This window comes from Bidens hawaiensis, unplaced genomic scaffold (assembly GCF_021521415.1).
Source record: "Bidens hawaiensis isolate Kalapana, Puna unplaced genomic scaffold, B.hawaiensis_p1.1 tig00037630_1, whole genome shotgun sequence".
Taxonomy (NCBI): domain Eukaryota; kingdom Viridiplantae; phylum Streptophyta; class Magnoliopsida; order Asterales; family Asteraceae; genus Bidens; species Bidens hawaiensis.
The window spans coordinates 119,202-191,290 of NW_027496574.1; the positions used below are offsets into that span (position 1 = coordinate 119,202).

The following is a 72,089-nucleotide window of genomic DNA, read 5'->3' on the forward strand; positions in this document are numbered from 1 at the left end:
GCCAGAATTTGTTCGTCTTAATTCACTCGAGTTTGGGAAGAAATGCCTACTCGAGTACAACCGTCCCACTCATTCTCTGATCCTGTCACAAGTATTTGAATAGGTTTAAAACAAGCTTTTGTAGTATCAATGTTTGGGTTCAAGAATATTATATTTTGGTAGTTTAAGTTTTGCTACAATTAACACTTTTAACTTTTTTCTGTTTAATATCTTTGTTAATTATTATGTTTTTGTATAAACTTAACAGATTTTATAAAATCTATGTTTATCATATGTTTAGTGTTGGTGCATGATGTCAGTAGTTCAGTGTCGAGTGTCTGTAATCGTGTTAGTTAGATTTGAGTTTTGTATGTAAGCGAAGTTGCTAACAAGTTCGCTTATATGGGCGAACTTGTTAGACAAGCGAAGTTAGGGACAACTTCGCCTGAACATGCCAGGCGAAGTTGTCGTGTCTATATAAGCTATCTTGTATACGGCTTATTAAAAAATCAGAGTTTATTCGTCTATTCGAGTCAGAGAGTTTTGTATTCAGTGATCATAGTATCACGTGTTTACGGTTGGAATACAACGTGTGTTTGGTTATCGTATCGTGTGTTAGATCGTATTGTTTTCTATACTCGTAACGTCTTACGTAGGGATTCCGCACCTACGTAGAACGCGATATCTCGTGTAGATCCGGCTGGGAACCTACAATTGGTATCAGAGCTGTTGCTCGATTGTGTGGTTCGGGATTATCACGCGGGTATAGAAATCGTTCCGTTCGACTATTCGCGGGACGAGTTTTCTGAGTTTTTGTGCTATACTCTCCTCCTACAATCATAAACAACCCATATCACCTTCACAAACCTCGAAAAACCCAGAAATCTAATCTGCAGAAAGTTCGTGTTCATCAGGCGAGGTTGCCGTCACTGTTAGTAGGGTTTCGGCGAAGATATAAGGTTAAGCGAAGTTATCCACAACTTCGCCTACCTCTTCAAGTTCGCTTACCTCAAGCGAAGTTACCCACAACTTCGCCTACCTCTCAAGTTCGCTCAACTTAAGCGAAGTTATTCTCAAGTTCGCCAATCCGGCAAATTTAAGAAAGTGAGCGAAGTTACAAATTCACGCGAAGTTAAGTTTTAAGCGAAGTTATCCACAACTTCGCCTACAGTGCTGTTTGAAAATAAAATTTTTTATTTTCGGATTTCTTTGAGTTTTGAAAAAGATGTCTTCGATAAACATTACCAAACTGGTAAAGATGGAAGTAGAAGCGGGTTCGGCTACAAAGGCACCTAAGATGCTTAAGAAAACTGATTATGTAGCGTGGAAAGATCGTTTTGAACAATATGTCAAGTATCAAGATGCCAAGATGTGGGTGTGCATACAAGATGGTTACATTCCACCTACTGCTGAGTATGAGGGTCGTGATCAGATCAAGAAATACAAAGAGATGGAAGAAGAAGAGAAGAAAATGTATGAGGCATAAAGCAAAGCTCATGCAGCAATTACAATGGCTCTTCCACAAGAGATACTTCACACCTTTCGAAAGTATAAAACTGCTAGAGAGCTTTGGGAAGCACTTGAGAATCGGTTTGAGGGCAATGTGGGAATTCGTGCCTCGAAAATTAAACTTCTAAAAACCCAATTCTCGGTCTTCAAGTATCTGAAGAATGAATCACTTGATGATATCATCACTAGATATTATCATCTGATGACTGAACTCAGCAACTATTCAATTGCTTACAAAGAAGATGAGATTGTTTAAAAGCTTCTTGATGCTCTCCCACCTAAATGGGAGATGTATACTGCGTTGATGAGAGAAGACAAAGACTTTGCTGACTATGACCTGGAGACAGCAGTTAATAAGCTAAGAACGTTTGAACTGAACATGGTACGAAAGGAGACACCTACCGATCAGGTTCAAGATCCGGGTATGTATGGTGCAAAGGTTAACTCTGGATCAAGTTCGAAAATTGAATCATCTGCTTATTACTCTAAGGGAGAGTCAGGCGCTAGCTTAACACATGAAGGACATGTATCTCTCAACATGAACGTTGATGTGTGCTTTGTAGCTGGAGGATCAAATGCTTCTCAACCTCAAGCGACCAAGAGTAGTTTTTCCCCAAGTGTGTCAAACAAGAACTACTCGAAGATGCCCATGAGTGTTAAATCTGCTGAACATCAGTTTGCTCTCTATGCATCTTTTATTGCTTAGTATGAGAACTACATTCAGGGTAAGATTGTTGATCCTGCAATTTTGGATGAAGACTATGATCAGATCGATGCTGATGATCTGGAGGAGATGGATCTGCAGTGGCAGATGGCTATGATTGTCAGAAGAGTTAAGAGGTTCATGAAGAAGACTGGCAGGAAGTTTGTCGGAGAGAGGCCAGGGTTTGATAAGTTGAAGGTATGCTGTTACAACTGTCAGCAGAATGGCCACTTTGCAAAAGAATGCAAAAATGAACGTGTAGAACGCAGTCAAAACAGATCTACACAGCAGAGTGGTAGTGGTAATGACTATAGAGCCATGATTTCCGGACAGAATGAGGAGTACAACTGGAATCTGCATGTTTAAGAAGTATTTGAACAGGCCAATTTGGAAAACATCGAAACTGCAGATAGTGAGAAGAAGGGAACTGGTGAAAATGAAGCTTACATGGCAGATGTGGCATACCAGCTCTCCGAGGTAAGTACCGAACTCCCTTGTACTAAGTGTGAACATATGTCTGAACAACTGACAACTATTACTGATCAGTTTGTTAGTTTGGATGCGCAATTTAAAACTTTAAAAGAAGATCGTCATTTCACTAATGCTAGAGAAAATAGTTACAAAGTAAAAATTAAAGCTAATGAGAAAGATATTAAAAGTCTTAAAGCAAAGCTTTCTGAAAAAATTCAAGTGATTGATCTTAGCTATGAGGTTCTAGAAGAGAAAACCAAACTAATAGCTGAAAGGGAAAAACAGATAGCTGATCACCAGGTAAAATTGGTGGAACTTAACAGGAAACTTGAGCAATTCAGAAATTCCTCCGCTATACTTGATCACCTTGTTAGTGATCAAGGTTCCCCAAAAAGGGGAGGAATTGGTTATCATGAAGTTCCACCACCTTTCAATCATAATTACACTTATGACCCTAGTAATAAGAAATCTGTTGATGTTGACTATGGTCAGACAGTTCCAGTTCAAGTTACTACTAAAGAACCAGAAGTTAGTAAGACTGTTGCAAGTGTTAAGATTTCTGCTCCGAGTCCTGTCTCATCTAACTCAGACAAGTCCTCTGAATCGTGTGAGACAAAACAAGAGGAAGTGTTACCGAAAAGTGGAGAGAAAAATAAAACACCTGAAAAGAAGTCTCCACTAAACCCGTATGTCCCACCATATGTGAGACAAACGGGCAGTAATACAGCCTCAACATCTAAGACAACTATTGATAAGAAAGTTGAACACAGGAGTTGTTTTAGATGTAATCTAATAGGACACCCTGTTGCTGATTGCCATCTGAAGCAGAAATTCAGAAGTGTGAGAACTTCAAAATCTGAGAAAAGAACTAACGGTAATCAATATAATGGTAAAAATGAAAACCCATCAAATTTCAGAAAATGGACTAATCAAGGTTTTCAAAGAAATAGATCTCAGTTTTTCACTGCTAACAACCAAACCTTAAGTAATAATTCTTTTAATTCACGAAGGTTTGGATGGCCTCATAGTCAATCCACAAGAAGGTATCCTGTTAGGACTCACAGAAATTATTATGATACTAACTTTAGACTGCCAAGGTACGGAATGTATCGACCCAAGACCAATCGGTCTTGGGTCCCCAGATTTTAATCATCTGCTTTAATCGTGCAGGAACAGTTGAACAGGGCTGCCAACAATCAATGGGTTGTGGACAGCGGCTGTTCCCGGCACATGACGGGTAACAAGAAATTGTTACACGACTTGAAACCTGTTCAAGGAGGAAGAGTGAGTTTCGCAGGAGAGAGCGGTGGAAGGATTACAGGAATAGGGACGGTGTCGAATGGAAAGATGACTTTGGAGAAAGTAAACTTTGTTGAAGAACTGAAGCACAATCTGCTGAGTGTTTCGCAGATTTGTGACAAAGACTACACCGTACATTTTACAAAGAATGAAGGGATTGTGTTATATCCTGGTTTTAAGATACCAGAGGATTGGATTGTTATGAAGGCTCCAAGAGTGAAGAATACGTATATCATGGATATGAGATCGACAGAGATGGCCACAGAAGAATCGTGTCTTCTGTCAAAAGCAACTGAATCGGAGTCCGAGTTGTGGCATAGGAGAATGGGGCACATTCATCTTCGGAAAATGAACTACCTTGTCAAAAATGGGCTTGTGCTGGGTGTTCCTCTGAAGAATTTCAACTTTGAAGACAAATGCTCATCATGCAAAAAGGGAAAGCAACGCAAGAAATCCCATCTAACCAAGAAGGTCAATTCAATTGTCAGTACCCTAGAATTACTTCACATGGATCTCTTCGGTCTCGTGAATGTAAGAAGTCTTGGAGGAACATCTTACTGCTTGGTGATCACTGATGATTTCTCTCGATATTCCTGGGTATATTTCCTGAAGTCAAAGGATGAAACAGTGCAGATGGTAAAGAATTTGATTACCAAGGTTGAGAATATCATGGGGAAACGGGTTAAATTCATCAGGAGTGACAATGGAACTGAGTTCAAGAACTATGAGATGGAGATCTTCTGCTTACAGAACGGGATAGAACACCAATACAGCGCACCGTATACACCGCAACAAAATGGAGTGGCTGAGAGGAAGCACAGAACCTTAATTGAAGGAGCCAGAACCATGCTGGCTGATTCGAAACTTCCCGTGGTGTTCTGGGCTGAAGCTGTTGCAACAGCCTGTTATATCCTTAATAGAGTGTTAACTGTTAAAAGTTTAAGTAAAACCTGTTATGAACTTATGCATGGGAGAAAGCCCAACTTGAGTGGTCTTGAACCATTCGGGTCCCCATGTTCGATATTAAAGACCAATTCTAAATTTGGTGAAGTAGCCGACGAAGGAATCTTAGTCGGATACGTTGTTGGGACTCCCAACAGACGGGTCTTTAATACATCGAACAACAAGGTTTAGGTGGTGTGTAACACTGATATCACAAGTTACAAATCACCAAAACCAAGCTCGGGACCCGCTGGGGTTTTCGACTATGATAGACTTTTTAAATCTTTTAACATACCTTATCTGGATTTTGCAGAAGTTGAGGAAAGAATTGCTACGAAGATGATATGCGATGAGGAAGACACTTTGGTGCAACGACCACAGTATGATGAATGTCAGCCTTCCTCATCAAATGCTGTCAATACCCCTGCTGCCTCTACTGAAGAGGAATTCATCAATCCGTTTCACTCTCAACATCAATCACCCATTGATGAGCTATCTTCGAACTTGGAAGATAATCTGAATGTCAGTTCGGTTCCAACTACGAGAATTCACAAAGATCATCCTTTGGAGAACGTAATAGGTGATCTGTCCTCCGGTGTACAAACAAGAAAAGGCTTGAATGAGCACACCTGTGTTTACACAAGCATTAAAGAATCAGGCATAATCAACGAGTGCTTGTACACCTGCTTTATCAGCCAGATTGAACCAAAGAACTATCAAATGGCTCTTAAGGACAGCTCGTGGGTCGAAGCCATGCAAGAAGAGTTAGCTCAGTTTAAGAAAATGGAAGTATGGAACTTGGTTGCAAAACCAAGAAATGTGCATGAGATTGGCACGAAATGGGTCTTCAAATGTAAGAGAGATGAGAAAGGGATTGTTATCAGGAACAAGGCGAGGCTGGTTGTTAAAGGCTTTAATCAACAAGAGGGGATTGATAACAATGAAGTGTTTGCTCCTGTGGCAAGATTGGAAGCCATTCGGCTGTTTTTGGCATTTGCTGCTCATAAGGAGATGAAGGTCTTTCAGTTGGATGTGAAGAGTGCGTTCCTAAACGGTAAAGTCGACGAGGTTGTGTATGTTGAGCAACCTCCGGGTTTTCCTGACCCTGACTTTCCCGATCACGTGTATAAGCTAAGTAAAGCGCTGTATGGACTACATCAGGCACCTCGTGCCTGGTATTCAACCTTATCAGATTACTTGCTTGAGAATGAGTTTGAAAGAGGTAAAATTGATAGCACATTGTTCTTCAAGAGAAAGGGTAGCGACTTTCTGCTGGTGCAAGTCTACGTGGACGACATTATCTTTGCTGCATCAAGGGTCGCCATGTGTCAGGAGTTTGAGGCCGTCATGAAGAAGAGATTTGAAATGAGTGCTATGGGTGAACTAACCTTCTTTTTAGGATTGCAGGTTGATCAGAGGAAAGATGGGATGTTCATTCATCAGACGAAGTATGTCCATGATGTTCTTAAACGCTTCAAGATGGAGGACAGCACTCCATATGATACTCCAGTCTGCGTCAATCACAAATTGGGTGCTGATTCAGACAACGATGCAGACGTGGACCCAACCCAATATCGGGCTATTATAGGTTCTTTAATGTACTTAACTGCTTCTAGGCCTGATATAATGTTTGCTGTTTGTCTTTGTGCACGCTTTCAGGCAAACCCAAAAGAATCTCATTTGAAGGGTGCGAAGAGGGTACTGCGGTATCTCAAAGGCAAGCCGAAGCTGGGGTTGTGGTACTCGAGAGGAGGAGACTTGGAGCTAGTCGCTTACACAGATTCTGATTATGGAGGGTGCAATCAGAGTCGGAAGTCTACAACTGGTGGATGTCAGTTTCTTGGTGGCAGACTAGTGTCGTGGCAATGCAAGAAGCAGACCTCAGTCGCAATTTCAACCTGTGAAGCAGAATACATGGCAGCATCCAACTGCTGCTCCCAGGTTCTTTGGATTCAATAACAGTTGCGCGATTATGGTCTGAATTTCTCACTTACTCCTATTTGCATTGATAACACTGCTGCTATCTCAGTAACTAACAATCCCGTAAAGCACAGTAAAACTAAACATATTGACATACGTCATCATTTTATACGGGATTGTGCTAAGAATAAACTGATTGAGCTCGAAAAGGTTGACACGTTAGATAATTTCGCTGACTTATTCATGAAAGCGTTTGACAAAACTAGATTTCAAAACCTTGTTGAGCTGAATGGGATGATCAATCCCGAGCAACCATGCTTTGTGTTTGTGTTATAAAAAAAAAACGTCACTATCGCTTAGAATTATGTCGGTTGCCTCAGTTTGAAGGACATGTCTTCGGATATGTTTGGTCCACATTTCTACTTGTAGAATATGAGGATAGCCATTAACCAGATGACTGAAAGTGACCGGGGCGGTTTATGATGTGTTTTTATTCTTTCGCTGAAAATTAGTCTATCATACTTAGTTAGAAGGACACATACTAGTATGTGGTCGGTCCAGCTGATCCATTGGATCTTCGGGATAGCCGTTTACCTGAAGACTTTGATTTGGTCGGGGCGATAGAAGTTAAATTTTTTCTTTTCGGGAGATGAAATTATTTTTCAAGTCTACTACTTCGTAAGAAGTTACTTTACTATGATTAACAGAAAATTGATCCAACCTTGGAAAGTGATAGATATACTGATTCTGTGTGCTTAACTAGTGAAGTTATTAGGCCTAAAAGACTTTAGAACAGTCATTGTATGTCATGGTAGCTTTTTATGGTGCGTAAAAGTAGAAGTGATACTAACTAAATCTACTCGATTTTATGTGGAAACTCCATAAGAGTTGTGCATGTCTTCATACATATCTTTCCGAATGATAGGCAGAAAAGCGATTACCCAGTCATACACGAGCCCGTGAGTGTTCTGTTTCCCGTGAAGATAGAGTGTCAAGACGCTGCAGTGATCCAGATTCGGGACTTGCAGTTATTTTCTACTTGAAGTTGTGTATATACATGTTTAAAAAAAAAAAAAAAAAAAAAAAAAACTTCTAGAGTTCATAATGTTAATGATTGTCAATCAAGACGCAAGAAGGTGAACGGGAAGCAGAGTCTAAGATCGAAGAGTAATTACCACTTAATCAGACACTACGGGTCGAGGTCAATTCGGGGTGACTTGGGGAAAGCCAAATACGCCTTGAGAATAGATAGGAGGCATCATAATCTCTGAGTTGTTGCCCACTTAAGTTTTGAGCTTAATTGAACCTAACTCGTATCACAGAAACGATGAAAACCATTTTAAGTAGATTACCTGCTTACAATCTGTTTCTTTATGTCATAATACAGCTGAACACGGATCTGTGTGACAGTCTTGTAATTAGTATGATTCCTGTTCGGATCTTCTCTAAAACATGGTAGTCCCTGTCGAGACTGAAATTTGATCCCGTGTACTTTAATTTTTCAAATTTTCTTTACTTAGGTTGTTGTATGATTTCATACGTGGTTACTTGGTCTTGATCGTATCATTTAACGCTTTAAAGGATGTTTTTAAAACTTTATTGAAAATTGTTAAAAGTATAGGGGTTTGTTTTTAAATACAGGCGAACTTGTTTATAACTTCGCCTGGAATAGGCGAAGTTATCGATAACTTCGCATGTACTAACTTTGACCCTATATAAAGAAGTTTATTGGTCAAACAGTTTCATTATTTCAAATTCAGCGAACTTATACTCTCTGTAAACATTAGCGAACTTATCGATCTCAATCATCTGTTTTTTGTTACTTCGATTCTAATCAAATTTAAAGTGTGTAGGGTTTGTTTATCAAATTATCAATGTCTTTTGAGGTTAATCATCGGTTGTTTCGACTCGATTCTCGACCTCGTTCTTTCGAACCTTAAACACCAAATTTCAAACTTGTTTTTACGTGATAGTAAACTACTTGAACGTCTAAAACTTCATAAAATCATGTATTTCGGAGTCCTCGATCTCCGAAATCATCATCTACACGTCGTTCGTAAATCCTAACTGTTGCCGATTCGAATTCGGCGAAGTTACAGTTTAGGCGAAGTTATCCGTAACTTCGCCTGAGGTTTAACTTCGCCTGATTATTGATTTTGAAACAGTTTATGAGGCGATGTTGTGATTAGGCGAAGTTATCAGTAACTTCGCCTGGACCATTTTACTTAACTATTATCAGACGAAGTTCAAGTTGAAGCGAAGTTGTTTCCCAACTTCGCCTCACCTTTAACTTCGCCTATACAAAATTGATCACAACTTCGCTCATGGTAACAGGCGAACTTGTTATTCGCTTTGACGTTTATCTAACTTAACCTGTTTGTTGCAGATATGGCTGCTGTTGCTGGAGCAGGTGGTGCAGGCGGTGATGACGGAGGTGATCACCAGAGACAGTTCTTCCCGGGTCACAACATGTACATTACATTAGACCCGGAGGCGAGCGGAGTTGATGATTTCCGCGAAATCATCACATTTCTTTTACGCTCGAGGATATTCCACGCGATTACAACAACTCTGCCAATATCCTTGCCCAATATTGAGGATTTTTGGCAGACCGTGGAATACGACTGCAGAATCGAGCCCCCGGTGATGCGCGCAACAGTCAACAATTAGATTGTTCAGTTCTCTTCTGAACAAATCCGGGCGGCTTTACGATTTGGGAATGAGACAAGGGATGACCCGACAGAGTTTGTAGCTCCTTTCCGTGATGGAGCGTTTTTGAGAATGGGATACTCTGGTCCCTTGGGGGATACGCAGAGGAGGAAAGGATTTTTACTTGATCAGTGGCGCTTTCTCATGCATGTTATGATCGTTTGCATGTCAGGGAGAAAGGCGGGCACTGATGGCATGGGCGCGGCCATGCAGTCAGCGATGATTGCTCTGACTTACAACAAGCGATTCAGCTTTAGTCAAATGGTCTTTTATGAGATTGATCGTCAAAGAAGAGCGATGGCGCTGTGAGCGATTCATCATGTATCCAAGATTCCTACAAATGATCTTGAATCATGTTGCTCCAACGCTTCCTCAGCGCCGTCCAATCCGATACGTTGAGAGTGTGAACAAACAGATCTTCGCCCAATGTAGATCCTCCAGTGCGAGGAGCAAACCTGAGCTCCGTCCTCGACATACTCCACTCTTTGGGTACTTGATCAACCCGGGGTATGTGCCTGCTCGAGGGGACGAGTTTAGGGACCCGGCACCACAACAGGCAGGAGCACCTCAAGTTATACCTGCTGCACCTGTTGTGTCACCGGAGGAGAACGTGGACCTTGATACAGAATTTGATGGTCAAGGCTTCTTTGATATGAATCGGGTGGATCCAGAGGAGATCGTACAGGTCCCGGTTGAACGTGCTTCGACGGTGAATGTTACTAGGACAGCTGCTACGGTGGCTAGTTCTGATTCTGATGATGAAGTGGCAGAGGCAAGAAGGATTATGGTAACTCGAGAAAGACTACATGGGAAAAGAAAGAGAACAGATGATGACAGCGAGTCTGATTATGAGGAAGAGGTACAACAGTTGATCCGGAGGTCAAGAAGGGAACGGATAGGTGCAGGATCGGGGGCCGGTGAGAGCTCTAGGGTGGTACGTTTCACTCCACCAGCACTATCCGGTATGACAATGGTTCCCTCATCACTACAGGTTACAAGGCCAAGCGCTACGGTTGTTCCCGTGGTGGCTACCTCATCTACATTTGGCCTCCCACCCACTACTTTCCAACTTTCAACTCCTGTGGTCATTTCATTGCCGCCTCCGACTGTTACTCCATCGGAGGTCGTGGCACAATTTGTAGAGTCGACTGTTGTGGCCACTGCAGGGCTATCGGTGACGATACCACCTGCGGTTACGTCTATTTCTACTTCTGAGGTCCCGGTGACATCGGAAATCCCTCCTCAGTACACTCAAGATATATCACATATGAGGTTCGATTTCGATGCAACCCTATCAGACTCTGAACGAATAGCAGCACTTGAACGGGTCGTGGCAGAGCAGTCAAGGATTAATCTTATCCAGGCCCAGGCTATTCAACGCCTAGCTACATAGAATCAGATGCAGTCGTCCCTGCTGGTTGAACATGGCAAAATCATAGATGCTTTCAAGGAGTTCTTGGCATCTCAGGAGGAGACGAGCTGTAAAGGCGATGAGTTGAGGACCAAGAGACGAAATGATAGAGACGATGATCCCAATGCATCGAAAGATGCAGGTGGTGAGTTGCCAAGAACTGATCAAGCTCTTGGAACTTCCACAACTCAGGGGGAGTCGACAACTGCAGTTGGTGGTGATGATGTGGTGGTGGTGGATGTAGAGGAGATGGATGATGTTTTGGTTGGTGATGATGATGTACTACCGAGTGATGTGATAGAGAAGATTGGTGAAGAGATTGTAATTGATACAGAGATTGAAGAGGGAGAGATAGTAGAGGAGAATGTGGAGCATTAGATACCGCAAGTCGAGAAAGTAGATATGAGTCAAGAGATTGGGAATGATGAGTCTGAATGGGAAGAGCAGCCTAGATGGAAGGAAGGCTATGCTCAGTGGTTCGTCAAAACGAAGAAACCAGCGGTTCCTACAATGTTTAAGAAGAGTTACAACATTAAAGGCTATGCTGAAGCGAAGAAAGGAATTATTTGCTGGATATATGATGAGCAGTTGAGGCTCTTCGTGATTAAAAGGTATGACGGTGTTCAGTACTTTAAAAGGATGTTGAGATCGTTGAATACACTGCCAGAATGTGAAGTGAAAGACTTAGCCAGATTGGGATTGATAAACAGAAGTGAAGATAATATGGCTAGAGTCATTGGGAAGATTGTGTGGAAAGAAAGTATAAAAGAGAATAAATTTGAGCTGTTGAAACCACAAAAGGGAAAACTTGTTGAAGACAAGGATAGAGGTTTGAGAGCAGACGGAAAGCCTTGGATGATTATGAAGTATAAACCGATCCGGTGTTTGAAAGAAGTACCGATGAAGCTAATGCCCAAGGATGTACTTAAAGACCTGAAGTGGTGGTTTGTAGATTGTGAGACAGCTGAGGCAGTGATGGAAGACGAAGATGAACAAGAGCTGCTTAGAGTGTACGATCCGATGCACTTGGTAAACTTATCGCAAGCTGATTTGCAGGTGTTGAATGACAAGAAGATATTTTATATTCCTGCTTGGAAAGACGAAGCGAGGAAATATCAAAGAGTTGTCTCGGTTTGTGTTAGAGAAGGAGTGCATGCTTGAAGATAGAAGATTGAAGATTACAAGACACGTGTTTGAAGCTAAAGAGATGAAGCTACTGCCAAGGGGGAGTCTGTTGGTGCATGATGTCAGTAGTTCAGTGTCGAGTGTCTGTAATCGTGTTAGTTAGATTTGAGTTTTGTATGTAAGCGAAGTTGCTAACAAGTTCGCTTATATGGGCGAACTTGTTAGACAAGCGAAGTTAGGGACAACTTCGCCTGAACATGCCAGGCGAAGTTGTCGTGTCTATATAAGCTATCTTGTATACGGCTTATTAAAAAATCAGAGTTTATTCGTGTATTCGAGTCAGAGAGTTTTGTATTCAGTGATCATAGTATCACGTGTTTACGGTTGGAATACAACGTGTGTTTGGTTATCGTATCGTGTGTTAGCTCGTATTGTTTTCTATACTCGTAACGTCTTACGTAGGGATTCCGCACCTACGTAGAACGCGATATCTCGTGTAGATCCGGCTGGGAACCTACATTTAGATTCGTCATACATGTTGATGTGGTTGAATACGTATCATAAATGTTATAGTATCTTATGTTTAGTAGTATATATTAATTTTATATTAAATTTACTTATTTACTAGATGTTTTACATTTTCATAGTTTATGTTTTCCATATTTGATTATAACTAATAAATAAATGTGTTTAATTTGTTATGATTCTTCTAGAATGTAGTTTTCAATTTCAATAACCACCCCTATTATTTTCATTTTATGTGAATTTGTATTCTAACAATATTGCCGCCTATTACCTAAGTTATACTATTATTTTAAAAAGTGTTATAAAGCCTTAATCATCTTTTAGGTTTAACATCTTCTTTTTCATTCTTCTTGCCGTCATTCATGTATGTATCCATCCCTTAATTTCTAATTTACTACTTATAATGTATAATTAACTTTTAACTATTCTTATAGAACTTGTATTTCTTAGATTAATACGTTAATAATTAATATTTTAAATTTATATTATGGTGTTTCATGTAGAAATATTATTTTTGTAATGACAACTTCTTTTGTTATGCTTATTGAAGATCCGAAATTTCCTATTAAGGTATTCTTAAAATTCTTTGATAATATTTTTCTCTAAACGTTCAATATCTAATTGTTGTAAATCTTAATTTTGTTATTAGAAAATTCCAAAAGAATTTATCTTGCAAAATTCTTTGATGTTTAACGTGTTGCCTAAAATTGTTGAAATTGATCATTACAAAGGATCATCGATAGTGGAGTTATAAAATCATGAAAAAACAGTTTGTTTTGGTGATGGAGTTACTGATCTAATGTGTTCTTTGAAAATTCGTCCTTATCAAAGAATTATTTTTATTTTACTTGAAGATGAAAGTAAATGGTTAGTTAGAACTCCATCCAAGAAAGCAATTTCTGCTGGGCATCGACAGGCATTTGTTTTCTACAATCGTAATAGAATGAATGATAAATTGGTAAAATTCACATTCTTTGTTTTTAATTAATAGTCAGTGTTAGAAATATGTATATTAAAATGGTTTTAACATATAGTATGTTTTTCCTATTTTCTTGACAGCCTGTTTCAAAGAAGAATATTGAATCCCAGTTTCAAGACGCGCTTCGTAACAGAGTAGTTAACTTCATTTTTTATCATAACCATTCATGGGAGATCAGTTTTAAATTTTACAAAAAACACATTTATTTGGTGACGGTTGGAAACTGTTGGTTCAAGATTTGTGTTTCAAAGATGGTGACGTCCTATGGTTAAATTATGATAACAGTTTTACCATTGATTTAAGAGTGTATGACAAGAACGGTATTCATTTATTGTTTCCACATTTACCACCAATTATTTGTCATCAATTAACAAATTTCAATCCGCATGGTGAACATACGGTGAAGTCTCCATATTGTCAATCGGTAGTTGGTTGTTCTCCCAATCCCGAATCCTGGTAAAAAAAATTTGGCTGAAAACTCTAATTTTTATTTAGAGTTCCCTAAGAAGATTGAATATCGTATGGTAATAAATATATCCCTTTTATGCTTTTGATAGTTTTTTTTACTTTAAAAATAATCATATAAAATTTCTATATTTTTTTCTTAGAGATTACCAGCTGAAGTAGGGAGACTTGCAAATCTTAGTGAAGCATTCTTGATCCTATGTCTGATTTAATAGACTTTGTTTATCCTTCTATGTTAGAAAGGTTTAACGATCTTACTTACTTTCAAGATGCTTTCTCTGTTAAATGAGTTGGTTCAAGAGATTAATGATCGTATGTTATCATATTTTCCTGGTCAAGAAATGGAATACTTAACTTCAGATAGTATTGACGAGGTTGAAAGTGTCTCACACGATTTCGATCCCACGTTGTACTTTCCTGATTTCCTTAATAGTCTAAATATGTCTGGAATGTCAAATTATCGTTTGTTACTTAAGGTGGGAGTTCCTATTATGTTACTAAGAAATATTAATCAGAAAAAAGGTTTGTGCAATGGAACTCGACTACAAGTTGTTAGTTTGGGAAAACGCGTCATTGAAGCTAAGGTTGTTTCTGGTACTAATATCGGATTTAATACTTTAATTAGTAGAATAAGTCTTACACCGTCTGATAAGAAGCTTCCACTTAAGTTAAAGAGAATACAATTTCCTATATCCGTTAGTTTTGCAATGACTATAAACAAAAGTGACGGACAATCTTTAGCGCGCATTGGATTATATTTAAAAGACCCATTTTTTACACATGGTCAGCTTTATGTTGCTTTATCTAGAGTGAAGATTCGAGAAGTTATTAAGATTGTTTTATTAGATAAGGAGTCCAAATTGATCAATGAAACAAAAAATGTTGTGTATAAGGAAATATTTTGAAACCTTCAATGAACTTTTTTACAATACTTATTTGTTTACGTTTGCATGTTTATAATATGTCTAATGTTTTTTAATATAATTATTGTATCATTTTATTTTGTCTAACCATAGGTATATGTTTGTATTTTCTTTTTGCGTTCATTAGTTTAGTTTTTTTTATGTGTCTTTTATATATTTTATGTTTTAGAAATTTAAATTTCAGAACTTTTATCTATAACCTAATATTATAATTATATATATATATATATATATATGTATATACGAAATTATTATATATAAATTTATATCTTATCAATTAAATACATTAAAAAATAGGAGAATAGGTTAAATGTTCATAAATAGTTAAATAAATATAGGGTTAATCATTAGTTTTTTTTAAATGAATAAACCGTCATTTTTAATACTAATAATTAAAAAAACTCTTTGGAAGATAAACACAATAATCATAACTTCTAAAATCAATCTCTATCTTGTATTCCATCATCTTCAACAATGGCGACTATTGTTTTTTGGAAATTTTCATCCGATTTAAACAATTATCAGTTTGTTCTTAGCGATTTTTCTATAATCCACAAGCCTTCTATCGAATCGTTAATGACCTTTAACATTCCGTTTTAGTACCAAATAATAGGAATTGGATATCGCAAACAAGTTATAACCGAGGAAGAGAGAGAACTACTGAATGTTATAAATGAAGATATTTTACAACATGAACAACAAGTACTTCCTTTGGTAAATGTTAGTGAGTGGTTTTATTATCCTTTGCAAAATAATGTGGTTATTAAATATGTCAATTGACAACAAAAGAGTGTTAATCCTAAGTCCATATTGCAATCCAATGATTTTTATCTTTTAAGAAATTTAGGTTTCTTGAAGCTTTCTAACGTTTTTAAAGCAAGAGCACATTTAGATTTGGAAAATGAGGTGGCTGAGAAGGTTAAATGGCTGTTAGAGTGTCAAAACTATAAATCCGATTATGATGATCTTCAAAGCTCTTTTGGTTCAGATTATGAAGTTTAGGTAACTTAGATGAAATATGTTAGTTATATTTTTTATAAATATAAATTTTGACTTTATTGTTGACTTTTATTTTGTTTCCTTTATGTTAGTAGTTTACTTCATATACACATGCTTCTCAAAAACTAGAATAGACAGTTATAATCGTTTTGTTTTTGTTTTGTCAGGTTGTTATGACAATTTGCTTTTTTTGGTGGATTGTGATTGAAGGTGATTTTTGGTAAACTTAACTTCCACATGTTTATACCTCTTTTAGGTAGCTACATATTAAATATCACCCATTCGTTATGATATACGTAAACTTTTTGGTTTAATACTTAATTACGTTCCATGGTTTGTTTATATTTTTCAGGTGCTTAAGGCGGATGATTTTGTTTTAGAAGATAAATTTCAAGATCATCCTTGTCAATTCATGTTAATATATAATGTTTTAATGTTTTTGATAAGACAATGAAGTATTTGTATCTATTAACCTATTATGTACACAATGTTATTTCCTGTTTTATTTTTTTGATGCTTTTGAATGTTTATATATGGTTCTATGTTTATGATATTGTATGGTAGTTTATATACATTTTGTTAGTCATCTAATCTCAATCCATGTGTAACACGGGTACTTCCCTAGTAACAAATATGAAACTAATGCATTTATATATCCTTTTCACAAAATTAGATAGAGGCCAAATACATGACTTACAATATTAAGAATTGCGAAAACTTAAAAGTATATTTGGGCACATGAAAATTACGTGGCGTCCGAGATCTTCAACATATGCGAAAATTTCTTGGCAAGTGAAAACTTCACGGGTTCTGGTGAAGATATGGGGAACTTAGGGCGCGTTCGTTTCACGGAATGGAATGGAATTGGAATTGGAATTGGAATTGGAATTTGCAAAGGAATTGGAATTTAAAGGAATTGGAATTGGAATTTAAACATTCCCATAGGAATGGAATTTGCTGGAATTGGAATCCCAATTCCATCTAGCGTGTTTGGTTGGCCAATGAGTCGGAGGCAATCACTTTGACCCACTCTACCGACGACCCACAACGTTTTTGGAAGATCCGGCCCGCTGATGATCCGAACCACTTCCACCCGAACCGGCCCGCTTTAGTTTTTTTTTGTTTCGTTATTTTTTCCAGTTTCATTTCGGTTCGTTTTTTTTTATTCAGTTCGTTAGTTTATTGGGTTTTGTTCCGGCTCGGTTTCAATTTTTTTGGTTCGTTTAGGTTGGTTTTTCGTTTTCTGTTTTCTTCGAGTTCGTTTTTTTTTCTTTTTTTTGTTCAGCTCAAGTTCTTTTTTTTGCTTATTTTGTTCAGCTTTTTCGATTTGTGTTTGGTTCAAGTTCGTTTTTTTGCTTATCTTGTTCGGTTTCTTGGGTTTCGGCTCGTTTCGTTTTTTTTGGTTCGTTTATGTTGTTTTTTTCGGTTTCTGTTTGGTTCAAGTTCGTTTTTTTTGCTTATTTTGTTCAGTTTTTTGGGTGTCGGCCCATGTCGATTTTTATTGTTCGTTGGTTTCTGTTTGGTTAAAGTTCGTTTTTTTGCTTATTTTGATCATTTTCTTGGGTTTCGGCCCGTTTTGGTTTTCTTGGTTCGATTATGATGTTTTTTTTTCGGTTTTTGTTTTGTTCAAATTCGTTTTTTTGCTTATTTTATTTAGTTTTTTTGGTTTCGGCCCGTTTCGGTTTTTTTGGTTCGTTTATGTCGTTTTTTTTGTTTCGTTTCTGTTCGGGTTTAATATTTTGTTTCGTTTTGTTCGTTTCCCTTTTTTTGTTTCATATTAGTCGGTTTAACTTTTATTTTGGTTAGTTTTTTTTGTTCGGTTTATGTATTTTTCTGTTTCGTTTTGGTTAGTTCGCTTTCGTTTCATTTTGGTTTATATTCTTTGTTTCGTTTTGGTCCATGAAATGGCCGGGGCGTCGGCGGACCGGGTCGGGTTGAGCCGAACTGACCCTGGCGTCAAACCGAACGCAAACTAACATGGGGCGCCGAACCGAATGCGAGTTGACCCGGGGCATTGACCCAAACGCGACCCGACCCGGAGCACTGAGCTGAAAGCGCTCAGACTCGGAGCGTCGACCTGAATGTGAACACACCCGAAATGTCGACCCGAACAAGGCCATGTTTGTCGCCCAATTGAAGATTCCATCAAATTTATTTGAATTCCTTCACATGATGGAAGGATTTAGAATCCCTTTGTTTAAAGGAATTTGAAGGAATTGAATTCCAATTCCAATTTCAATTCCTTGTCAACCGAACACACCAAAATGGAATTAAGATTCCAATTCCAACGAAACAAACACACCATGTCATGTGATTTTAATTCCAATTCTTTTAAATTCCCACGAATTCTATGAAACGAACGCGCCCTTATTGTTCTCAAAATTTCTGCTACAAATAGGGACTTTGTTGTTTATTTTTGGTATGTGTTGTGTTGTGTTGTGTGAGACCACCAACGTTGGCACAGCCGCACGGGTCTTAAAAGCTTATTGTTTGTTGTTCGTTTGATTCGATTTCACAAACACATCTGTCTAAAGATCATTCAAGAACAATCTAGTAGATGATTTGGACTTTACAAAATATTAGCAATGGCTTCATGGGTTAGTAATGGGCAAAAAAAAAAGGCAACATATGATATACATACGACAAACTCCATGCTGTCACCCTTACCCTTATATATAGCCCCTCTTAACCTTCCAACCGTCTGCATATTCTTATTGCTTTCTACAAATAGCATAAAAAATCATCTCCTTTTTCTATCTGAAATTTGATGGATGGAGATAAACGTGAAGATTACTTAGTTACAATACCTCTACTGCTTAACCATGAAAACGGAGCCAAGGCTGCAGAGCAGCATGTAACCACCACAGCTACCGCCACAAAGGGCACTTCCTCCTTCTTCAACACATGTTTCAATGGTCTCAATGCTCTATCAGGTTGCTGTTAGTTTTTCTTTTGTATTATTTTAATTTTGATTGTAAGAATGATTAATTTGTTCATTAAATTGAAGGAGGACTCATTTGTGTGGATAAAAAAACAAGAACAAAAATAACTTTTTAGAGTTTTCGTCTTGTTGTAACTTTAGTTTTACAAGCTCTTTTTGATAGCATCCTGTGTTCATTTTATAAAAGTTTTCACCCTTAGAAAAAGGTCATTAGATTGAATTTTGAACGGTGTTATTTTTTATCAAAAGTTATGATTATGATTATGAGTTAAGGAGTGGGTTTGGAGTTTGATAGAAAACCTTTTACGTAGATAATTGCACGTGGCTTGGGAGTTGTGATGAGGGTGTTGGTTAAAGCTTGGGATCTTTGAGGTTTCATGTTCGAAACCTGACTAAATGGGGTTTTCTCATAGTGGTGAGTTTCCTCAATGGTAGTCAGATCTAAAATGTTATCAGTATGGACGGTTGATACCATATCTTAGAAATGCACATCCGAGTATTGGAGATAGTTTTAAAGGTTGTTATTAAAAAAAAGAAGATAATTGCACGTGGCATTTTGTAAGATAAAGAGTTTTTGGCATTATTTTGTGAGTGTAAAATATGATCAAACAAATCAACATGTAAAACAAATAAATAAAGTTGGATGACTGGTATATCCAACCCGCAATTGCAAATTTCATTTTGAATACTAACACCATTCAGAGTTTTGTCCTACGTCTCAACATCTTATGTGATATATTTGTAGACAACATAAATTAAGAGCATAAGATTGTAAACATTAGGAGGATGAAGTAAAACAAAATGTTTATATCAGAGTTATCTTTAAATATGGAATTCAGGAATCTTAAAAATACGATCAACACTCAAATTATTGGTTTTCTCTTGTTTCTTAGGTGTTGGGATTCTATCAGTTCCATATGCATTGGCATCAGGAGCGTGGTTGAGCTTGTTACTCTTTTTCACAATAGCGATTTCAACTTTCTACACAGGAATACTCCTTAAAAGATGTATGGATACTGATCGCACAATAAGAAGTTATCCGGACATTGGAGACCGGGCTTTTGGTAAAACCGGAAGGATCATAGTATCGGTTGCCATGAACATAGAGCTTTATTTAGTTGCTACGGGATTCTTGATCCTAGAAGGAGACAATCTAAGCAACTTACTACCAGAACTCGACATTGATCTTTATGGGATTCATGTGGGTAGCAATAAAAGCTTTGTTATTATTGTTGCTGCTATCATACTCCCCACAATTTGGTTGAATAATATGAGCATTCTTTCGTTTGTATCAGCAAGTGGTGTCCTAGCATCTTTGATCATCTTATGCTCGATCTTGTGGGTTGGTGAGTTTGATGGTGTCGGGTTTCAGGAAAAGGGTACAATCATAAATTGGAACGGGATGCCTTTGGCTATTAGTTTGTACGCCTTCTGCTATTGTGCTCATCCGGTTTTTCCTACTTTGTATACTTCAATGAGAAACCAACATCAATTCTCAAAGGTACTAGCAAATATATTATATCTTATTCACGCATTTGTCCCCTCCATCAATTTTTTTTTCTCGTCCATAAGGAGATTAAAAATTTAGGGTAGAATATTAATCAAATAATTTTCCAATATCTTATAAACGCATTTACATTATTTTAGTAATATCAAATTTTTATATAATAAATGGATAAGGCGTTATGCATTTAATCTATGCATTAAATTGAATTTTTGGGCAACTGCTGATCCATTTGATATAATTGTTTAGAATTAACTTTTGAGCATTATTTTAACTTATTCACAAATAAGTTGTGTAAGATTTATTTTCTTCAAAAACTATAACTTGTTATTCGTTAAAAATGCAGGTGTTGCTTGTGTGTTTTGTCTTCTGCACAATTATTTATTCGTCAATGGCAGTTGTTGGTTACCTAATGTTCGGTTCACAAGTAGAGTCACAAATCACCTTAAACCTTCCTACCAACAAAATAAGTTCAAGAGTGGCTATATGCACCACCCTAGTGAACCCGATAGCTAAATATGCACTCATGGTCACACCAATAGTCCACACAATCGAAGAAAAATATTTATCTTTATACAATACTAGAAAGTTTAGCATCTTAATAAGAACAACACTTGTAGTAAGTACGCTTGTTGTAGCTCTGGCACTTCCGTTCTTCGGTTATCTGATGTCACTTGTGGGGGCGTTTTTAAGTACCACAGCGTCAATCATATTGCCATCCTTGTGTTACTTGAAGATTTCGGGCACTTACAGGAGATTTGGACTAGAGTTGGTGCTTATTGGGTTCATTGTATTCATTGGGATTTTGGTTGCGATTGTAGGCACCTACACGTCGTTGGCTGATATAGCAAGGAATATATAAGCTAGCAATTACTTTATATTGTGAAACTGAATAAAGATATTAGCTACTTCAGAAATAGCTATAGCTAGAATTCTATTTCTCGTTGATTGGATGCGTGTACTGCATTCCATTCATTTCTTTACTTTACTACACTAATGACTGCTATGATTAGTCAAAATTTATGTGAATAAAACGAATATGACACATCAAGATTGGTAAATTGACGTTGTGCTTGCGTTGTGCGCATACAATGTTTATATGTGTGGGCCCTGGAGGCGGGGCAAAAATGAAATTGTACTAATTTTGACTTATTTTACTAATTTCATGAAAATAAACATTAAAAGTGGCATAAGTTAATCATGCATCATGTGGCAGTGTTGATAGCCGAAAGACAAGTGTACATGCACCGATCGATCAGTGACCCGATTGTTGAGTGTTATGTTCCTTATGTCTATGGCATGATGCATGGTTTGACCGAAAGCAGCCTCTGTATTCCTACCGGGTAGAGATAAAGTTGTCTACATCTCATATTCCTCAGACCCTACTATAGGTTTGTTGTTGATGAGATTTACTAACTAAGATGATGATGAAGATTTGTAAATTGATTACTTGGCCTCTCTAAATTGATAAGATGTCATTTATCCACTAAAGTTTTAAGTTTCTTTATCCTATCTCTAAGAGCATTCTCAATGGGTTCTTCATTTTCATCTTTAAAATTTAACTAAAAACATAAATTTTAAATTTATCTATCATTTTCTAAAAACCTCTCTCAACCCATTCTCCATTCTTATCTCTATATTCTTTTTTTATTATTTTTTCTTATTAACTACTAACTATTTTGTCTTATTATCATTTTCATTTAAAATTGATTTCAAATATATCTGTAGAAGTTTGACTATCTAATTATTATTTTTGGGTTAATCGGAATTGCTTATTTAGGTCGGGAACCCAACTCCTAAAACTCACTTCAAATAGTATCAATTATTGAATATTATTGTTTCAATTCTTTTTTTAAATACCTTATCAAATTGGTTTTTGGTGCATGGTTGTTGACATGGGACTTGAAAGGGAGGAGCAATTATAGCAATCCAACATTAGCAAGATACTGAGAGTACCAAAACCCTACCGTTTGATTTTCAAATGGTTAAAATCTGCATATTACACTAATTCCATAAATGCCCATGGATCTGTTTTTGCCGCTTTAACCCTTAGCTGTGAGTTACCCAAAAAGGCTTCAAAATTGTACCACAACAGGATTGAATGACCTGAAATAATAGTCAAATAACTTAAAACTGAAATAAATTGATCAAAAATTTTCTTTGACCCGTACAATTAAATAAACCGACCAATACAAATCCTAAAATATCTAAAATGCCCATGCTGATATGTTTCTTTATTTCTTAGTTTTTGTTGTTTTAGTCCGACCAATACCAAAAAATTCACCATTTGAGAACCCCATTGCAGCTTTGTAGCTAGTAACAGAAGCAAACAAATTAACTCGAAAGATACAATTGTTTACTTTTCACAATATTGTAGGCCCGTATTAACTCAAATATGCTCCCGTGCATGACCAAAATACTTTGAATCAAATCTGTAACCTTTTGACTAGTTGCCAATAATGTTGGGATCAAGATTCGACAAAAGGAAGATTGGAATCTTTTCAACCTCCCTAGAAATGGCTAAGTATGGAAAACGAGCAAACTTAACATTTCGAGCAGGCCTAGACTTAACTCAAGCAAGGTTTTTACTCAACGAGGAAAGTTATCTTCTAGAAGTCGTCTAAGTGTTAGTTCGAGAAAGCTACACTTCATCAAGAAAGGTGTTCTTCAAGTCGAGCAGGTTTCTTTTAGAGCAAACCCTGGACTAAACCAAGCTAAAACCAAGTATTTTGGTGGATTGAGCAAAGTTTATTAATACACAACGGTCCAAGCACAATTGAAGGAAGTTATTGAAGAAATTATCCTAATGACTTCCATCAAGCAAGGTTCAGCCTTAAGCAAGCTAGTTTGCTTGTAGGATATATATCGAGCAAAGTTTGATATTATCATGAAGATTGAAGTCTGCTTGAAGGATATTTTACTTAGAAAATATTTAGAAAATATCCTAAGTAAAGCTTACTCGGAGAACTCTTCCAAGCACACTTAATGGTTACCAGGTCTGCTCGACAAGGATAAAATCCTACAAGATAACTCGAATACCTGTTTACACTTGTAATATGTTTGAATATATTAAGTATCAATCATTAGAGTTTCTAGAAGGTGTCAAGGTATGCCTATTTAACAAAAATTTAGGGCACACCTATGAAAATGGACACAAAGTGAATATTATGATTTGACGGCTACCATTTCCTGAAAAAGAATATCTTTGTACGGAAAAGCTGCCACAAATACAAACATTTCACCTAGATACCCTAATTGATTTTCATTGTATCCTTGACAATATTAATGAAAGTCTTTTGAGTTACTTTGTGTGTTTGTTACATTTTTTTTCTGTTTGGTAACAATTTGAGTATTATTGATTTCGCCTTTAATATTCATTGGATCTTTACAAAAGCAGAACTCGTAACCATCTAGTCAACACCTTGTTTTTTACGAGACTGATTGTTGTGTTCTTTGATCGGTCCTAACAAGTGGTATCAGAGCTTTGTCTCTGCATTTGTGAAGATTTGTTGCTGATTGTGAGTTATTACCAACTACTCTGCTGATTTTGAAGATGAAGAATGACGTCAGCTGACAACTGTTCCATTGATTTGTGACGTCAGCTGCCCTATTTTTATTTACTCATATCTATTGTTTATAGAGGTTTAAAAGTGTTCTTTACCCATATTTACATTGATTTATTTTCTTTTGTCTAGATCTTGATTTTATCCATCCAGGTTCATCTTTGAGGATTTAATCCACAGATCTGGTTGTTTTTCTAAAATTTGTCATGTTTTTAAGAAATTTTTAATTTCTAAAATCTTTCAAAATACCAAAAAACATGTCTGGAGCAATGGATGAACAAGAAGTGTCAACTAACAAAATTCCGAGATTGTTAGGACCGGAAAATTACATTATGGAAGGTGTTGTTTGAAGCATTTGTGTGTCATAACGATGTTGACATGTGGAATTTGATTAAGAATGGCCCATATGCTCCTTATGGCACATCAAACAATCAAACCATGAAAAGACAAATGAAAAAGAAAGATGATAGAGCACTGCCAATGTTGAAACTTGGTCTATCTTGGGAGATTTTGACTAGTGTGGCTCACCACACTACTGCAAATGTTATGTTTGATGCCATTGTGGAAATGTTTGAAGGAAATACTGAGCTGGATAAATTCAAGTTGAAGGAAGGAGAAAGACTGTAATCTGTTTTGCAGAGTTTGTTGCTATTGTCAAAGAAATCAGAACCACTAACCTTGCAATAACAAATTTTGATCTAAACAAGAAGTTGCTATCATCTTTGCCTGGAGAATGGTACACTGCAAGCAAGTTCATCAAAGAAAAGGCTAATTTCCTAACATTCAAGTTTGATGATGTTATTTGCTTTTTGTAAGCGGCTTAGCATGAAGTGATTAAAAATCATATGATATGGGAAGACAAGCCAAGCATCCAAGTGGCAAATGCTCTAATTGCACCTCTGGGGAATCTTTCAACAAAGAACCAACAACAAATCCCTATAATTGAAGAGCCAAATGAGTGCAATGCTGAAACTCTAATAGCTTATGTTGCTGGTCAGTGTAACAATTAATGTGGGCAATCAAGATTTAATGTTCAGTTGAAGGATGATGTTGATACATCATCAATGGAAAGTGGACATGCTCTTTATGTGGCTGGAAATGTTAATCATGGAAATGATTATCAAGCTCTCTTCTCAATATTCACTGATACTTACAATTCATTTGTGGCCAAGAATTTAATTCCCACAGGTGTAGTGCAAGAAGTTCTTGAATAAATTGATGCTGATGATTTGGAGGATATGGATCTCAAGTGGCAAGCTGCCATGCTGGCTGTGAGAAGCAAAGGATTGTACAACATATTAGGAAGATCATTGGTTTCATGACCAAATGATAGAATTGGATTTGACAAATCCAAGGCTATTTTGCTACAATTGCCAATTACCAGGTCATTTTGCAAGAGAAAGTAATCAGGCAACACAATTTCAGAACAATAACCAACAAAGAAACCAATTCCAATATCAAAATCACAATCAAGCCCAACCAAGACAGTACAACAATGTTCAGCAACAAAATCATGAACAAGTGATCCCTCAACCACAACCATTTTAATGAAACCAACAAAACCTTTCATAAGCTCCTACTAATCAAAACAGAAACAATGCCAACCAACCAAGGAATCAAGGGAATGTTTCTTTAGCTCAACCACAGCAAGATGGTGTGTTTGATTTGAGTAATCATGCTGAAGATATTCAAAAGGCTAATATGGCATTCATGGCAAAGACTGGAAATGAAGTAGAGTCCTCTTAATCTTAGGTACATTCAAATCTCACAAACCTTGAATTACTTCAAATGAATGATTCTTTGAGAAAGACAGTTGGAAAATTGTAAAGTGATTTGACATATGAGAACCAAATTGAAAGCTTGGAACAAGAATGTATGGATAGTTACAACAGTCAGTCAAGGTATTCCAATAATGTTGAAGAGTTAAAGAAAATGTATCTTGATGAGAAGTTTCACCTTCAAAATGAGATTGACTTTCTGAAGAAATTAGTATCCACTGGAATATTTGTGGAAATTTGAAGAAGATCAAGTAGGAGGATAAGTATAAAGTTGTTCCTCCACCTTTTAATGATAATTACTCATTGAATGTGTACAAGGAAAAGAGAAGTGCTTATCTTGATCAATTCAGAGAAGTTTTTGAAGATAGAAAGGAGTTTGTAGAAAACTATAAGTTTGTTGAGGTTGATGACAAGGGTTAGTCTGTGATGAAGGCTGTGGAAACAAAGGGAAGAACTATTGAAAAATCTGTTGGTGTTCAAGTATCAATGGATGATCAAGATTGTGATTTATTGAATATGTATGATCTGAGTGACTCAAGTGACAAGTATTCTAGCTGTGGAAACTTAAAAGAAGAGAAAAGGGGTAAACATGAGTCAAAGGTTGGATTTGATGATTCTCATTGTTTCATCCTCAAACCTGAATTTTTAATTCCTACTGATATGATAATGATGATGACCCATAGAAATGGAAACTTATATGAATTAAGAATGAAAGATGCCATTTCTAGAGGTGGTAGCTGTTTTGTGTCAAAGGCTACTGAAAATGAAACAAAATGGTGGAATAGAAAACTTTTTCATGTCAATTTGAAGAATATGAACAAACTTGTTAAATGTGAACATGTAATTGGTTTACCCATAAGAGAGTGCAAGCTGGATGACAAGTGTATTTCTTGTCAAAAGGTAAAGCAACATAAATCATCACACAAAACAAAGCTCATAAACTCCATTGAACAAGTACTTGAGATGTTCATATGGATCTCTTTGGTCCTGTGAGTGTTCCAAGTATTGGTTAGAAGATATATTGTTTAGTGATCATTGATGATTTTTCAAGATATACATCGATTTATTTTCTGAACTCAAAGGATGAGGCTGCTGAATTGATTAAAAGTTGTGTGACAAGAATTGAAAATGAACTGGATGTAAGGGTGAAGGTAATGAGAAGTGATAATGGGACTGGGTTCAAGAATGGGGTGATGACTGAATTTTGTCAAGCTAAAGGAATTCTCCAACAACTTAGTGCTATTAGAACTCCATAATAGAGTGGGGTTGCAGAACGAAGGAACACGACATTGATAGAAGCTGCAAGAACTACGATAGCATATGCTTACTTTCATGTTACATTTTGGGCATAAGCGATAAATACTGCTTGCTATGTTCAAAATAGGGTTCTTCTCAACAAAAGTCTAGACAAAACTCCCTATGAGATTTTGTTCAAAAGAAAACCTTACATCAAGTTCCTAAAGCCTTTTGGATGCAAGTTCTCCTTGTTGAATACAAAATACTATTTAAACAAATTTCAATCTAAATCCTTAGATTATTTCTTTGTTGGATACTATACACACACAAAAGGCTACATAGTCTATGTGAAAGATCATTTAATTGTGATTGAATCTTCATATGTATTCAATGAAAATCAATTTAACACTGTTGATTGAGCATTTTGGCTATTTGATCTAGAAAAGTTAATCAAATCTTTCAAACTTTATCCTGAAGAAATTGATGATACTTTGAATAGGAAAAGTATCCATGAAGTTGCCTTAGAGAAGAAGGTTGATTTGGACAGATTATGGTCCAAGGTTGCTGAAAAGAACACTGGATTTTCTTTTACTAAGAATGTTTCTGATTTTGAAACTGACGATGAACATAATGATAATCTTGATCAACCACTTGATCAAGAAAATCTTGTCACGAATGATGAGCAACCTAATAACCAGCAAGATCAATAACAAATTGATAGACAGTCAAACTTTGAAACTTTGTTTCAAATTTTGAGCATTGGAAGTGATCTTGCTTCAACATCACAACAGGATGTTGAAGAAGAAGAAGCTAATATGAACAATGCAGCATCCGATTTGATCATTGAAGAACCTGATCTCAATGATACAAATCTTGACTCAACAATTTTTTCAAATAAAATTATTCAAACTTCTTTTGTAGAAAGAAATCATCCTGCTGAAAAAATAATTGGTGATCTACATGAGAAAGTTACAAGAAGTGCTTCTGAATCTACAAATATTTGTTTATACTCTTGATTTCTATCCCAAATTGAACCCAACAACACTGTTCAAGCCTTGAAAGACAATAGTTGGGTGGAAGCAATGCAAGAGGAGTTGGCTAAATTTAGAAATTCGCAAGTTTGGGAACTTATGTATAAGCCAAGAGGAAACTTTGCAATAGGTACCAAATGGGTTTTCATAAATAAGACGGATGAAAGAGGGATTGTAATGAAAAACAAATCAAGACTAGTTGCTCTAGGATGCTTACAAGAAGAACGGATATACTTTGAAGAAGTGTTTGCTCCAGTGGCAAGGCTAGAAGCTATAAGAATCTTCTTAGCCTATGCTGCTTCTAAAAATATAAGAGTGTTTTAATTGGATGTCAAATATGCTTTTTTAAATGAAAAAATAGAAGAGGAGGTGTATGTCACTTAACCTCAAGGTTTTAAGGATCCTGAGGTTCCAAATAGAGTGTATAAACTAAACAAAGCTCTATATGGACTATATCAGCTCCAAGAGCTTGGTAGGATGAGTTGTCAAACCATCTACTTGATAATGAATTTCAAAGGGGAGCCATTGATAAGACACTCTTCTACTAGAGAAGAGGAAGAGATTTTCTTCTAGTTCAAGTATATGTTGATGATATCATCTTTGGATCTACTAATGAACATATGTGTTTGGAGTCTGAGGAAGTTACGAAGTTAAATATTGTATGAGCTCAATTAGAGAGATGAATTTCTTTCTTGGATTGCAATTTCAACATAAGAAATATGGCATATTCATCTGTCAATCTATGTATGCATAAGATATTTTGAACAAGTTCAAATTTCAAGACTTGAAGATTGCTTCTACTCCAATGGACACACATGAGAAGATGAAAGATGATGAAAATGGGGAGCCTGTTGATGAACATGAATTTAGAGCTAAGATTGGATCTTTGATGTATTTAACTGCTTCAAGGGTAGACATTATGTTTGTTGTGTGTGTGTGCAAGATTCCAATCAAGTCCAAAAGTTTCTCATATGACTGATGTCAAGAGAATCTTTAGATATTTGACTGGAAAGCCTGATTTAGGCATCTGGTATTCTAAGAATCATGCTTTTGATGTACTTGCATACACTGATAGTGATTATGATGGCTGCAACATGAGTAGAATGTCTACATCAGGTGGATGTCAAGTCCTGGGACATAGGCTGGTGTCAGGGCAATGCCAGAAGCAAACAACTGTTTCAATCTCAACTGCTGACGCTGAATACATTGATGCAACTTCTTGATGTATTCAAGTCCTCAGGATTCAGAATAAACTGCTGGAATATGGTTTGAATTACTTGAACACTCCTATTTATATTGATAATACTGTTGCTCTGTTCATAGTTAAGAATCCATTCCAACACTCAAAGATCAAGCACATTGAAATCAGACATCATTTCATTAGAGATTGAAATGAAAAAGGTCTAATAGAAATGAAAGGAGTTGACACTAGTGATAACTTGGTAGATTTATTCACCAAGCCACTAGATAAAAAATTATTTTACTTTCTATTAAAAGCGTTAGGCATGATCAACTCTGATGAAGTCTGATTGACGATGTGTGCTCAATGTGCTAATTGACTATCTCTTAAGAGGTGTTGAGTGAATAAGTTGTGTTTTATGTCTGACTATGGGAATCTGTTTTATGTTTGACTATGTGTTTTAATGATATGTGCTTTAATGATTATTCTTTACTTAGGTGTCTATGATGCTTAGGTATGAATTCAGTGATTAACCATGATGTCTAGATAAGTTTGTCAATACCTGCTTTGAAGTGATGAATCTGCATGCTTATCTGATATCTTGTATTTTGATTAGATAATCTGAAATGATGATGTGCTTAGGACAGGATAGACTTTGCATAATTAAACTTGATCTGAACATTATGTTAGTCTGAGTGTGATAATGCATGCCATTTATTTTTGATTATTCTTGAATATGCAATTGAATTCTTGTGTCAAAAAATCGTGCTTTGAAAATCAAACTGGTGTGATCAAATGAACAGTTTACAAAGAAAATTTTCAAAGAAAAACATTTTTGCCAAGCTGAGCAACTTAATGGTGTAGAGAAATGATAAGATTATTCAGTTCAAGCTTTATAAAAGCTTAAAAGGTTTTCAATGAATATTGATCCAACCTTTTGGGAAATGGTAGTAGATTGATTATTTATTCCAATCATATGGATCTTATAGGCTAAAAGGACTATTAGTGCAGTCAATAATAAGTATGGTTGCTTTTCATGATGTGTAAAAATTGAGGTGATATAAACATAATGAATATGCTAAACTTAATGTGGAGATACATTGTTGAAATATGCGTGTTTCAAGATAACTCTCTCCGAATGATAGGCAGAAAAGTGAATACACAGTCATAGACTAGCCTGTTGGTATTTGGTCACTCAAAATGAATCATCTTATGAATATAACAAAGAACAAGTTTATGCAAATTCATTATACATCAACCAAAATGTTGATATATGTTCAAAAGTTTTTAAAGAAATCAAACATGAGGGTTTAAACTAGAACTACAGAGGTGAGACATCATTATAAGTCCTAAACACCTTGAATGGAAGGCTTGTAAGTCTGAACTGCGTGGCATGTAAGTCCAACGTTCAACCTCAAATATTTGAAATTTTTTGAAAAGAAAAATTCATTAAGAAAGTTTATATGTTCTATCATAAAATATTTTGAGCAGATATCATGAGGTTGAAGTCAAATTGGGGTAATCTAGAGAAAGCCAAATAAGCCTTGAGAAGAGATTTGGAACATCATAGTGCAATTAGTGCTATCCATTTTTGTATTAAGCAATTAATTGAAGCTTAAGTATATCACCTAAGAAATGAAATTAATGCTAAGTCAATACATGCTATTAACCTGCATATTATGTCATAATAATGCTGAGAATGAAGTATTGAAAGTTGAATTAATCAATATGAACTCATGTTGAGATCTTTTCATAAAAGAGAAAAGAATTTGAAAGGATTAAACTGAAATTTGATCTCATTATCCACCATTTGCTCTTAAACTTTGAAATTTAATGATACAAGTGTTTGATGTGAAGTTTAAGTCAAAAAGTGTTGCATTTTCGAGTAAACTTTAGTGTTTTTAAACCTTCGAGTAAACTAAGGTGTTTTTCTTTGAAGTTTAACTAATTCAAGCATAATTGATACTTATTTTCTTTGAATATGATTGTTCATGTATTATCTAGTACACTTTGATGATTATGCACTTTCGAGTAAACTTGGTTGTTTAGAAAGTCATCTCATTCATGCACAGTTGATAAATATGTGATATAAATGTCTGAATATGCTTTAAATACGTTTTTCAAGTAAACTTGGGTGTTTTAGTTGAAATATATGTTTGCCAAGCATACTTTATAACTTTGGATTAAGATTGATCAAAATGAATATTTTTAGAGTAACCTTGACTAGTTACTTGCTGTTTAGCTCTATCGAGTAAACAAGGTACATTTTCAAGCTTACTTGTCAAAATACTAACTTAACTTAAGTGTTGTATATGTCTGAATACTGTTTATGAAATTGCAAGTGTTTTCGAGTAAACTTTGTTTATCAAGAAAACTTTATATTTAGAGCACACTTATATTTCAAGTTTTCTCCAAACATACTTGCATATTTCAAGTGCTTTCGAGCAAACTTTACTCCACGAGTACAGTTTATGCTTTGAGCATACTTGTATTTTAATATATCAAGTCTTCTCAAGCATAGTTTGAAATTTTAAGGTAATGTCGAGTAAACCTTGTTTCCATGTATACTTGAATGTTAACCTTTTGTTTTTCTAAGTCGAATCTAGTAAACTATGTGATGATAAGGTAATCGAGTAAGGTTGACATTTAGAGATATTCCTAAGTTATTATTTTGGAATCTTTATTGGTCTCGAGTAAGGTTGCCTATTTGATCAAATATACTTAATTATTTAACTTGTGGTTAATTTCTCAAGCAATCTTATATATTCGAGTAAGCTTCTTTCACTTTATTTACTTAGTTTATTCCTAATAACTTTAATTCTTGAGCAAACTCTAGGATGAGCAAGCTTGGATAATATACTTTATCGAGCAGGCTTTATGATGGTATATTTAAAATTGGGTTTTTGGCAGTATTTCTCGTACTAAATGAAAAAATTCATTTAAACCACACTTTCAAATATGCACAGAGTACACTAGAAAAGGGGGAATTAGAAAATTTTCATTTCATCTTTTCCCTCTTTCACTCTTGCATTATTATCCACTTGCTCGCAACCTAAACACTCAACCGTTGCTCAAAATTCTTACCCAAATTTAGTCATCCTTCTAATTCCGACTCGGTAAGCTTCATTCGAATGATTCCTGACACGCATTGTATGAGTTTAGGGTTTCAATTTCATATTTACTAACATCTCTGTGTTCTGTGTAGGCTATTAATTTTTTGAAGAACATGTTCATAAAGATTATCTTTTAATTTGTTCTTCAATTTTAACTTGATACATGATAAAGCAATGAACTTTAATGACTAATTTTACTTTGAATGTGTTTTTGTTTGTGTTTATGCAGAAATATGGTATACCCATTTGAGTCGAAGCACAACAAGTGCGCCTTTCTCCAATTTACTTCAGAGAACATGCCGGTGGAATTTATGATAAGGTGGATCATTCGCTCTAACATTCGATTTGCCCTAACTGAAAGCCCTATGATCTACAAAAATCATCATCTCGATTTCTAGAATTCATCACAACTTGAAGACGGTATTAATGGGCGACGAATTGAACCCACCGTGGCTGGTCACAAGTGGAAATCACTGAGGAGTTAATAACGGCGAGTCTACAGTTGCATGATGATATGGATGCCCAGCTATCTTATTCTACCCAACGATTGTTGATGATTTTCCAAGAAACAATTCGGTACCAAGGGAACGTGCATAAAGGCCAATTCCAAAAGGGAATGTTCCCAGTTTTATACCGTTTTCTGATCCCCCACATAATCCAAGGTTTTACATCACAGAGAGGTACTTAGACCCTAATGAGCAGAGAGATATCCATAGCCACAGTTCCTGTTGTCTATAACAGGCCATTTAATTTTTCAAGAGTGATATTTGAAGGCCTAGTGGTGAACTTGAGAAAGCAGGAAGAATATCGATTTCTTACGTACCCAAGATTTCTGTAGCTTATTTTTAACATTCTATGTCCAGATCTTCGAACATTGGGTATTACACATGTCCTCCAAAACCCGAATGTGTTTGTCAGAATTTACATGTTGGGACCAACAAGCCATTTCAATCCGCAGGTGGAGTATGATATTCACCCATGGCTAGTTGATAATAACATGGAAATTATGGAAGTACATGAGTCATCTAGGGTGACTAGTTATGAAGAGAGTAGTTAAGTTGATGATGATGATGATGATGATGATATGTTCAATTATGTTGGTGATAATGATGATGAAGGAAATGGTGGACAAGGAGGAGATGATCTCGTCGTTGAACAAGATGTTGGGTGAGAGGAGGAGATTGTTAATGTTGAAGATATTCTGAATACAGATGTGAATGATGTGATAACACAATTTCAGGGGGAGACAACAAATGATAACAACCTTGTTTCTACATAAACCTCTTCACCACAACACCAATCACCACCCCATCACCATATCCACGAACCATATATACCTTCACCACCTCACCATGACCAAACATGTGAACCATACATCCCATCACCTTATACTTCACCACCAACCCAAACCCAAACCCAAACTCAAACCCAAGACCAACCTGAACATGAACCTTACATACCAAAATACATTCCATCCCATCTGATAAACCAACCCATAACACCTTACCAATCACCAACACATTCCCAAACCTTTGACCAACGACACGTATCAACTTTCACAATCATATATACTCATACACCTACAATTCAAACTAGAAACCCTTTACCTAGCACAAGTGAAAATATCATTGAAATCCCACCCCATGACACTCAACCAACTCAAATCCCTGATCCATTTCCTATGTCAACTATAAACTCACCATCCCCTTATGCCAGCATGAGACTCCTTGATAGACCCATGAATGTGCTAATTAAATATTGTGATCTAATAAGAGAAAATGAGGCATTAAAGAAGAAAAACACTGATCTTGAATCCCAGCTGGAGCATGCTCTATAAAATATTCATGGTGGCTAAGGTTGAGAAGACTTCAAATGCACCAACAAAGAGGGAAAATTTACCTGTTTCTGGTACATATACTGATGCTGAGGTTGTTGATGTCTTAAAATCATTGGGAGAATTGTATGGAAGTGAGGAGGATGATGAGGAAAGGGACGAGGAGGATGATGATGGATGGTACGAGGTAGAAGTTTTTGATGATGTTGTCCAGGAATACAATGTGAATGATGTTGCTAAGGTGAATATGAATGATGTGAATGATGAGGTACAAGGTAATAATGACCTAGTAGTTGAAAACATTGTTGTGAATGAGGCTAACGACATTGTTGTGAATGAGGCTAAGAAGGAAGTTGATGATGTTTTGATTGATGTGCAAAGTAAAAAGGAGGTTGATGATGGTGATCTCAGGTGAGACTGTAGCCCTAACTGACAAAATTGAAGAGTTAAATGATGATAATAATGAAGTGACATCTAAGGAGAAAGAGGTGGATGATGAATTAAATGAATTATTTAAAGAGAATGAAGACTTTCCACCCACAGTGGTGAGGGAAGTAGGCCCATCTAGATTTGAAAATATTAAAGATGAAAGGAGAAGAATCAAGGGGGAGGTAGTGGCTGAGCATGAAGGCCAACTACAACCCTTGAAACATAAAAGCATCGAGTCTAGTGATGAGGTATTATTTGTTGATGAATCAACTGAAAAAAGGGATTAAGAGGCAGGGCAAGATTGTGGGAGAATGGATGCTGATGGAGATGATAAACAGCTGTTTGACTGACAAACAATTGGAGGAAAAACGGTTATGATGGAGGAGTTTGAACTGATGAAGAAACTGGAGGAAGAGAAAGGGGAAATTGATCAAGAAGTAAAAGAATGGTTGTTGAGCTTGCAGCAAGCAGAATATGATGACAACGCTCTTGCAATTGTCATCTATCAATTCCAACAACTCAAAACACCATAACCCAAATCCCCTGAGCCTGATGTGACTATTCCCACTGCTGAACCTGAAGTTGAAATTTTGACAAGCAGCTGGTAACTGATTTGGATGGAAAGACAATTCAAGATGAAATGGTGAAAAGGACCAGTGAAATGATGCATCAGAGTCTGGTTGATGAAATATCCAAAGATGGAAAGAGCTGGCCAACCTATCTGTTGAAATATGTGAGGAAACGAAAAAGGTTTGGAGTGAACAAAATTACTGAGGAGGCAGTACCTAAAAGAAAGAAATGTGTGATTAATGTTGTACATGTGCAAGCTGTGAACCCAGATGACTTTAAAAATGAACCACATATTGATGCTCTTAATGATTTGTCTGACGCTGAAGATGATGAGATTGATGAAAACAAAGAAGAGGCTCATGATTTTCCTCATGTGGAACTAACTGATATTCATATGGAAAACATCCAAGCCAAACTTGGTGAAATAAAGAAGGAAGATCCCAGGATCATTCATTTGATGGCACGCGGCTGTGAATTTGATAAATTGACAGTGTTGACTGATGAAGAACTGGATTCTCCCTTTGAAAAGAAGAGAGAGGAGATCATATTATTAAGGGAGAAGAAAAATAGAAATACTCAAAGATATCATGCTTATCTGAGGCTCCACAACTTCTCAGACAAACAGTTGAGCCATATGAGTTATGATGATCTTGAGTCTGTTTACATGTCTACACAAGAAAGAGTTAATGAAGATGAAAATAATTCAAAAGAAATTTTCTGATTATCAAGAACGAACTAATCAATATATAGAAGGTTTAGAGGAACGTGTGGGTTTCTAATTGATCTTGGATTAAAGTCTGAGCTTGTTAATGCCATGAGTAAAAGGGAAGTGAAGGAAAATTTCAAGAAATTGTCAAAGAAAATACAAACTGATACTGGTGTTGTTAAAGAAAAAAAAAACAAAAAAGATTGGTTGAAAAATAAAAGAAGAAATTACCAAAAGAGAAAGAAATTATGTTGGAAAGACTAATGGTAGCAATGGGTGCTGGAGACAAAGTTAAAATGATGGCTGATTGTGAAAAGAAAAATTTGTATGAGTCTGAGTTGGGAAAATATAGGGAAGAATTGAAAGATCAGTCTAAACCCACTCAGGCTCCTCCTCTGGTGACAAAAGTAAAAGATGAACCGGCTGAAACAAGTACAATAGTAAATTTATTGTCGTGGGATGATTAATACAAGATCAGGACTCTAAGAGAACTGATGATAAGCAAAGGAATGTCTGAAAAAGTCTTTGATAATCTTGGCCAAGCACAACTTAAAGAACTATTCTATACTGAAAAAGAGCATTTGGAGAAATTAGAAGAAGAACAAAGAAGGTTATTATCTTTCCAATGTGGACCAAGAGGGGAACCAGTTCAAAGGCAAAGATCTCCACCACTGAACAAATTGATAGAGAGACAATGGAGATGATCAGAACATTGCCTAAAGAAGGGGTGATTACATAAGATTGATCATGCTGAAAAAGTCTGAAATTATGAAACTATGTGAACAAAGGGGGCGTGTGAGAAGACCTCAATCCAAAAGACAATATACTCCAAGGGTCTCCACTGTAAGTGTTCCCATTCCTAGTACAAGGTCAACTCTTCAGAGACAACAAAGGCCACCATCAGATGTGGACCTACCAAAGAAACTCTATTTTGATTCAAGAACTAAGACCTTGAAAGTAATTATGTCTAATGGAGAATTGAAGTATATTGTAATCAGAGATGACTTTCAAGATTACAAGAGAGAACAATTGGAAGAAATGGCCAGACTCAACTTGTATGGATATCAAGATAGACAAAGACTCGCTAGACAACAGAGGAATGAACGTTCTAGGTTCCTAAAAGAACAATCTAGAGAGAGATTACCTTTACTAAACAAGAAAAGAAAGCTAGAGCTCTCTCTACCAGAAAAGACAAAGAGACAGAGGAGGATATGTGATATAAGGATGACTAAACTATCCTACAAGCAAACAAGAAGTTCCTCTAATCCTTTGGCTACAATGAAGGAGTGCATAAACATGAAGAAGCAAATGATGAGGCCCAATTGTGAACTCCAAAAAGGTGGGAAAATTACCAAGATAGTCTTTGAAGAAAAATCCCAATCTTTCATTATGAGAAATTCTAATGGACTGGCCTTAGGCATCATATAGCATGACACTGACTTGGAGTATCTACATGTGGAGGATCTTGATGTAATAATCAGATGGAATTTGCCGTCTCAACATCCAAACCACAGGGAGATCTTCTTATTCCAGCCGAAGGCTACAGTGGTCAAGTTTGATAGAAGATCAAAGGAAGGAAGCTCTAGAAGATGAAAGCCTTTTATTTTATGTTAAAATTTTATTTGTAATGTCCATTTGACATAATTTTGAATATGTAATTTTTCTTTAAGCAATATAATTTTTACTTTTTAAAATTTGATGTGTATTTTAAAATGGTTTTGTAACCAACAGGTGTTTTGGTGCATCTGAGTTTGTTCCAATCTATGGGGAGATTGTTGGGATCAAGATTTGGCAAAAGGAAGATTGTAATCTTCTCAACCTCCCTAGAAATGGCTAAGTATGGAAAACGAGCAAACTTAACACTTCGAGCAAGCCTAGACTTAATTCAAGCAAGGTATTTTTCTCAACGAGCAAAGTTATCTTTTAGAAGTTTTCTAAGTGTTAGTTCTAGCAAGCTACACTTCATCAAGCAAGGTTTGTTTTAGAGCAAACCCTTGACAAATCCAAGCTAAACCAAGTATATTGGTGGATCGAGCAAGGTTTATTAATAAACAGTGGTCCAAGCACACTTGAAGGAAGTTATTGAAAAATTTATCCTAAGGACTTCCATCAAGCACGGTTCAGCCTCGAACAAGCTATAGTGTCACCAACACACTTAACTTGTTCAAATAAGTTAAGTAACAAAAGGTTGAAGGGAACCAAGAAGAACAAATTTTCTCGTAGGATATATATTGAGCAAAGATTGATATTATCATGATGATTGAAGTCTGCTTGAAGGACATTTTCTAAGAAAAATATCCTAAGTAAAGCTTACTCAGAGAACAGTTCCATGCACACTTAATGGTTACCTGATCTACTTGACAAGGATAAAGCCTACAAGCTTACTCCAAGACCTGTTTACACTTGTAATATTTTGTAACATGTTTGAATATGTTAAGTATCAACCATTAGGGTTTCTTGAAGGTGTTAGGGCATGCCTATATAAGGAAAATTTAGGGCACTTCTATGACAACGGACACAGAGCGAATATTGTGATTTGACGACTGCCATTTCCTGAAAAAGAATATCTTTGTACGGAAAAGCTGCAACAAATACAAACATTTCACCTAGAAACCATAATCTATTTTCATTTTATCCTTCACAATACTAATTGAAATATTTGAAGTTACTTTGTGTGTCTATTCCATTTCTGTATGTTTAGAAACAATTTGAGTATCATTGATTCCGCCTATAATATTCATTGGATCTTCAGAAAAGCATAACTCATAACCTTCTTTTCAAAACGTTGTTGTTGGTTACGAGACTGATTGTTGTGTTGTTTGATCGGTCCTTACAAAAAACTCATCGAAAATGATCTATTAACAATTACCAAATTACCCCTGGTAGGTAAATGACGCATTTGCACTATCCTGCCTCACTAATTAATATAGGATATAGTTGATGTACCTTGCCAAATATTGCAACAATTGAGAGTGAAGAAACAAGAGTATGAAATATAAATTGTATTATAATATTGAGAATGCCGAAACAAGATTTTTATATTATGATCTAGTATGACTTCAAAAAGTATTATAATATAGTATATTTGTTTATTGCATAACTGGATCTTATTTTTTTGCATATCATCTTTCTAATAAGTATAAGCACTTTAATAACATGTATATAGTAATAATCTATATCATGCTTAAGTCAAATGAGACCAAACATATATAATTGTTCCCAACATTACACTCTTGAAGCAAAGAATATGTTTTCACTCTAATATTTAGTATTGCAAACTGCAAATTGGTAAAATATCAAACTGCAAATTGAAAATTAATAAAATAATGATGCAAAATATTAAGACAATGGTAAACATATATAATAAAACAATACTTACCCTTAGCGTCCATGTTCCATTGCTCTTCCACTTCCCCAAAGAAAAATAGGACCCATCAGTTTGCGAATGGTATGTATTCAGCTCGTTGAGGCTTTAATGGTTTGAAGGACCTATCAACATATTTGGAACATTGGGTGTTGAATCTAGTTCATAATGCACATAATTCTAAAAAAAATCATGATCATTTAATGTTGCTACAAATATACACTTAAGCACATAATTCTGAACAGAGAAACAACCATCAAAATAAAGTTTAAGGCCAACCCTAACACAAAAAAATAGGCATAAATATTTCCATGTAGAACCAAAATATACGCACTAGTCTTCGACTTTCAAAGCTAAGATGATTATCTCAAGTATGATTGCACCCCATTATAATTTCCCCTTAAAGTTCATCAAAATATAGCCACTGGATTTGTGACATGCTACTTATGTCCATCATCATAATCCGTTGTTCTGACTCTTTCTTTGCAAACTCCATCTTCTTGGCTTGCAATCGCAACCTTTCATCTTCAACTTTTTTTTGCCATCATCCATTTTCTTAGACTGCAATCTCAACCTTTTCTTCAACTTTTTTGTCATAATCCATCTTCTCCGACTACAACCTCACCTTTCATCTTCAACTTTTCTGTCATAATCCATCTTGTCGGCCTTAAGTCTATAAAACTCTTTCTCTTGAACACGTGACTCCTCTAAAAGAGTATACCTCATCTTCTAATTTGGATTATTTCCTTGGGTTGCAGAGTTTCGGCCATTCATTTTAGTTTTGCAGCTTTCCTACCCATTGGTCGGTCCAATTCGACAACTCCATTGTCGATCACATTACATGTTGGAGACGGGGTTGTGCTTGGGTATGGGGTTGGGGTAGGGACCTTCGTCTTCCTCTGCTTTGGGACAGATTTTGTGAGACGCGAATTCCACTTAGGTTCGTCCTTCAATATGTGCCAACAATGCTCAAACTGAAAGTTGCACTTTTCTATTGATTGGTACATGATCTTCGCCTTATCAAACTTGCATTAAAAAAATAAAATGCGTGTTAGATAAAACAAAATAAAAAATAACATACTTTCAAAACAAGAGTGTGGAAAGTTTACCGTATCATGCTGAGTTATACCACTTTGATTTACCCTTCAACTTGATCTAGGGGCGAACACAAGATATTTGTCGCCTTTTGAATGCACGGCCATCGTTGTTATAAAGACTTAATTGATCGCTCGGTTGTGGTTTCTTTATGTTCATGAAAGTTTTTAAATATTTGTGCCCAGAAGTGGGAGCTCTTTCGATCCGTTCCTTTTATGGCATCAAGGCTGCAATTTAGCCATGCATAGACAAGTAACTCATCTTCTTTAGAGGTGAAGTTTGTACCCCACATGGACCTCTTAACGTTGGTTGAATTGCTAGAGGATAAGGGTAGAGAGTCACTATGGTTCACGAGAGAGTTTCCACTAAGAGGGTTGGTGAAGTACATATCTGGGTCCGGTGAATCCATCCCCTGGTCTTGTAAATCCATATCTTGATGTTGTGAATCCATATTTTGATTAAGTAAACTGATTGATGATACAAAAGTAAGAAACAAGATCACCCATGTTTAACACGACAATAAGTAGAATTTCTAAAACTTATATATATACACACACAACAAGTAAATATAAATGCTATAAATGCTATAAATGCTATATCTAATCACAAGAGTAATGACTAAACCCGTTAGTTTATATTTTGTTTTAAGAATCCTATGCAACCATTAAATTTCTAGAAATATAATACAATATAAACTAGTTCAAAATCTCCTGATTAATGATTATTGCCATGAGACAAAAGTTTGCAAAGTGGTGTTCCACTGTTCGAGATTCAACGGTATAAACTTTCAAAAAATGATTTATGCTTTCAGTAGATAAAGCCTTTAAATATATTGATATTTAAAGTGTGTGTGTATTGTGTGTGTGTATCTAATAAGTAAAAAAGAAAACTGTGTTGGGTTACTCGAGTATATAATCGGGTAAATGAGGTTATGTAAACGGGTAATTGGGCAAATTAGAAATCCCCTGCCCGTCACAAACCCGCGAAAAAAAATCAGAAGTAATCCCAACCTCGTCCCATTTGTGTCGGGTTTCGGGTATTCTCATCGGGTTTAGGTTTTCAATTCCATCCCAACAAGTATAGAACATATTTATTTTTAACAGAAAACTCTCCGATAAAGATAAATGCTTGATTATTTCTAGAAATCCATTATCTAACCATACGACCATCAAGTACATCTGCATTGAAATAAGAAACCAATATAAATGAAACGCTGAACATCCACTATAATAAGAAATTCTTGATTAGAGTTTCTGAAGTACGTGTACCAACAAACTCTTAGCAACAGTAGTGTAATCATTTGATAAAAATAACATATCAGTTTTCTTTTACCACGAACTGAGTATTTCACAATCTAAGAAACATAATAGATTGTGACGAATTTTATCACAAAACCCCTAGAAGTTGTATTATAGGGGCTGCATCAAAATTTACCAAAGGAAATATGAATTGAAAACATACAAATCAGAAATATCAATGAATTACAGCAGATAAATGGATTTTAAAAAGAATTACCCAAGAATGGAGAAAGAAAATATGAGAAGATGACCAGAATGGAAGGTGGTGAAAGAGAATGGTTTTTTCCCTCTGTGCTAACAATTCCCAATTTGATTAAGGTAGGGATTAAGGTGGGAGAAGATCAGCGCCAGAAGATAGTGTTGGGTCAAGAATTTGACCCAAATGAGGAGATTTGACCGAAAACGAAGAATATGGAAGATTGGAATCTTCTCAACCTCCTCAGAAACTGCTAAGTGTTGAACCCGAGCACACCTTGGACCTTCGAGTAAGCTTTTACTTAGCCGAGTACGAGATTTTGCCTTCCGAGCAAGGTTTACTTCAAATAGTCTTCTTAAGTGGATATCCGAGCAAGGTATGCTTTTTAGTGATTTCCCGAGTAAGGATCATTGATTTGGCATATCCGAGCAAGGTTCACTTTGTCAAGCAGGGTTGTTCTTCAAGACCAATTATTTTACTCTTCCGAGTAAGGTATGGTCAACCAAGTCCAAGAAGCCAAGTAATTGGAAGACCGGGCAAGGTATTCTTTAATAATTATGGTCCGAGTATACTTGATGAGTTAATAGAATATCTCTAAGTTATTTCTAGTAAGGTTCTGCTCAAGTAAGGTATGTACTCCCGACTACGCCTTATCAATAAGTTGTTCAACTGACAATGAGCCGAACAGGACCATAGAAGAACAAGGTTGCTCGTAAGGATTTGTCGGGCAAAGTTTGATAAGTCCAAGAAGATTGAAGTCTACTCGGTGAATATTTTACTTGGTAAAATATTCTTTAAGTAAAGTCTACCCGGAAACTGATTCCAAGTACACTTCAATGTTTACCAAGTCTGAAGGAAGGCCGAGTACACTGCGTACTCGGAGACTGAAGATTAATGAAAAGCCTACCGGGAAGACTTGTTTTACACTTAGTTTTATTTTTGAATATGTAATTTGAATATGTATTATCGGATAGGGTTTCTAGAAGGAATGACAGTTGTCTTAGGTTGGCAGGCCTATAAATAGAATATTTAGGGCACGCCGCCAAATACACACAGACAGAGAGAGGTGACACACACAAATGAAAAAAATGCACAACTGACGGCTGTCTTAGGATTCCTAGAAAACCCTAAATCGATTAACCTTTTGTATGATTAACATTATATAAATGGAAATTTTTTGAGTGAATCCTGTGTCTGCCTTCTGTCCCTGAATATTCATTGCAACCGTATGTTTGTTATTGATTCCGCCTTTAACAAACGGTCATCTTTCTAAATATAGTAACCTGTCATTAACTGTCTTGTCAACACGATTAATTTTTGTGTGAGTTATGACATGATTGATTAAGATCCGAGCTGAATCGAACATAATTAAGTGGGACCAGACAAGTGGTATCAGAGCCAATTACTGCTATTTTTAGAAAGAGTGTTGCTGATTGAAGATTTGAAGAAGAATGACGTAAGCAGACCACTGTTCGATTGATTTGTGGCGTCAGCAGCTCTGTTTTTCATTTTTCTTCCAGATCTACAATCTACCGGTGTTTTCTCTTCCTTATTTCAATTAAAGTTTAAATCTTTATATCTAAATCTTGTTCTAATCACATCAGACACATCAGATCTGAGCATTCTGTTTTCAGATCTGGTTATTTTGAAATTTTTTATCAAAGAAACTGATTTTTGACTTCTCAAAATGTTTGGATATGAGGAACAAGAGGTGTCTACTAACAAGATACCTAGGTTGTATGGACAAGAAAACTTTATCAAATGGAAGGTACTCTTCGAAGCAGCCATATGCTACAATGACATTGACATGTGGAACTCCATCAAGAATGATCCACAAACTACTGTTGAAGAAGGTGCAAATGCTACTGCAACTGCTGCTGTAAGAGAAAAAATGAGGAAGGTGGATGACAAAGCCTTAGCTATGATTAAGCTAGGTTTCTCTTGAGAGATTCTGACCAAGGTGGCTCATCACACAACAGCCAAACAAATGTATGATGCCATCCTTGAAATGTATGAAGGGAATACTGAACTGAAGAACATAAAGAAGCAAAGATTGAAGCAACAGTTGGAAAGGTTCAAGTATAGAGATGGAGAAAGGTTGAAATCAATACTAGAACAATTTCTAAGTATTGTGAATGAGTTGAGAACAACTGATTATGTAATGACTGACTTTGATTTGAATACAAAGTTGCTCAACTCAATGCCAAAAGAATGGTATACTGCTTGCAAATTCATCCTTCAAAAGCAGAATTTCAATGAATTGAAATTGGATGATGTGGTATGTTTTCTTCAAGCTGCTGAACTTGAAATGATTGAAAATGAAATGATCAAGGAAGATAGACCAAGCTTCAATATTTCAAATGCATTAATTGCACCTATGGGAAACCTGTCAACAAAGAACCAACAACAAATTCCCATCATAGAAGAACCTGCTGAACATATGTTGTGACTCCAAAGTCTTTTATTGGGGGTAGTACAAGTACTCAAGGAAATCAGCAGAGGTTTAATGTGCAACTAATTGATGATTCTGACTCTGCCTCTATGTCCAGTGGAAATGTTACTAACCCTGTAACAGAACATGTTCAAAACAATGAAACACAAGCATTGCTGTCTATGTTCACTGAGTCTTATAATGCATTTGTTGCAAAGAACATGATTCACACAAGTGTGGTTCAAGACGATTTAGAACAAATTGATGCAGATGACTTAGAAGACATGGATTTGAAATGGCAAGCTGCCATGTTGGGTTTGAGAAGTAGAAGGCTGTATAACAGAACTGGTAGAACTCTGGTTTCTGGTCCTAATGACAGGATTGGTTTTGACAAGTCAAAAGCAATATGCTACAATTGTCAGCAACCTGGTCATTTTGCAAGAGAATGCAATCAACCAAGAAATTTTCAAATGAATCAATTCCAGAACCAACAACCAGGAGGTCAGCATCAATATCAACAGAATCAGTCAAGAAGTCAGCAGCATTACCAGCAAAATCAGCTAATATTCAACCACAACAGCAATCAAATGAACAACTTCAATAACAACAACAGTTACAATACAAACTTCAACAACTTTCAGCCTCAGATGAACAATCAACAACAGGGTATGCAACAGACTCAAGGGTTTCACCCTCAAATGAATCACAATCAAAACCTTCAGTCAGTTCAAAATGTTCCAAACAACACTATTCCAGCAAATCAAAATCAGATTAGAAATCAAGGAAATGTGGCAGTGACTACACAACATGAAGGAAGTTTTGATTGGAGCAGTCATGAAGAGGATATTGCTGATGATATCAGGAAGGAAAATGTGGCATTCATGGCCATAATTGAGAAAGAAAAGGGAACCTCCTCTCAGGTACACTCTGCTCCTACAGTTGATTTGAATGAACTTATTAGTGAACTAAAAACAAAAGTAGGAAAGCTGGAAGGTGAGTGTTTTAGAAGGAAAAGTATCATAAATGAGTATGTGGCAAGTGAAATGATTAGCGATGAAAAGATAAAGAGCCTTGAAGATGATTGCATGATCATCTACAGAACTCAAACCAGATACATTACTGAGATTGATGGTTTAAAGAAGATGTTGGTTGAAGAAAAGGTGCAAAACAGAAGACTAAAGATTGAAACTTAATTTCTTAAGAATTTGGTCTCAACTGGCAACATATGTGGTATACTGAATCATGTGAAAGAACAGGACAAATACAAGCCAGTTCCACCTCCATTCAACAACAACTTCATGCCAAAATTTGACAAAGAGAAAAGAGATGCAAAGATGTCTTTCAAGACAGGGAAGAATTTGTTGATTTATACAGAAAGGTAGAAGTGAATGAAGATGGAGAGTTTGTGACTAAGAAATAAGTGAAAATGGAAAAGTCAATTGGAGTTCAAGTCTCTGAGGATGACTTTGATTCAGATGAGTTGGATCAAGATGATCTGAGTGATTTGAGTGATCAAATTACTGAAAAGGAAATTCAAGCTGCTGAAAAAGGAAGAAAGTATAAAAAACCTGAATCTGTTGACAAGCTTCCAAAGTATCCACCAGTCCCACCAAAATCAAAGAAGCAAAAGGACAACATTAAAAGGGAACATGTCTCTTTTGACATCTGTGAAGGGAGGAAGATAAACTACAATGCAGTTAGACCTCCAAGCAAGACTGTATTGAATAGAATAAAGCAGAACAACAAGAAGAAGAAGGTGAATAAAAAGATTGATACATAAAACTTTTTCCCAGTTTATCCAATCTTTTCTAGTCGTGAAGTGTTGGATGTTGGAGAAGTGGAGACAATGGAAGAATATTTGAAAAGACAGTCAAGGGTTAGAGAAAGCAGTGATGAGGAACATATGATTATGAAGAAGATTGTCTTTGTCAAAAGCAATGTTGAAAGACAAGACATCAAGATTGAGGAATTTGTTCCTTTTTCAATTGACTTTGATGGTTTGAAAAATCAGAAGACTTTAGGAGTCAATTCACCTAAGCCAAGTGAAAGATTCAAGAAACAAAAGATGTGACAATCGTCAATTTCAGGTTAACCTCGTTAACTCAACTCCGTCAATTCAAACTTTAAGATTGTTGAATCTTTAACGCACACTTCATTACATTTAAACTAGGGTTTAAATGACGCTTAACACTTACTACATGTGTAGTCTTTCGGGATTTGCACCGAAACGCAAACGAGTTAACGCAAACGATTGACAAATAAACGACAAACGTCAAGACACTAATTATATGATTATTATGTGTTAGGATTATGTGCTATGTGATAATAGTATGGTCATGTTAACTTATTGTTCAAGTATGATGGAATGTTCTAGAGAAATACAACAATTGGAAGTTTAGGGACTAGAATGTAACTTGTTGGCCTATAAATATAACATAAACTCTAAACCCTAACTATTATTATTATTATTAAAAACCCGATCGGCCCCTTGCTCCTCCCTACTCACGGCTGCCGTCCACAATCTTCCACACACACACATCAAATCAAGAGTTTAATCCAAGAACTAGGTGCTAGGAAGGTATACTTGATCATCCCTTACCTCCTTGTTGTGTAATTTTGATGTTTAATGAGTTGTATACAAACCCTAACTCAGCCGATTCTAGGTGTTATATGATTAATATGATTCTTGATAGTTGGATGATAGATTAATATGATTCTTGATGTTGTTACATGATTCATTGATTGTCTTTGATTTGAATTAGAACACAAACCCTAATCTTGTATGTATGGTATGATTGATATGCATGGATAGTAGTTATAGTATCTAGAAGGTTATATGGATGCATGATAGTTCATAGGTTATGGTTATGTTGAGTTTTGATGTGAACAGATTCTGGACAGAATGTATATACGATGTTTAACTGACTGTAACGAAGTGTAAACGTGAAAATTGATTGAGATTGTGGGTACTGCAGTAAACTAGGTTGAGTCTAGTTTCTATAAAGTATAAATTCGTAATTTTTGGATAAGTAGAAGTATACTTTTATGATTTTACAAAAACGTGATGCAAAGCTGAGCTGTTAGACCTGCTGTTAGGTTATATTGTAAATATTATATCTCATGAACCACGAGACCAATTGGGTTGGTTCCACTTCTGGAAGTTGACTCACTGAGTTAGGAACCAAACCCAAGTGGTCTTGCATTTATTGGATTTTTCGTTTAACGGGAATTGCAAATAACATTCTGATGTGCATGAATCTGGCTGATATAAGTTAGCTGTAATGTTTTGATCATTGTGAGCAATCTATATGGAATAAAAATAAGATAAAATATGTTCTGGAAACCTAAGACATGTATGTTTCTGTGGTAATTTTTGGTGAATTAATTTAGACATTATAATCGGTGAACTAGTACAATCTTTCAAGTAGAAATTCTGTCATAACGAAACTAGCTGCTGAGTTGTATAGGAATGCATGAAATATGGTAGTTTCTATATAATTGTTGTAATTTTGACCAAAATACCCTTGCGGGGAAATATTTGCTAGTTGATTGCCATGAATTGACCAAATTACCCTTGCGGGAAATATTGGTTAGTTAGTCTTTGTTTGTTGACCAAATTGCCCTTACGGGAATTATTGCTAGTAAGTAGGTTATTAACACATGACACGGAAGTAATTGCTCACTCATATGTCGTATCACGATTGTACTTGTAGAGTCACACACAATACACAAACGAAACATGTTACGTGCATAGGTATTATGTGCCGAGTCTAGAGACTCGTTAAACGTTCCGATACTTAGAAAATCTCCTTGTTGTTTTAGAACGCTAGAGAGTTTTCTACGACGCGCATCACTCGGTGATCTAGATCGGATATTCTTCGCAAACAGTGAGTTCACTTTACCCCACTCTTAAACTGCTTTCAAACGTTTTCACTTGGGGGAGATAACATACTCCGATAAACATATTTTCTGAGATAAACGCATATGAAAGATTTTGTTATAAATTATATATCACTTGTAAAGGCTAAGCGGCATTTGTAACAACTTGAAGTCCCACACATCGGACCGGTTAATATTTGGAATAGCGAGTCACTTTTGGGTAGTACTACTGGGTTTGACAAACCCCACCCGACGTTATAGCTCAACTGGAGGTTGAGTGGGTGTAAATTTGGGCTAACACATACCATGGTCTGGAGGACCTGGTGACGGGCACTTGATAAACAGTCAGCTTCGGTCGCGAACCACTTAGCAATACTTGTTGTATAGATTAGCTACCTATCGATATATAATTTGACATAACACTATCTGGTAATGCAACACTTAAACGTTGTAACATGGTTACACGCTCAAACGTCGTAACGAGGTTACGCAATACTTAAACGTTGTAACGTGGTTACACACTCAAACGCCGTAACGAGGTTACGCAACATTTAAACGTCGTAACGAGGTTACGCAAAACGCTAAACAATTTATCTTATCTTACTTGTGAACTCACCAACCTTGTGTTGACACTTTTAGTATGTTATTCTCAGGTAGCCGAGGCGGGCGCGCGGTTTAGGAGCATGCATTATTGAAAACACTTTTATTCTGCAAATTTAAACTTAAACAGTTACTTTTGGTTTTTAAGTCGTCCTGCGTGACGCAACTTTTGAATTAAGGTTTTACGCTTCCGCATTTACTTTCATTTAAACGTTTTTCTTTGGTTTGGTTATAACTAATGATTCCGATCCTGCCAGTTCACACCCTCTGACGGTAAAACTCCGTTAGTGGATTTTGAGGGTGTGACAGATTGGTATCAGAGCCATTGGTTATAGCGAACTAGAAGCCGCATGCATACTAGACTATAACCGCGACGACCCATTAGTTATAATAATACGCACTGCATAGGTTTGTGTAGTCTTGAAATCTTATTTCTTTACCTCCTTTACTCATACGCGCGCATATACACGGCATACCTGTAGAAATGTCGACGCCACCCTCATCATCATCCGATTCGATGACACATTCTCACGGGAAGGAACCGCAGTTACCTACTGCCTCGCCACCCCACGTAGTCCCGGAACTCGAAGCTCCTGCACCGAAGAGGTACCGCCTATCCGGAGGCTTGTATGACAACAACGTTAGCTGGGAATGGTACCCCAACATGATCAGACGTATGGTCTACCGTGAACAAGTTCCCCCATTGCCTCACCCGAACCACCCTGCTTACCCTAACACTCTACCACCTATACCCGAACCTGTGGAGCGAGTCCTCGCAGCTGTCGTTTCTTGTTTGGAGCGTGATGTGGGTTACATGCGCTACACTAGAGAAAATGTTGCTAGACTGTTTAAAGATGGAACCGAGACTCAAGAGGAGATTGCCCGCATGACAACGGCAATGAAAGAAATGCAAGAGACTAGTGAACAACGAACCAAGGTTATGATGAAGATGCAAGCCGAGATGATAGACTTGCAAGAACAACTCCAAGAAGCAAGGACCCGAACGGAAATAGCGTTAGAACGTTGCGATATCCTACAAACGCAACTCGATCAGAACGCAGCAGAACCTGAGGCCGAGCCCGAGGCAGAGCCTGAAGTAGAACCCGAAGTAGAACCTGAAGAAGATCCCGAAGAGGAGCCTGAGGAAGATCCCGAGGAAGATCCCGAGGAGGAACCCGAAGAAGAACCGGAGGAGGAACCGGCTGGGGAGGAGGCACATTCAGAGGTGTCCTCAGATGACGACATCTAGTGATGATGACACTTAGATGGAGGGGTTGTCTCCATCCAAACTATTATTTTTCTACGATTTTAAGGATTGATTGGAAATACTTTGTAGCGAATACAATGGTTTTAATCAAAAATTTTTATTTAGACTAATATGTGGTTGTGATGTGATTTTTTTTTTTTTTTTTCTTACCTACCTTTTATTACATGTATGGTGTGTTGTATATGAAAGAAAAATTCATGTTTAACATTTTATACTGTGATTCTAGGAAATGGCCGGAAGAAACGCTGGACGAGGACGAGGTAACATCAGCATGACTGCAGCTGAACTCCAAACCTTGCTGAATGACCATGTTGCTGCCGCTTTGGCTGCACACAATCAGAATCAAACAGGAGGTCCAAACGGAACGTGTACCTTCAAGAACTACTTAGACTGCAAGCCCAGTACGTTTAAGGGCACTGAGGGAGCTATAGGCTTCCTGCGTTGGGCTGAGAAGGCCGAGTCGGCCTTTGAGATGTGTAACTGTCCCCATGCCAATAGGGTCAAGTTTGCTGCTGGGACACTCGAGGATTCCGCCCTCACTTGGTGGAATTCGAACGTCCAGATCCTTGGCTTGGAACTGGCAAACGCGATGAACTGGGAGGAGTTCAAAAACATGATGCGAGAGGAATACTGTCCGAGGGAAGAAATTTCGAAGTTAGAGTCGGAGTTTTGGTCATTGAAAATGGTGGGTTCAGAGATTGAAGCCTACACCACTCGTTCGCACGAGTTGGCAGTGATGTGTCCGCGGATGGTGGATCCGCCGAGCAAAAGAATAGAGATGTACATTGATGGGTTGGCACCACAGATTCAGGGTATGGTGACGTCTTCCAGACCAGCCACGATCCAACAAGCGATCCGTTTGGCTCACAAACTAACGGATCAGGCTGTGACCCAGGGTGCGTTACCACCAAGGGGTTCGACTGTAAAAGCCCGTGACAACCCGAATAATGACCATGCCAGCAACAGCAACAACAGCAACCCGAACAGCGGGAAAAGAAAGTTTGACAACACCAGATCTTCATCCTCAAACCTCCCACCGCAACACTACCGGAAGCCCGAATTTACTCGGAGTTTCAACACTCAGAATCACAACAACAACAACAACAACAACGGTAACGGGCAGGTTTCGAGCGGGTATGCTGGGAAACATCCAAAGTGCAATAGGTGCAACTTTCACCATGTTGGGCAGTGTGACCGTGTCAAGTGTCAAAGATGCGGAAAGATAGGTCACCAAACGAAGGATTGTAGAGTTGACCTTGTGGCGAAGGGTGCTCCTAAGCCACCGATGATGACTAAGGGATGTTATGAATGTGGACAGGAAGGTCATTTCCGGAAGGACTGCCCCAAGCTGAAACAGAACGACAATAACGGGGGTAATGGGAGTGGCAGTAACGGTGGAGGAAATGGCAAAGGAAGAGCGTTTGTGATTGGATCAGGTCAAGCCCGCAGAGATCCGCATGTGGTGTCTGGTAAGTTCCCTGTAAACGATTGTTTTGCTTCTGTTTTGTTTGACACTGGAGCTGATAGGAGTTTTGTGTCAAAGGCCTTTAGCCAACTTTTAAACCTTACTCCAACCCCGTTAGACGCTAAGTTTCCTGTTGAATTAGCCAACGGTAAAACTGTAATAACAACTCATATACTTGCGGGATGTAAGTTGAAATTGTCAGGTCATGTCTTTGACATCGACCTTATTCCTTTTACGCTTAGTAGTTTCGATGTCGTTGTCGGCATGGACTGGTTATCGGAGAACCGAGCGGAGATTATATGTCATGATAAGATCGTCCATATTACCACCCCTTCAGGCGAGATCATTTCGGTCCGAGGCGAGAGAAGCGGCATGACCACCAGCATCATTACCATTATGAAGGCACAGAAGTATTTAAGAAAGGGTCATCCGGCAATTCTGGCGCAGATTGTTGAGAAACTTGTGGAGGAGAAACGAATTGAAGACATTCCGGTTGTGCGAGATTTTCCAGAAGTCTTCCCGGAGGACTTGCCCGGACTCCCTCCCATTCGTCAAGTCGAATTTCAAATCGAGTTGACACCCGGTGCAGCACCCATAGCACGAGCCCCGTATCGGCTCGCACCGGCGGAACTTCAGGAGTTGTCCACCCAGTTGGAGGATTTGTTGGATAAAGGTTTTATCCGACCTAGCTCATCGCCTTGGGGAGCCCCTGTCTTGTTTGTCCGAAAGAAAGACGGGACTTTCCGGATGTGCATCGACTACCGGGAATTGAACAAGGTGACGGTCAAGAACCGTTATCCTTTACCCCGAATTGATGATTTGTTCGACCAGCTTCAGGGATCGAGTTACTACTCGAAGATCGATTTACGATCCGGTTATCACCAGCTGAGAGTGCGCGAAGAAGATATTTCAAAGACGGCTTTCAGAACACGGTATGGTCACTACGAGTTTTCGGTTATGCCTTTTGGCCTAACCAACGCACCAGCCGTATTTATGGATCTCATGAATCGAGTATGCAAGGCGTACCTCGACAAGTTCGTGATTGTTTTCATCGATGATATTCTCGTCTACTCCAAGAACGAGACTGACCACGACGAACACTTAAGGATAATTCTGGAACTGCTGAAGAAGGAACAACTGTATGCTAAACTCTCGAAATGTGAATTTTGGCTTCGAGAGGTTCACTTTTTAGGACATGTGATAAACGAGAATGGTATCCATGTCGATCCCGGTAAGGTAGAGGCCATCAAAAACTGGGAAGCACCTAAGACTCCGACTGAGGTGCGACAATTCCTAGGACTGGCCGGCTACTACCGGCGTTTCATCGAGGGATTTTCAAAGATTGCTCAACCCCTAACCGCTTTGACTCACAAGGGCACTAAGTACAACTGGGGTGACGCGCAAGAATCCGCTTTTCAACTGTTGAAAACCAAGCTTTGTAGCGCCCCTATTTTAGCCCTCCCCGAGGGAACGGAAAATTTTGAGGTACACTGTGACGCATCTATACAAGGTCTCGGTTGTGTGCTGATGCAACTTGAGAAAGTTATAGCCTACGCCTCTAGACAACTACGGGTTCACGAGAAGAACTACACGACCCATGATTTGGAACTCGGAGCTGTAGTGTTTGCTCTTAAGATATGGAGGCATTACTTGTACGGTACCAAGTTTACCATTTACACCGACCACAAGAGTCTCCAACATATCTACGATCAGAAAGAGCTGAACATGCGACAGCGTCGTTGGGTCGAGCTGCTTAAAGACTATGATTGTGCCATCAAGTACCACCCTGGCAAGGCCAATGTGGTGGCCGACGCCCTTAGCAGAAAAGAATCAGATAAACCCAGACGGGTGAGAGCATTGCAACTCACGATTCATGCCAGTTTACCCGATCAGATTCGCGATGCGCAACTGGAAGCTTTGAAAGATGATAATCTTCCATCGGAACTCATGCGGGGCATGAGCAAGCAACTTGAAACCAGGTCGGACGGGGTCCGATATTTTGAGAACAGGATTTGGGTTCCACGATACGGAGAGTTGAGAACCCTAGTGATGGACGAAGCTCATAAGTCCCGATATTCTATCCACCCTGGCTCAGATAAAATGTATCATGATTTAAAGGAACTTTACTGGTGGCCGAACATGAAAGCCGACATTGCAACCTACGTGAGCAAATGTTTGATTTGTGCCAGAGTCAAGATAGAATACCAGAAACCATCTGGTCTACTGCAACAGCCGGAACTCCCAATGTGGAAATGGGAACAAATCTCAATGGACTTTATTACGGGTTTGCCTAAGACACCGACGGGATGCGATACCATCTGGGTGATCGTTGACCGATTGACTAAATCGGCACACTTCTTAGCGATTAAAGAAACAGACAAAATGGAAAGACTGACTCGTGTCTACATGAAGGAAGTAGTGTCGAGACACGGAGTGCCTGTCTCGATCATTTCCGATCGAGATTCTCGTTTTACCTCACACTTTTGGAAGTCGCTGCAAAGCGCACTGGGCACACGTCTTGATATGAGTACCGCATACCATCCTCAGACGGATGGGCAAAGTGAACGGACTATTCAGACCCTGGAGGATATGTTGCGTGCATGCGTCTTAGATTTCGGAAAAAGTTGGGAACCCCATTTACCCTTGGTAGAGTTTTCGTATAATAACAGCTACCACGCAAGCATTAAGGCAGCGCCGTTTGAAGCGCTGTACGGACGGAAGTGTCGATCACCACTCTGCTGGGCAGAGGTGGGTGATAGCCAAATCACTGGTCCGGAACTGGTACTCGAAACTTCGGAAAAGATTGTTCAAATCCGAAATCGCATGGCAGCAGCACGAGATCGACAAAAGAGTTACGCCGACAAGCGCCGAAAACCTCTCGAATTTCAAGTAAACGATCGAGTGTTACTCAAAGTCTCACCTTGGAAAGGTGTGGTTCGCTTTGGTAAGCGAAACAAACTTAACCCGCGATATGTTGGTCCGTACCGGATAACTGAGCGCATTGGTCCGGTGGCGTACCGACTGGATCTACCAACAGAACTCGGTGGCGTACACGATGTATTCCACGTATCAAATTTGAAGAAATGCCTATCTGATGAAACCCAAGTAGTCCCTTTGGAGGAACTACAAGTTGATGAACAGTTACGGTTCATTGAGGAACCAGTCGAGGTTTTGGATTGGGAAACCAAAACGCTCAAACACAGCAAAATTCCAATCGTTAAGGTTCGTTGGAACTCGAGACGTGGACCGGAGTTCACGTGGGAACGCGAGGATCAAATGATGAAAAAGTATCCTCACCTTTTTGAAGGGCTAACCAAACACCGGAAACCGCGAAACCCGGCAAACCGTCAAACATCACCGGAGGTATGAACTAAATTTCGGGACGAAATTTCTTTCTACTAGGGGATGATATGACAAACTGAAAATTTTTCTTACTTTTTCAGGCTCTCATCACGACTTGACTCAATTTTCGGGACGAAAATTCTTTAACATGGGAATGATGTGACAATCGTCAATTTCAGGTTAACCTCGTTAACTCAACTCCGTCAATTCAAACTTTAAGATTGTTGAATCTTTAACGCACACTTCATTACATTTAAACTAGGGTTTAAATGACGCTTAACACTTACTACATGTGTAGTCTTTCGGGATTTGCACCGAAACGCAAACGAGTTAACGCAAACGATTGACAAATAAACGACAAACGTCAAGACACTAATTATATGATTATTATGTGTTAGGATTATGTGCTATGTGATAATAGTATGGTCATGTTAACTTATTGTTCAAGTATGATGGAATGTTCTAGAGAAATACAACAATTGGAAGTTTAGGGACTAGAATGTAACTTGTTGGCCTATAAATATAACATAAACTCTAAACCCTAACTATTATTATTATTATTAAAAACCCGATCGGCCCCTTGCTCCTCCCTACTCACGGCTGCCGTCCACAATCTTCCACACACACACATCAAATCAAGAGTTTAATCCAAGAACTAGGTGCTAGGAAGGTATACTTGATCATCCCTTACCTCCTTGTTGTGTAATTTTGATGTTTAATGAGTTGTATACAAACCCTAACTCAGCCGATTCTAGGTGTTATATGATTAATATGATTCTTGATAGTTGGATGATAGATTAATATGATTCTTGATGTTGTTACATGATTCATTGATTGTCTTTGATTTGAATTAGAACACAAACCCTAATCTTGTATGTATGGTATGATTGATATGCATGGATAGTAGTTATAGTATCTAGAAGGTTATATGGATGCATGATAGTTCATAGGTTATGGTTATGTTGAGTTTTGATGTGAACAGATTCTGGACAGAATGTATATACGATGTTTAACTGACTGTAACGAAGTGTAAACGTGAAAATTGATTGAGATTGTGGGTACTGCAGTAAACTAGGTTGAGTCTAGTTTCTATAAAGTATAAATTCGTAATTTTTGGATAAGTAGAAGTATACTTTTATGATTTTACAAAAACGTGATGCAAAGCTGAGCTGTTAGACCTGCTGTTAGGTTATATTGTAAATATTATATCTCATGAACCACGAGACCAATTGGGTTGGTTCCACTTCTGGAAGTTGACTCACTGAGTTAGGAACCAAACCCAAGTGGTCTTGCATTTATTGGATTTTTCGTTTAACGGGAATTGCAAATAACATTCTGATGTGCATGAATCTGGCTGATATAAGTTAGCTGTAATGTTTTGATCATTGTGAGCAATCTATATGGAATAAAAATAAGATAAAATATGTTCTGGAAACCTAAGACATGTATGTTTCTGTGGTAATTTTTGGTGAATTAATTTAGACATTATAATCGGTGAACTAGTACAATCTTTCAAGTAGAAATTCTGTCATAACGAAACTAGCTGCTGAGTTGTATAGGAATGCATGAAATATGGTAGTTTCTATATAATTGTTGTAATTTTGACCAAAATACCCTTGCGGGGAAATATTTGCTAGTTGATTGCCATGAATTGACCAAATTACCCTTGCGGGAAATATTGGTTAGTTAGTCTTTGTTTGTTGACCAAATTGCCCTTACGGGAATTATTGCTAGTAAGTAGGTTATTAACACATGACACGGAAGTAATTGCTCACTCATATGTCGTATCACGATTGTACTTGTAGAGTCACACACAATACACAAACGAAACATGTTACGTGCATAGGTATTATGTGCCGAGTCTAGAGACTCGTTAAACGTTCCGATACTTAGAAAATCTCCTTGTTGTTTTAGAACGCTAGAGAGTTTTCTACGACGCGCATCACTCGGTGATCTAGATCGGATATTCTTCGCAAACAGTGAGTTCACTTTACCCCACTCTTAAACTGCTTTCAAACGTTTTCACTTGGGGGAGATAACATACTCCGATAAACATATTTTCTGAGATAAACGCATATGAAAGATTTTGTTATAAATTATATATCACTTGTAAAGGCTAAGCGGCATTTGTAACAACTTGAAGTCCCACACATCGGACCGGTTAATATTTGGAATAGCGAGTCACTTTTGGGTAGTACTACTGGGTTTGACAAACCCCACCCGACGTTATAGCTCAACTGGAGGTTGAGTGGGTGTAAATTTGGGCTAACACATACCATGGTCTGGAGGACCTGGTGACGGGCACTTGATAAACAGTCAGCTTCGGTCGCGAACCACTTAGCAATACTTGTTGTATAGATTAGCTACCTATCGATATATAATTTGACATAACACTATCTGGTAATGCAACACTTAAACGTTGTAACATGGTTACACGCTCAAACGTCGTAACGAGGTTACGCAATACTTAAACGTTGTAACGTGGTTACACACTCAAACGCCGTAACGAGGTTACGCAACATTTAAACGTCGTAACGAGGTTACGCAAAACGCTAAACAATTTATCTTATCTTACTTGTGAACTCACCAACCTTGTGTTGACACTTTTAGTATGTTATTCTCAGGTAGCCGAGGCGGGCGCGCGGTTTAGGAGCATGCATTATTGAAAACACTTTTATTCTGCAAATTTAAACTTAAACAGTTACTTTTGGTTTTTAAGTCGTCCTGCGTGACGCAACTTTTGAATTAAGGTTTTACGCTTCCGCATTTACTTTCATTTAAACGTTTTTCTTTGGTTTGGTTATAACTAATGATTCCGATCCTGCCAGTTCACACCCTCTGACGGTAAAACTCCGTTAGTGGATTTTGAGGGTGTGACAAAAGAACATGAAGTTTTCAAAGGCAAGGTTTGGTGCAAAAGGTGTGATGAATATGGTCATCACACAGATTCATGCCATGAGAGATTCAAACTCAAACCATTTCATGTACCAGATGGAAAAATGTATGGTCAAGACTTTGTTCTGTACAAAGAGAAGTATGAAATATATTTGGGAATAGGAAATCTGTGTGGAAAGAAGACAAGTAATGAAGAGAATGCTGAAATCAAAGGAAAGAAACAAGTGACTGAGTATGTATGAAGAAGTACGTCACCACATAAGCACAAGAAGATGACAAAGAAGAAAAATCAGTCATTGAAGATTAATCAAGACATTCAATCAGTTAAGTGTGATGACTCTCAAGGATCATCAAACAGTGAAAAGACAAGAAGAAAAGATACTTATCAGAGAATGAAATCAACTGAACTTACTGGTGATGAGAAGTTCTTGATGAAACATGGATATGAACCACAAGGTTTCACTTGGAAACCTAAAGCAGAAACTAAAATTGAAGCTGTAGCTGATGTAAGAGACTACTCAGAAACAAAGGACTATGTCTTGAAAGAGAATGTCACTAACTCAGTTGAGCCTCAATGTTCAGTTTCACTTTTCAAAACACCAAGAGAATGTGGCAATGAAACTGATCATTCTGATAATCTGGAAATCACTCATGCAGATTCTGAACCTACAATACTCACTTCCCAGTCTGCCACTGAATTTGACATTGATAAGTTGCAAGTTGATGAAGCTTGCACCTCATCACTTAACTAATGAAATTTCTCTTTGTGCAGGAATAGGCCACCCCATTGAATGACATATGGTATATGGATAGTGGTTGTTCTAGGCACATGACTTGTGACAAGAGGTCACTTGTGAACTATGAAGAGAAATATGAAGGTCCTGTTGCCTTTGGGAGTGATGAAAATGGTGGAAAGATTGTGGGAAAAGGAATCTTGACAAATGGAAAGGTGTCATTTGATAATGTGTTTCATGTTGAGGGACTTCAATACAATCTTCTGAGCATATCACAGATGTGTGAAAAAGGTTACAAAGTTAGTTTTGATGATTCTCATTGCTTCATCTTATAACCTGAATTTATGATTCCACCTGAGATGATTATGATGATGGCACCCAGAAATGGCAACTTATATGAGTTAAATATGATAGAAGCTATTTCAAGAGGTGGTGCATGTTTTGTTTCCAAAGCCACTGAAAATGAATCAAAATTGTGGCATAGGAAATTGTGTCATGTAAACTTAAAGAACATGAATAGACTAGTCAAGGGTGAACATGTGATTGGCTTACCTACAAGAGAATTTAAGTTTGATGATCACTGTGATTCATGTCAAAAGGGAAAGCAACACAAGTCTACTCATAAGACAAAGCTCATCAACTCAATTGATCAACCACTTGAGTTACTTCACATGGATCTTTTTGGTCCTGTGAGTGTGCCAAGTATTGGAAAGAAAAGATACTGTTTGGTGATCGTTGATGACTATTCTAGATATACTTGGGTCTATTTCCTAAGTACCAAGGATGAGTCTGCTGAGTTGATTATGGGTTGTGTTACAATGATTGAGAACAAGCTGAATAAGAAAGTCAAAATGATGAGAAGTGAAAATGGTACAGAGTTCAAAAATGGAGTTATGGAAGAATTCTGCACAAAGAAAAGAATATTACAACAATTCTCAGCTCCTAGAACTCCTGAACAAAATGGTGTGGCAGAAAGAAGAAACAGAACTTTTATAGAAGCTGCCAGAACCATGTTGACTGATCCAAATCTGCCTGTCACTTTTGGGCTGAAGCAATCAATACAGCATGTTATGTTCAGAACAGGGTACTTGTAAACAAAAGGCATAACAGGACTCCATATGAAATTTTCAATAACAGAAAGCCTTACATCAAGTTTTTCAAGTCCTTTGGTTGCAAATGTTTTCTATTGAACACTAGAGATTATTTGAACAAGTTTCAAACTAAGTCACTAGATTGTTTCTTTGTTGGATATTCTACTCACTCAAAGGCATACAGAGTTTATGTGAAAGATCACATGAGTGTGATAGAGTCATCTGACATCATTTTTAATGAAAATCAATTCAACACAGTCAGTGGTGCAACATGGCTGTTTGATCATGAAAAGTTAATAAAGTCATTCAAGATTTATTCTAAAGACTTTGATGATTCATTCTACAAGTCCAGTACACATATTGAAGAGACTAAGATGAAAGAACTGGACTTGGAAGAATTGTGGGAAAAGGTTGCAAGAAAAGAAAAGGAATATACTTTTGTGAAAAGCTCCTCAAGCAATTCCATTGAACAAGATGAGGAAGTAAACAATCAGGACATTTCAAATGTACAAAATGATCATGTTCAGAATGGGAGTGACACATGCAACCAATCAAATGAAGATGAAAATGCTTCCACAGCAAGATTTCAAGACTTGTTTCAAAGCTTGAATCTGGGAAACAATGGTGCATCTACTTCAGGACAAACCAATGATGAAGCACCAGAGTTTCATGATGCAGAAGCTGATTTGATCATTGAAGAACCTGAACTTAATGAATCAAATCTTGACACAAATTTTTCTACAAATATGATAATACAAACTCCTACTGTTGAAAAGAATCATCCTGCTGAAAATATCATTGGTGACTTGCATGAAAGAGTAACAAGGAGTCATTCTGAGATAGCAAACGTCTGTCTTTACTCTTGCTTTCTATCCCAATTAGAACCAAAGAATATTGCTCAAGCCTTAAAAGACAATAGTTGGGTAGAGGCTATGCAAGAGGTATTGGCCCAGATTAGAGATCTACACGTGTGGGATCTTGTAGACAAGCCACATGACAGATATGCAATTGGAACCAAATGGGGGTTCAAAAACAAAAGGGATGGAAGGGGTTTGGTGATTAAGAACAAAGCAAGACTTGTAGCACTGGGATGTCTTAAAGAAGATGGGATAGACTTTGAGGAAGTGTTTGCACCAGTTGCAAGACTGGAAGCCATAAGAATTTTCCTTTCATATGCTGCCTCAAAGAACATAAGAGTATTCCAGCTTGATGTTAAATCTGCATTCCTAAACGGAAAGATTGATGAAGAAGTGTATGTGACTCAACCACCAGGTTTTGAGGATCCCATGTATCCAAACAGGGTGTATAAGTTAAACAAAGCCCTTTATGGATTGCATCAGGCTCCTAGAGCATGGTATGATGAGCTGTCAACTCATTTACTTAAAAATGGTTTCACAAGGGGAGCCATTGACAAGACACTCTTCTACAAACGAAAAGGGTCATATTTGCTGCTTTTACAAGTCTATGTTGATGATATCATCTTTGGATCTACAAATGAAAATATGTGTTTGGAGTTTGAAGAGGTGATGAAGTCCAAGTACAGCATGAGTTCCACGGAGAAATGAACTTCTTTTCGGGGCTACAAGTTCAACAAAAGGATGAAGGGATTTTCATTCACCAAACTAAGTATGTGCAGGACATTTTGAATAAGTTCAACTGTCATGATTACAAGACTGCTTCAACTCCAATGGATACCAAAGAAAAGATGATAGCTGATGAAAAGGGGGAGTCAGTTGATGAGCATGAATACAGAGCCAAGATTGGATCTCTGATGTATCTGACTGCAACAAGGCCAGATATCATGTTTTCTGTGTGTGTGTGTGCTAGGTTCCAGTCAAATCCAAAAGTCTCCCACATGAATGCTGTTAAAAGAATATTCAGATACTTGAAGGGAAGACCAGACTTAGGGATTTGGTATCCAAAGAACCAATCCTTTGATCTAATTACATATACAGACAGTGATTATGATGGGTGCAATATGAGTAGAAAGTCAACATCAGGGGGATGCTAGTTTTTGGGAGAAAGGCTAGTGTCATGGAAATGCAAGAAACAGACTACAGTAACAATCTCCACTGCAGAAGCTGAATATGTTGCTGCATCTACCTGTTGTGCACAAGTTCTCTGGACTCAAAATCAGATGCTGGACTATGGTTTGAATTTTCTAAACACCCCTATTCTGATTGATAATACTGCTGCATATTTTACTGTTAAGAATCCTGTGCAACATTCTAAGACTAAGCACATTGAGATCAGACATCACTTCATCAGGGATTGCAGTGAAAAAGGTCTGATAGAAATGCAAAGAGTTGATACAAGTGATAATTTGGCTGATTTATTCACCAAACCACTTGATAGAACCAGATTCAACTTTCTTTTGAAAGCCCTGGGGATGATCAACTCTGATGAAATCTGATTAAGGATGTTCTTAGTTGGGTACCTCTATGTGCTACTTGAATATTTTAGAAGAGGTCACACATGTTGAATGTTGCTGAGTATGTTGCTAAATATGTTACTGAGTATGTTACTGAACATGTTACTGAGTATGTTACTGAATATGTTACTGAGTATGTTACTGAATTTGTTACTGAGTATGTTAAATGTTATGTGACTTAACTGTTTCTATGTGTGTCTCTCTGTGATAACTGATTATTTTATTAGAGATAACACATATTGATTATGTTTCAACTAAATGTTGATTGAATATGTTTTGATTATGTCACTGTTTTGATGTTAACTGATAGGTGCTTAAGTAACTATCTGTTCAATTTGCTTGAAATTGATGGTAATTCTTGACTATCATGTTAACTGATCTGATGTTATGATAAGCAGTTTGATCTGTTTAGGTGAAATTGAATGCTTATGTGATGTCATGAGTAATCAATGTTTATGGTTACTTGAATATGTTCTTAATCTGATCTTCTGAAGCTGTTAAGATAGGATAGACATTGAATGAGAGTACAGTCTGTTTTTCTTGATGATGTTAAGAATGATTAAGATTTGAGTGTGTGATGCAACTGTTTGTGTCAAAATGTGTTTTATGTCAAAATTATGTGATTCAATGAAATTTATAATGAATTTTGCATAAATACTATATTTTGGTCAAAACATGAGCAAGTTGATTAATGGTGTTGAGATATGATATGATTATTCAGTTCAAGCTTTCAAGAAGCTTAAAAGAAGGATTTTTTTTAAAAGGAAATGTCTCAAGTAGTTATTTTTGCTGAAAATTATGTCATTTGCCCAGTTGGAAGGACACGCACTTGTGTATGTTTGGTCCTTAAATCTCTATAGATTCAAAGGATAGCCATTGACCTGAAAACTGAATGCATTTGGGGCAATTATGACTTGTTTCTTATTTCTTCACTTAAAACTATGTCAATAACTCTGACTTTGATATGACATATATTCACATGTATGTTTGGTCCTGTTGACCACTTTTGGTCAAAACAGGATAGCCATTAACCTGATAAGAAAGAGATATTGGGGTGATTAAATATTAAACTGTATTTAATGGGAAATGATAGTACATTGACTACTCAGCTGATCATATGGAATTAATAGGCTAAAAAGACCTTAGTATAGTCATTAACATGTATGGTTGATTACCCATGATGATGTAAAATCAAAGGTGATATAAACATAATGAATATGCTAATCTTTATGTGGAGATGCATAGTTGTTTTGCATGTCTCAAGATAGATCTCTCCGAATGATACGGCAGAAAAGTGATTACCCAGTCATACACGAGCCTGTTGTTATTTGTTCAACCAAAATGAAACATTTTTAAATATGACAAAGAACATGCTTTAAGAAAATTTGAGAAAATATCAAAAACAAGGGGAAGAATGAATAAATCAACCAAAAGTTGATAAGTGTTTTAAATATTTTAGCAAACAAGAGGGTTACAACAAGAACTACAAAGATGCAGGCAAAATCTGTCTCATCTTGAATGAAAGGCATGTTGCTAACTGTAAGTCCAACGTTCAACCTCTATATATGTTTGAATCTAAAAATACAAAAATACAATAAGTTCTGTCATACCAAAAAAACTATTTTTGACCAAATACAGGAGGTTGGAGTCAAATTGGGGTGATCTGGGGAAAGCCAAATAAGCTTTGAGAAGAGATATGAGGCATCATAGCACAGTGTTGACCATTATTGCATTATGCTCAAATTGAACTTTAATCATATCACCAAAGAAATGAAAATCATGCTAAGTTTATACCTGCTGTTAACCTATCTAAGTTGTCATAATAATGCTGAGAGTGAAGTAATGAGATAGCTACTTAGTCAATATGATCCCATTCCTGAGATCTTTTCAGTTTAATAAAGATATTGTTTTGAAATGAATTATAAATGAAATTTGATCTCTGAATGCACCATTTGCTCTTAAACTATGTTCTGAAATGATACATAACTTAGAAATATCTTTGACAAGTGGTTTAAGTCAAAAAGTGTTGCATTTTGCCTAAAATAGGTTGAATATGTAAGTTCGAGTAAGGTTTGATGCTTTATAACCTTATCGAGCACAAACTGTTTGAATATGTATTTTCGGGTAAGGTTAATGAATTATAACCTTTCCGAGTACAAAACAGTTGATTATGTGTGAATATGTAAGTTCGAGTAAGGTTTGATGCTTTATAACCTTCTCGAGCACAAACTGTTTGAATATGCATTTTCAGGTAAGGTTAATGAATTATAACCTTTCCGAGTACAAAACAGTTGATTATGTGTGAATATGTTGTTTCGGGTAAGTTTTGATAATTTTCAAACTTTCCGAGTAAGCTTAGTCATTTCTGACTAACTTTATGATTTTCGAGCATGCTTTGAAGTGTTTACACTTTTCGGGTAGAGTACACTGTTGCACTCATTTTCCCGAGTAAGCTTGAAGTCTTGAGATGATTATGTGTTGAAATAGCTATCTTTTAACAAGCAATTCTTGTTTCGAGCAAGCTATGCATGTTATATGCTAGTTTCAAGTAAGCTATGCATGTTATATGCTGATTGTGTTTCCAAGCAAACTTTGTGAACTTAAGTGAGTACACCGAGTAAGCTTTGTGTGAATATGTTGTTAGGAAAGACTTATTAATCTTTCCGGGAACGCTTAGATGTTACTGTTTAAGTTTGTCATTTTTCGGGTATGGTTTGAAATGTTGAGTTTCCTCGAGCAAGGGAATACCTGATGATTGAATGTGTTTATCCTAGCGAGCTTAGTGCTAACTTAGGATTTTCGAGCAAGCTCTATGAAATTTTAGACTATAGCACACTTAAATGTTTGTGTGTTTAATTTCATTCCGAGCATGCTCTGTGATATGTGTGTTTATGATTTCTTTGAAATTACAAGTGTTTTCGGGCAAACTTTGTTTTCCGAGCACACTTTATGTTTCGGGTACACTTGTGTTCCTTCAATATACTTGGTAATTTCAAACTTTAACTTTCCGAAGTACAATGTCTGCTAGAATTTCTTTTCAAGCACACTTTGTACTATATGAAAGTTATTCGGGTATACTTTACATAAGATTGTTGTCCGAGCACACTTTTCATTTGAAGGAGTGCTCGAGCACACTATGTATACAAGCATACTTGAATGAATGCGTTGATTGAATATGTTATTTAGTATGATAAAATTGATTATGATTCTTTTAGGGTTTGTGATAGATAAGTTTTAATTTGAAATTGAGAAATGCTTGAGTAACTTTATCTTTGCATACTTTACCATTTTTGGACACATTTTTAAATAGATAACAAAACCATTCTTGAAATAGATAAGAAAGTTAGGTGATAAAAGACAAAACACTTTTAAAGATTCTCACTTTATCTGAAATGCTGAAGAAAAGCAAAATATGCAGACATTTATTCATAACTCTTTTCTGATAAAGCTACAGATATGTATCTTACATCTGTCTTAACTCTCATTAAAAGAAGACCTTCATATTCTATTCAAAATTGAAACTTCACATTTCAAGAGTAACTCACATTTGTGTTTTTGTGCAGATTTCTATATAATTCAAGACAACGGTTTGAATTGAAATATCATTTATATTTTTTAATCTTAATATATATAATCACTTTGAGATCCAACTGATAATTGTGTGTTTATTGATATAACAGAAAATCAGCAATGGATCCAACTCCAAGTAATTACAATTCCTACAAACATCATCTTTCTGAAGAACTGAAGAAAGCATTGCAACGTGTTCAAACCCTAATGTATGAGGTTGAGAAGATCTCAGCTGCCCCAAAACAGGGGGAGAAATCACTGAATCAGGGGGAGAATTCGCTGAAGCTTCTCTCAATTTATGAAAAGAACAGCTCAGACGATGAAGCTGACAGTGTTCCAGAAGATGAAAAGAAAGATCTTGAGGAAAGAAAGAAATTGAAAGGGAAGGAAATTGCTCAAGATGATGATAAAATTCAGACTTTAAATTCTCATAAAGAAAATACAATGGACTCAGAAATGAATGAATCTGAATCAGAAGCAAAAAGAATCTATGTACAAAGAATGACAGAAATTCATGACAGAGAATTTCTGAGTCAAATGTTGTCTGACAAACACTGTGAAGAACAAGAAAATTTGTTGAAAATGTTTGAAGATGAGAAAAGGCTAAGAGATGAAGTGATGAATAAACAGAGAGAAGTCCCACAAGAAGTAATTGACAACTGCTTAAATGATAAAGAAATTCCAAATGGTGTACTAGTAACTCTACTCAGGTTGATTAAACAAGAAGAACCAGAGACAGAAGTGAAAGAGAAACTAGATACTGTTATTGATAAAATTTCAAAAACACTGAGTGAAGAAAAGACTGTTCAAGACAAGAAACTAAAAGGCTTGAAATTGACAGATGATTTGGAACAAGAAGTGGAAATTCAAAAATTCTTAAGCAAATATGGTGGTAAACCAAAATTTTTGATTAAGAATGGAATTCCTTTTGAATATGTAAAAGTAATGACAAGAAAAGAGATTTTGAGCAACTTCAAGAAAATGAAAGGACAACAGCTGAACTTGAAGAAGGGAGCCGTTCAGTCTCTGGTTGGTAAGAACAAAGGAATGTCCAAAAAGATGGATGATCTATCAAGGATGACAGGGAAGGGGAAATTCAATGTAGAGAAATTCTACAAACAGACAACATCCTTAAAACAGAACAATACAAAGAAAAGGAAGATGTCTGTATCTACTCAGGAAAAACCAAAGCAGATGCACTTGAAGATGGATAAACCCACTGAAAATGTTGCTGAAAAATCCAAAAACCCGTCAGTCAACCACAATGTTATGCCAAGTGGAATATTCTATGATTCCAGGACTGAACATCTGAATGTTATGTTGGAAAATGGAGAGATTGTGAAGATCTTCTCTAAAAATGACTTCAGAAAATTCAATCTATGGCAACTGACTGTGATTGCAGCACTGTATCTCGCTGATTGTAAGGAAAGGCAAAGGCATACAAGTGCTAAGCAATCAGAATTGCTAAGATTCTTAATAGAGCAAGAAAAGTTGGACTTTCCATGCCTAAACAAGCATCTTTGGCTAAATTGAAGAATGTTTAGGATTTGCTTATGTAATTTTTGCTTATGTAATTTGATTATGAAATTTGACGTTTAATTTGATGTGTATTTTGCTAAGTGTAAGTAACCATAGAGTGTTTTGGGTCAGCTGAGGTGTTCCAATCTAGGGGGAGATTGTTGGGTCAAGAATTTGACCCAAATGAGGAGATTTGACCGAAAATGAAGAATATGGAAGATTGGAATCTTCTCAACCTCCTCAGAAACTGCTAAGTGTTGAATCCGAGCACACCTTGGACCTTCGAGTAAGCTTTTACTTAGCCGAGTACGAGATTTTGCCTTCCGAGCAAGGTTTACTTCAAATAGTCTTCATAAGTGGATATCCGAGCAAGGTATGCTTTTTAGTGATTTCCCGAGTAAGGATCATTGATTTGGCATATCCGAGCAAGGTTCACTTTGTCAAGCAGGGTTGTTCTTCAAGACCAAGTATTTTACTCTTCCGAGTAAGGTATGGTCAACCAAGTCCAAGAAGCCAAGTAATTGGAAGACCGGGCAAGGTATTCTTTAATAATTATGGTCCGAGTATACTTGATGAGTTAATAGAATATCTCTAAGTTATTTCGAGTAAGGTTCTGCTCAAGTAAGGTATGTACTCCCGAGTATGCCTTATCAATAAGTTGTTCAACTGACAATGAGCCGAACAGGACCATAGAAGAACAAGGTTGCTCGTAAGGATTTGTCGGGCAAAGTTTGATAAGTCCAAGAAGATTGAAGTCTACTCGGTGAATATTTTACTTGGTTAAATATTCTTTAAGTAAAGTCTACCCGGAAACTGATTCCGAGTACACTTCTATGTTTACCAAGTCTGAAGGAAGGCCGAGTACACTGCGTACTCGGAGACTGAAGATTAATGAAAAGCCTACCGGGAAGACTTGTTTTACACTTAGTTTTATTTTTGAATATGTAATTTGAATATGTATTATCGGATAGGGTTTCTAGAAGGAATGACAGCTGTCTTAGGTTGGCAGGCCTATAAATAGAATATTTAGGGCACACCGCCAAAGACACACAGGCAGAGAGAGGTGACAGACACAAACGAAAAAAATGCACAACTGACGGCTGTCTTAGGATTTCTAGAAAACCCTAAATCGATTATCCTTTTGTATGATTAACATTATATAAATGGAAATTTTTTGAGTGAATCCTGTGTCTGCCTTCTGTCCCTGAATATTCATTGCAACCGTATGTTTGTTATTGATTCCGCCTTTAACAAACGGTCGTCTTTCTAAATATAGTAACCCGTCATTAACTCTCTTGTCAACACGATTAATTTTTGTGTGAGTTATGACATGATTGATTAAGATCCGAGCTGAATCGAACATAATTAAGTGGGACCAGACAAGTGGTATCAGAGCCAATTACTGCTATTTTTAGAAAGAGCGTTGCTGATTGAAGATTTGAAGAAGAATGACGTAAGCAGACCACTGCTCGATTGATTTGTGGCGTCAGCAGCTCTGTTTTTCATTTTTCTTCCAGATCTACAATCTACCGGTGTTTTCTCTTCCTTATTTCAATTAAAGTTTAAATCTTTATATCTAAATCTTGTTCTAATCACATCAGACACATCAGATCTGAGCATTCTGTTTTCAGATCTGGTTATTTTGAAATTTTTTCTCAAAGAAACTGATTTTTGACTTCTCAAAATGTTTGGATATGAGGAACAAGAGGTGTCTACTAACAAGATACCTAGGTTGTATGGACAGGAAAACTTTATCAAATGGAAGGTACTCTTCGAAGCAGCCGTATGCTACAATGACATTGACATGTGGAACTCCATCAAGAATGATCCACAAACTACTGTTGAAGAAGGTGGATGACAAAGCTTTAGCTATGATTAAGCTAGGTTTGTCTTGAGAGATTCTGACCAAGGTGGCTCATCACACAACAGCCAAACAAATGTATGATGCCATCCTTGAAATGTATGAAGGGAATACTGAACTGAAGAACATAAAGAAGCAAAGATTGAAGCAACTGTTGGAAAGGTTCAAATATAGAGATGGAGAAAGGTTGAAATCAATACTAGAACAATTTCTAAGTATTGTGAATGTGTTGAGAACAACTGATTATGTAATGACTGACTTTGATTTGAATACAAAGTTGCTCAACTCAATGCCAAAAGAATGGTATACTGCTTGCAAATTCAACCTTCAAAAGCAGAATTTCAATGAATTGAAGTTGGATGATGTGGTATGTTTTCTTCAAGCTCCTGAACTTGAAATGATTGAAAATGAAATGATCAAGTAAGATAGACCAAGCTTCAATATTTCAAATGCATTAATTGCACCTATGGGAAACCTGTCAACAAAGAACCAACAACAAATTCCCATCATAGAAGAACCTGCTGAACATATGTTGTGACTCCAAAGTCTTTTATTGGGGGTAGTACAAGTACTCAAGGAAATCAGCAGAGGTTCAATGTGCAACTAATTGATGATTCTGACTCTGCCTCTATGTCCAGTGGAAATGTTACTAACCCTGTAACAGAACATGTTCAAAACAATGAAACACAAGCATTGCTGTCTATGTTCACTGAGTCTTATAATGCATTTGTTGCAAAGAACATGATTCACACAAGTGTGGTTCAAGACGATTTAGAACAAATTGATGCAGATGACTTAGAAGACATGGATTTGAAATGGTAAGCTGCCATGTTGGGTTTGAGAAGTAGAAGGCTGTATAACAGAACTGGTAGAACTCTGGTTTCTGGTCCTAATGACAGGATTGGTTTTGACAAGTCAAAAGCAATATGCTACAATTGTCAGCAACCTGGTCATTTTGCAAGAAAATGCAATCAACCAAGAAATTTTCAAATGAATCAATTCCAGAACCAACAACCAGGAGGTCAGCATCAATATCAACAGAATCAGTCAAGAAGTCAGCAGCATTACCAGCAAAATCAGCTAAGATTCAACCACAATAGCAATCAAATGAACAACTTCAATAACAACAACAGTTACAATCCAAACTTCAACAACTTTCAGCCTCAGATGAACAATCAACAACAGGGTATGCAACAGACTCAAGGGTTTCACCCTCAAATGAATCACAATCAAAACCTTCAGTCAGTTCAAAATGTTCCAAACAACACTATTCCAGCAAATCAAAATCAGATTAGAAATCTAGGAAATGTGGCAGTGACTACACAACATGAAGGAAGTTTTGATTGGAGCAGTCATGAAGAGGATATTGCTGATGATATCAGGAAGGCAAATGTGGCATTCATGGCCATAATTGAGAAAGAAAAGGGAACCTCCTCTCAGGTACACTCTGCTCCTACAGTTGATTTGAATGAACTTATTAGTGAACTAAAAACAAAAGTAGGAAAGCTGGAAGGTGAGTGTTTTAGAAGGAAAAGTATCATAAATGAGTATGAGGCAAGTGAAATGATTAGCGATGAAAAGATAAAGAGCCTTGAAGATGATTGCATGATCATCTACAGAACTCAAACCAGATACATTACTGAGATTGATGGTTTAAAGAAGATGTTGGTTGAAGAAAAGGTGCAAAACACAAGACTAAAGATTGAAACTGAATTTCTTAAGAATTTGGTCTCAACTGGCAACATATGTGGTATACTGAATCAAGTGAAAGAACAGGACAAATACAAGACAGTTCCACCTCCATTCAACAACAACTTCATGCCAAAATTTAACAAAGAGAAAAGAGTTGCATACTTACAACAATTCAAAGATGTCTTTCAAGACAGGGAAGAATTTGTTGATTTATACAGAAAGGTAGAAGTGAATGAAGATGGAGAGTTTGTGATTAAGAAATAAGTGAAAATGGAAAAGTCAATTGGAGTTCAAGTCTCTGAGGATGACTTTGATTCAGATGAGTTGGATCAAGATGATCTGAGTGATCAAATTACTGAAAAAGAAATTCAAGCTGCTGAAAAAGGAAGAAAGTATAAAAAACCTGAATCTGTTGACAAGCTTCCAAAGTATCCCCCAGTCCCACCAAAATCAAAGAAGCAAAAGGACAACATTAAAAGGGAACATGTCTCTTTTGACATCTGTGAAGGGAGGAAGATAAACTACAATGCAGTTAGACCTCCAAGCAAGACTGTATTGAATAGGATAAAGCAGAACAACAACAAGAAGAAGGTGAATAAAAAGATTGATACAGAAAACTTTATCCCAGTTTATCCAATCTTTTCTAGTCATGAAGTGTTGGATGTTGGAGAAGTGGAGACAATGGAAGAATATGAGAAAAGACAGTCAAGGGTTAGAGAAAGCAGTGATGAGGAACATATGATTATGAAGAAGATTGTCTTTGTCAAAAGCAATGTTGAAAGACAAGACATCAAGATTGAGGAATTTGTTCCTTTTTCAATTGACTTTGATGGTTTGAAAAATCAGAAGACTTTAGGAGCCAATTCACCTAAGCCAAGTGAAAGATTCAAGAAACCAAAAGAACATGAAGTTTTCAAAGGCAAGGTTTGGTGCAAAAGGTGTGATGAATATGGTCATCACACAGATTCATGCCATGAGAGATTCAAACTCAAACCATTTCATGTACCAGATGGAAAAATGTATGGTCAAGACTTTGCTCTGTACAAAGAGAAGTATGAAATATATTTGGGAATAGGAAATCTGTGTGGAAAGAAGACAAGTAATGAAGAGAATGCTGATATCAAAGGAAAGAAACAAGTGACTGAGTATGTAGGAAGAAGTAAGTCACCACATAAGCACAAGAAGATGACAAAGAAGAAAAATCAGTCATTGAAGATTAATCAAGACATTCAATCAGTTAAGTCTGATGACTCTCAATGATCATCAAACAGTGAAAAGACAAGAAGAAAAGATACTTATCAGAGAATAAAATCAACTGAACTTACTGATGATGAGAAGTTCTTGATGAAACATGGATATGAACCACAAGGTTTCACTTGGAAACCTAATGCAGAAACTAAAATTGAAGCTGTAGCTGATGTAAGAGACTACTCAGAAACAAAGGACTATGTCTTGAAAGAGAATGTCACTAACTCAGTTGAGCCTCAATGTTCAGTTTCACTTTTCAAAACACCAA

At 36.9% G+C, this 72,089-nt stretch overlaps 1 protein-coding gene across 1 annotated transcript; it reads left to right on the forward strand.

The window, feature by feature from the left end:
* Window positions 1–18,490: 18,490 nt before the first annotated feature.
* Window positions 18,491–21,518, forward strand: LOC143589577 (amino acid transporter AVT1I-like). Its single transcript, XM_077070301.1, has 3 exons — window positions 18,491–18,892; window positions 19,794–20,401; window positions 20,751–21,518. The coding sequence occupies exons 1-3, from the start codon at window positions 18,727–18,729 to the stop codon at window positions 21,264–21,266; spliced, it is 1,290 nt and encodes a 429-aa protein (XP_076926416.1). The 5' UTR covers window positions 18,491–18,726; the 3' UTR covers window positions 21,267–21,518.
* Window positions 21,519–72,089: the final 50,571 nt, after the last annotated feature.

What these genes read in the sequence shown, in the direction of transcription:
- LOC143589577 (XM_077070301.1), top strand. Translation starts at nt 18,727, where the DNA reads ATGGATGGAGATAAACGTGAAGATTACTTAGTTACAATACCTCTACTG. An exon ending in TGGTCTCAATGCTCTATCAG is followed by an intron (nt 18,893 to 19,793) that starts GTTGCTGTTAGT and finishes CTTGTTTCTTAG; the next exon opens with GTGTTGGGATTCTATCAGTT. An exon ending in ACCAACATCAATTCTCAAAG is followed by an intron (nt 20,402 to 20,750) that starts GTACTAGCAAAT and finishes TTAAAAATGCAG; the next exon opens with GTGTTGCTTGTGTGTTTTGT.